Source organism: Arachis stenosperma, chromosome 2 (genome assembly GCF_014773155.1).
Source record: "Arachis stenosperma cultivar V10309 chromosome 2, arast.V10309.gnm1.PFL2, whole genome shotgun sequence".
NCBI classification, from domain to species: Eukaryota; Viridiplantae; Streptophyta; class Magnoliopsida; order Fabales; family Fabaceae; genus Arachis; species Arachis stenosperma.
In genome coordinates, this window is record NC_080378.1 from 78,972,918 (window position 1) to 79,045,006 (window position 72,089).

The 72,089-nt window shown below is 37.6% G+C and overlaps 3 protein-coding genes and 1 non-coding gene across 4 annotated transcripts; all 4 read left to right on the forward strand.

Annotated features, from left to right (window-relative positions):
• Positions 1 to 21,151: 21,151 nt before the first annotated feature.
• On the forward strand, positions 21,152 to 21,769 carry LOC130963046 (uncharacterized protein At4g04775-like). Its single transcript, XM_057889196.1, has 2 exons — positions 21,152 to 21,382; positions 21,479 to 21,769. Exons 1-2 carry the CDS (start codon positions 21,152 to 21,154, stop codon positions 21,767 to 21,769), a joined length of 522 nt encoding a protein of 173 aa, XP_057745179.1.
• Positions 21,770 to 29,372: 7,603 nt separating this feature from the next.
• Positions 29,373 to 29,480, forward strand: LOC130963898 (small nucleolar RNA R71). Its single transcript, XR_009080015.1, has one exon. It is a non-coding gene; the product is annotated as a small nucleolar RNA R71 (small nucleolar RNA).
• Positions 29,481 to 34,750: 5,270 nt separating this feature from the next.
• LOC130960436 (protein N-terminal glutamine amidohydrolase) lies at positions 34,751 to 40,153 on the forward strand. The gene is made up of 6 exons (XM_057885832.1): positions 34,751 to 34,915; positions 35,410 to 35,515; positions 36,327 to 36,404; positions 36,537 to 36,664; positions 37,215 to 37,339; positions 39,786 to 40,153. Exons 1-6 carry the CDS (start codon positions 34,863 to 34,865, stop codon positions 39,944 to 39,946), a joined length of 651 nt encoding a protein of 216 aa, XP_057741815.1. The 5' UTR covers positions 34,751 to 34,862; the 3' UTR covers positions 39,947 to 40,153.
• Positions 40,154 to 55,553: 15,400 nt separating this feature from the next.
• Positions 55,554 to 62,220, forward strand: LOC130961385 (magnesium-chelatase subunit ChlH, chloroplastic). Its single transcript, XM_057887242.1, has 6 exons — positions 55,554 to 56,245; positions 56,563 to 57,514; positions 57,690 to 57,772; positions 58,388 to 60,190; positions 60,273 to 60,749; positions 61,542 to 62,220. Exons 1-6 carry the CDS (start codon positions 55,775 to 55,777, stop codon positions 61,917 to 61,919), a joined length of 4,164 nt encoding a protein of 1,387 aa, XP_057743225.1. The 5' UTR covers positions 55,554 to 55,774; the 3' UTR covers positions 61,920 to 62,220.
• Positions 62,221 to 72,089: the final 9,869 nt, after the last annotated feature.

Here is a 72,089-nt window from a genome sequence, read left to right on the forward strand (position 1 = left end):
AGAAACTCCACCGTTGAAAATACATAAGTGAAAGGTTCAGGCATGGCCGAATGGCCAGCCCCCTAAAACGTGCTCAATGGCCTCCTAAGATGAAGAATAAAACAAAGCTAAGACCAAAGATGAAACCTGGTCAAAAGACGTCTAATACAATAGTTAAATGCCCTATATATACTAAACTAGCTACTAGGGTTTACATGAGTAGGTAATTGATGCATAAATCCACTTCCGGGGCCCACTTGGTGTATGCTTGGGCTGAGCTTGATCTATCCACGAGTTGAGGCTTTTCTTGGAGTTGAACGCCGAGTTATAGCTTGTTTCTGGCGTTCAACTCCGGGTTATGACGTGTTTCGGGCGTTTGACTCCAGACAGCAACATGGAACTGGAGTTGAGCGCCAGTTTACGTCGTTAATTCCCGAATAAAGTATAGACTATTATATATTGCTGAAAAGCTTTGGATGTCTAATTTCCAACGCCATTGAGAGCGCGCCATTTGGAGTTCTGTAGCTCCAGAAAATTCATTTCGAGTGCAGGGAGGTCAGAATCCAATAGCATCAGCAGTCCTTTGTCAGCCTTGCTTTCAGAGTTTTGCTCAAGTCCCTCAATTTCAGCCAGAAATTACCTGAAATCACAGAAAAACACACAAACTCATAGTAAAGTCCAGAAATGTGAATTTAACATAAAAACTAATGAAAACATCCCTAAAAGTAGCTTGAACTTACTAAAAACTACCTAAAAACAATGCCAAAAAGCGTATAAATTATCCGCTCATCAATCATCAACCTATAGAAAACATAAAATAACAAAGGAAAATAAATAAATATAACATTGGGTTGCCTCCCTACAAGCACTTCTTTAATGTCAGTAGTTTGACAGTGGGCTCTCATGGAGCCTTACAGACATTCAGAGCAATGTTGGAACCTACCAACACCAAACTTAGAGTTTGAATGTGGGGGTTCAACACCAAACTTAGTAGTTGGTTGTGGCCTCCCAACACCAAACTTAGAGTTTGACTGTGGGGGCTCTGTTTGACTCTGTTTTGAGAGAAGCTCTTCATGCTTCCTCTCCATGGCTACAGAGGGATATCCTTGAGCCTTAAACACAAAGGATTCTTCATTCACTTGAATGATCAATTCTCCTCTGTCCACATCAATCACAGCCTTTGCTGTGGCTAGGAAGGGTCTGCCAAGGATGATGGATTCATCCATGCACTTCCCAGTCTCTAGGACTATGAAATCAGCAGGGATGTAATGGTCTTCAATCTTTACCAGAACATCCTCTACAAGTCCATAAGCTTGTTTTCTTGAATTGTCTGCCATCTCTAGTGAGATTCTTGCAGCTTGTACCTCAAAGATCCCTAGCTTCTCCATTACAGAGAGAGGCATGAGGTTTATGCTCGACCCTAGGTCACACAGAGCCTTCTCAAAGGTCATGGTGCCTATGGCACAAGGTATTGAGAACTTCCCAGGGTCCTGCCTCTTTTGAGGTAATCTCTGCTTAGTCAAGTCATCCAGTTCTTTGGTGAGCAAAGGAGGTTCGTTCTCCCAAGTCTCAATACTAAATAACTTGTCATTTAGCTTCATGATTGCTCCAAGGTACTTAGCAACTTGCTCTTCAGTGACATCTTCATCCTCTTCAGAGGAAGAATAATCATCAGAGCTCATAAATGGCAGAAGTAATTCCAATGGAATCTCTATGGTCTCAGTGTGAGCCTCAGATTCCCATGGTTCCTTATTAAGGAACTCATTGGAGGCCAGTGGACGTCCATTGAGGTCTTCCTCAGTGGCGCTCACTGCCTCTTCCTCCTCTTCAAGTTCGGCCATGTTGATGGACTAGCATTCTCCTTTTGGATTCTCTTCTGTATTGCTTGGAAGAGTACTAGGAGGGAGTTCAGTAACTTTCTTACTCAGCTGACCCACTTGTGCCTCCAAGTATCTAATGGAGGACCTTGTTTCAGTCATGAAACTTTCAGTGGTTTTGATTAGATCAGAGACCATGGTTGCTAAGTCAGAGTGGTTCTGCTTAGAATTCTCTATCTGTTGCTGAGAAGATGATGGAAAAGGCTTGCCATTGCTAAACCTGTTTCTTCCACCATTATTGTTGTTGAAACCTTGTTGAGGTATCTGTTGATCCTTCCATGAGAGATTTGGATGATTTCTCCATGAAGGATTATAGGTGTTTCCATAGGGTTCTCCCATGTAATTCACCTCTTCCATTAAAGGGTTCTCAGAATCATAAGCTTCTTCTTCAGATGAAGCGTCCTTAGAACTGCCTGGTGCAGCTTGCATTCCAGATAGACTTTGAGAAATCATATTGACTTGCTGAGTCAATATTTTGTTCTGAGCCAATATGGCATTCAGAGTATCAATCTCAAGAACCCCTTTCTTCTGATTCGTCCCATTGTTCACAGGATTCCTTTCAGAAGTGTACATGAATTGGTTATTTGCAACCATTTCAATGAGTTCTTGAGCTTCTGCAGGCGTCTTCTTTAGATGAAGAGATCCTCCAGCAGAGCTATCCAATAACATCTTGGACAGTTCAGACAGACCATCATAGAAGATACCTATGATGCTCCATTCAGAAAGCATGTCAGAGGGACACTTTCTGAGCAATTATTTGTATCTTTCCCAAGCTTCATAGAGGGATTCACCTTCCTTCTGTCTGAAGGTTTGGACTTCCACTCTAAGCTTACTCAATTTTTGAGGTGGAAAGAACTTTGCCAAGAAGGCATTGACTAGCTTTTCCCAAGAGTTCAGGCTTTCTTTAGGTTGTGAGTCCAACCATATCCTAGCTCTGTCTCTTACAACAAAAGAGAATAGCATAAGTCTGTAGACCTCAGGGTCAACCCCATTAGTCTTGACAGTGTCACAGATTTGCAAGAATTCAGCTAAAAATTGATGAGGATCTTCCAATGGAAGTCCATGGAACTTGCAATTCTGTTGCATTAGAGAAACTAATTGAGGCTTAAGCTCAAAGTTGTTTGCTCCAATGGCAGGGATAGAGATGCTTCTCCCATAGAAGTCGAGAGTAGGTGCAGTAAAGTCACCCAGCACCTTCCTTGCATTGTTGGCATTGTTGTTATTTTTGGCTGCCATGTCTTCTTCTTGTTTGAAGATTTCTATTAGGTCCTCTACAGAGAGTTGTGCCTTAGCTTCTCTTAGCTTTTGCTTCAAGGTCCTTTCAGGTTCAGGATCAACCTCAACAAGAGTGCTTTTGTCTTTGCTCCTGCTCATATGAAAGAGAAGAGAACAAGAAAATATGGAATCCTCTATGTTACAGTATAGAGATTCCTTGAGGTGTCAGAGGAAAAGAAAAATAGAAGGAAGAGGTAGAAGAATTCGAACTTATCAAGAAAGATAGAGTTCGAATTGTGCATTGAGGAGGAGTGTTAGTCCATAAATAGAAGGATGTGAGAAGAGGGGAAGAAATTTTTGAAAATTAAAGTGAATTAAAAAAAATTTAAAAAAAAGTAATTGATTTTTGAAAACTAAGTTTGGGAAAGAAATAAAGTGATTTTTGAAAAATATTTTGAAATTAGAAATTGGTGCACGAAATTGCAATCACACTTTTGCAATCCCGCACAACTAACCAGCAAGTGCACTGGGTCGTCCAAGTAATACCTTGCGTGAGCAAGGGTCGATCCCACGGAGATTGTCGGCTTGAAGCAAGCTATGGTTATCTTGTAAATCTTAGTCAGGATATCAGAAATTATCAGGATTGATTGTAAATTGCAGAAGAACATGAAATGGTTACTTGTATTGTAGTAATGGAGAATAGGTTGGGGTTTGGAGATGCTCCATCCTCTGAATCTCTGCTTTCCTACTGTCTCCTTCTTCAAGCACGCAAGGCTCCTTCCATGGCAAGCTGTATGTAGGGTTTCACCGTTGTCAATGGCTACCTCCCATCCTCTCAGTGAAAGCGATTGCATATGCTCTGTCACAACATAGCGGAATTCAGCTGTCGGTTCTCGGTCAGGCCGGAATAATATCCATTGATACTTTTGCGTCTGTCACTAACGCCCCGCCTGCTAGGAGTTTGAAGCACGTCACAGTCATTCAGTCATTGAATCCTACTCAGAATACCACAGACAAGGTTTAGACCTTCCGGATTCTCTTGAAAGCCGCCATCAGTTCTAGCTTATACCACGAAGATTCCGGTTAAAGAATCCAAGAGATAACTACTCAATCTAAGGTAGAACGGAGGTGGTTGTCAGGCACACGTTCATGGTTGAGAATGATGATGATTGTCACGGATCATCACATTCATCCGGATTAAGAACAAGTATTATCTTAGAATGGAAGCAAGCATGATTGAATGAGAAACAGTATTAATTGCATTAATCCATCAAGACACATCAGAGCTCCTCACCCCCAACCATGGGGTTTAGAGACTCATGCTGTGGAAAGTACACAAAGAAAACGTGTAAAGTGTCATGAGGTACTGATACAATGTCAAAAGATCCTATTAATAGTAAACTAGTAACCTAAGGTATTACAGAAATGAGTAAATGACAGAAAAATCCACTTCCGGGCCCACTTGGTGTGTGCTTGGGCTGAGCAATGAAGCATTTTCGTGTAGAGACCTTTTCTGGAGTTAAACGCCAGCTTTCATGCCAGTTTGGGCGTTTAACTCCAAGTTTCATGCCAGTTCCAGCGTTTAACGCTGGAATTTCTGAGGCCGAATTGCTACGTCAGTTTGGGCCATCAAATCTTGGGCAAAGTATGGACTATCATATATTGCTGGAAAGCCCAGAATGTCTACTTTCCAATGCCGTTGAGAGCGCGCCAATTGGGCTTCTGTAGCTCCAGAAAATCCACTTCGAGTGCAGGGAGGTCAGAATCCAACAGCATCTGCAGTCCTTTTCAGTCTCTGAATCAGATTTTTGCTCAGAACCTTCAATTTCAGTCAGAAAATACCTGAAATCACAGAAAAACACACAAACTCATAGTAAAGTCCAGAAAAGTGAATTTTAATTAAAAACTAATAAAAATATACTAAAAACTAACTAAAAGATACTAAAAACATACTAAAAACAATGCCAAAAAGCATACAAATTATCCGCTCATCACAACACCAAACTTAAATTGTTGCTTGTCCCCAAGCAACTGAAAATCAAAATAGGATAAAAAGAAGAGAATATACTATAGACTCCAAAATATCAAGGAAACATAGCTCCAATTAGATGAGCGGGACTAGTAGCTTTTTGCCTCCGAACAGTTTTGGCATCTCACTCTATCCTTTGAAGTTCAGAATGATTGGCATCTATGAGAACTCAGAACTCAGATAGTGTTATTAATTCTCCTAGTTAAGTACATTGATTCTTGAACCTAGCTAGTGTATGAGTCTTGGCTGTGGCCCAAAGCACTCTGTCTTCCAGTATTACCACCGGATACATACATGCCACAGACACATAATTGGGTGAACCTTTTTAGATTGTGACTCAGCTTTGCTAAAGTCCCCAATTAGAGGTGTCCAGGGTTCTTAAGCACACTCTTTTTGCTTTGGATCACAACTTTATTTCTTTTTTTTTTTTTTTGCTTTTTCTTGCTTCAAGAATCACTTTGATGATTTTTCAGATCCTCAATAACAGTTCTCTTTCTTCTCATTCTTTCAAGAGCCAACAATTTTTAACATTCTCAAAACAACAAATTCAAGAGACATATGCACTGTTCAAGCATTCATTCTGAAAACAAAAAGTATTGTCACCACATCAAACTAATTCAACTAGTTTCAGAGATAAATTTCGAAATCCTGTACTTCTTGTTCTTTTGTGATTAAAGCAGTTTTCATTTAAGAAAGGTGATGGATTCATAGGACATTCATAGCTTTAAGGCATAAATTTTATTAATTATGAATTAAAAACAAGACTCAAATATAGATATAGGATGAGACTAAATAAAAATAGAAAGCAAAAACACAAAAAAAATGACAAAATTAGGCTCCTAATGATAGAGGTTTTCACAGAGTTAGGACTCAACAACCTTGATTTTGAGAAGTGGATGCTCCCTCAGCTTGAGAGGAGAGCTTTTGGCGTTTCATCTCTTGGATTTCACGCCCCTGCTTCTCTTGTTCCTTCAGCAATTTGCAGAGCATGCAGTTCTGATTCTGCTGTTCTTCCTTCAGTTGCTCCATAGTTTCTTGCAACTTGGAGATAGATGCTTCTAGGCTGGTCCAGTAGTCAATTCTTGGGAATTCAGGGAGGAACTCCTGCGCCCTCCTCTTGATAGAGTTGTCTTGCACTTGTCCTTCCATTGACTTCTTGGTGATTGGGTGTTCAATGGGTATGAACTCATCTACTCCCATCTTCACCCCAGCCTCTTTACAGAGTAAGGAAATCAAGCTTGGGTAAGCCAGTTTGGCTTCAGTGGAATTCTTATTTGCAATTGTGTAAATCTCACAAGCAATCACATGATGGACCTCCACTTCTTTTCCAAGCATAATGCAATGAATCATCACTGCTCTCTTGATGGTGACCTCAGAACGGTTGCTAGTGGGTAGTATAGAACGCCCAATAAAGTCTAGCCAACCTCTTGCAATTGGTTTGAGATCTCCCCTCTTGAGTTGGTTTGGGACACCCTTTGAATTGGTTATCCACTTAGTTCCAGGGAGGCATATGTCCTCTAGAACTTGATCCAACCCTTTATCTACTCTCACCATCCTCCTATTAAAGGAGTCAGGATCATCTTGCAGTTGAGGCAACTTGAAGATTTCTCTTATTTTGTCCAGATGGAAGTACATAACTTTTCCTCTGACCATAGTTCTGTAGGTATGGTAAGCGGTTCCAGTCATTCTCTGCTTATCTTTCAGCCACAGATTTGAGTAGAATTCCTGAACCATGTTCCTTCCAACCTTTGTCTCAGGATTGGTTAGAACTTCCCATCCTCTGTTTCGAATTTGCTCTTGGATCCCCGGATATTCATCTTCTTTCAGATCAAATTTAACTTCCGGGATCACTGACCTCAGACCCATTATTTTGTGATAATGGTCTTCATGTTCTTTGGTAAAGAACTTCTCTTGATCCCAAAGATTCTTTGGATTAGTCTCTTTCTTTCCTCTTAAATTGGTTTGTTTTCCCTTAGGAGCCATGATCTTGATAAATCTTGGCTTAGTGATCACGGAAAAGCACACCAAACTTAGAGGTTTGCTTGTCCTCAAGCAAAAGAGAGAGAGAAGAGAGGGGAGGAAGAGAAAATTCGAATGGTGTGATGGAATGAGGGAACCAAACGTGAATTTATAAGGTGGGGAGGGGAGTTTTTTTTCGAAAAATTGAAAGGAGATTTGAGAAGATATGGAAAGGAATTGAGAAAAGGGTGATTTTTTTGAACAAAATTTTGGGAATGATTTGAGAGATTTGAAGAGTGATTTTGGATATTTGAAAATTTGAAAGTGAATGATGAGAGATTGAAATGTATTTTTGTAGAAAAATATGGGTGAGAAAAGGAAAGTTTGAAAAAATCTGATTTGAAAACAAAATTGTGGTCCCCCCACCTTTCTGGCGTTAAACGCCCAGAATGGCACCCATTCTGGCGTTTAACGCCCACTTGGTGCCCCTTTTGGGCGTTTAACGCCCAGCCAGGTGCCCTGGCTGGCGTTAAACGCCAGAAATCCTTTATCACTGGGCGTTTTTCTGAACGCCCAGGATGCTGCACACCTGGCGTTAAACGCCCAGAATGATGCCCATTCTGGCGTTTAACGCCCAAAATGGTACCATTACTGGCGTTAAACGCCCAGAATGGTACCCATTCTGGCGTTTAACGCCCAAAATGCCCCTTACTGGCGTTTTTTTCGCCAGTAAGCTCATTTTCTCTGCTTTTTGAGCTGAATCCTTCTGTAACTCTGTGAATTCCTTCATTTTTGATACTTGCCTCTGTAAGGACAATTCATACAACCTCCTAATGACTGGGTTGCCTCCCAGCAAGCGCTTCTTTACTGTCTTTAGCTGGACCTTCACTGAGAATCACTCAAGTCTCAGTTTTGAGCATTCCTGCTCAAAATTTCCTTCAAGATAATGCTTGATTCTCTGTCCATTAACAATGAACTTTTTGTCAGAATCAATATCCTGAAGCTCAACATACCCATATGGTGAGACTCCTGTAATCACATACGGACCCCTCCACCGGGATTTGAGTTTTCCTGGAAACAATTTGAGCCTAGAGTTAAAGAGCAGAACCTTTTGTCCTGGCTCAAAGACTCTGGTTGACAACTTCTTGTCATGCCATTTCTTTGCCTTTTCCTTATAAATTTTTGCATTTTCAAAGGCATTGAGTCTGAACTCCTCTAGCTCATTTAACTGGAGCAATCTTTTTTCACCAGCTAACTGTGCATCCATGTTTAGGAATCTGGTTGCCCAGTAGGCTTTATGTTCCAGTTCCACAGGCAAATGACAGGCCTTCCCATACACCAGTTGGTATGGAGAGGTTCCTATAGGAGTCTTGAATGCTGTTCTGTATGCCCACAGAGCATCATCCAAGCTCTTTGCCCAATCCTTTCTCCGGGCTATCACAGTCCATTCTAGGATTCTTTTTAGCTCTCTGTTAGAGACTTCAGCTTGCCCATTTGTCTGTGGATGATACGGAGTTGCCACTTTATGGCTGATTCCATATCTAACCATAGCAGAGTATAGCTGTTTATTGCAGAAATGAGTGCCCCCATCACTGATTAGTACTCTGGGAACACCAAACCTACTGAAGATGTTTTTCTGGAGGAATTTCAGTACAGTCTTGGTATCATTAGTGGGTGTAGCAATTGCTTCTACCCACTTAGATACGTAGTCCACTGCCACCAGAATGTAAGTGTTTGAGTATGATGGTGGGAATGGCCCCATGAAGTCAATTCCCCATACATCAAACAATTCAATCTCTAATATCCCTTGTTGAGGCATGGCATATCCGTGAGGCAGGTTACCAGCTCTTTGGCAACTGTCACAGTTACGCACAAACTCTCGGGAATCTTTATAGAGAGTAGGCCAGTAGAAGCCACATTGGAGGACTTTAGTGGCTGTTCGCTCACTTCCAAAATGCCCTCCATACTGTGATCCATGGCAGTGCCATAGGATCCTTTGTGCTTCTTCTCTGGGTATACATCTGCGGATCACTCCGTCAGCATATCTCTTAAAGAGATATGGTTCATCCCAGAGGTAGTACTTGGCATCTGAAATTAATTTCTTTCTCTGCACGTAGCTGTACTCTTTGGGAATGAACCTTACAGCTTTAAAATTTGCAATATCTGCAAACCATGGAGCTTCCTGAATGGCAAAGAGTTGCTCATCTGGGAAAGTCTCAGAAATCTCAGTAGAAGGGAGGGACGCCCCTGCTACTGGTTCTATTCGGGACAGATGATCAGCCACTTGGTTCTCTGTCCCTTTTCTGTCTCTTATTTCTATATCAAACTCTTGCAGAAGCAACACCCATCTTATAAGCCTGGGTTTTGAATCCTGCTTTGTGAGTAAGTATTTAAGAGCAGCATGGTCAGTGTACACAACCACTTTGGATCCCACTAGATAGGATCTAAACTTGTCAATGGCATAGACCACTGCAAGTAACTCTTTTTCTGTGGTTGTGTAGTTCTTCTGTGCGTCATTTAGAACACGGCTGGCATAGTAAATGACGTGCAGAAGCTTGTTATGCCTCTGTCCCAACACTGCACCAATGGCATGGTCACTGGCATCACACATTAGTTCAAATGGCAATGTCCAATCTGGTGCAGAGATAACTGGTGCTGTGACCAACTTAGCTTTCAGGGTCTCAAATGCCTGCAGACACTGTGTGTCAAAACACAAATGGTGTGTCAGCAGCTAGCAGGTTACTTAAGGGTTTTGCAATTTTCGAAAAATCCTTTATAAACCTTCTGTAGAATCCTGCATGCCCCAGAAAGCTTCTGATTGCCTTAACATTGGCAGGTGGTGGTAATTTTTCAATTACCTCTACCTTTTCCTTATCCACCTCTATTCCCTTGCTTGAAATTTAGTGCCCAAGGACAATTCCTTCAGTCACCATAAAGTGACATTTCTCCCAGTTTAAAACCAGGTTAGTCTCTTGGCACCTTTTCAAGACAAGTGCTAGGTGATTAAGACAGGAGCTAAATGAGTCTCCATATACTGAAAAGTCATCCATGAAGACTTCCAGAAATTTCTCTACCATATCTGAGAAGATAGAGAGCATGCACCTTTGAAAGGTTGCAGGTGCATTGCACAGACCAAAAGGCATCCTCCTGTAGGCAAACACGCCAGAAGGGCAAGTGAATGCTGTTTTCTCTTGGTCCTGAGGGTCTACTGCAATTTGGTTGTAGCCTGAATAGCCATCCAAAAAGCAGTAATAATCATGGCCAGCTAGTCTTTCTAGCATTTGGTCTATGAATGGTAAAGGAAAATGATCCTTTCTGGTGGCTGTGTTGAGCCTTCTGTAGTCAATACACATGCGCCACCCTGTGACTGTCCTTGTAGGAACCAGTTCATTTTTTTCATTATGAACCACTATCATGCCTCCCTTTTTGGGGACAACTTGGACAGGGCTCACCCAGGGGCTATCAGAAATAGGATAAATAATCCCAGCCTCCAGTAGTTTAGTGACCTCTTTCTGCACCACCTCCTTCATGGCTGGATTTAGCCTCCTCTGTGGTTGAACCACTGGTTTGGCATTATCCTCCAACAGGATCTTGTGCATGCATCTAGCTGGGCTGATGCCCTTAAGGTCACTTATGGACCACCCAAGAGCTGTTTTGTGTGTCCTTAGCACTTGGATCAGTGCTTCCTCTTCCTGTGGATTTAAAGCAGAGCTTATAATCACTGGAAAAGTGTCACCCTCTCCCAGAAATGCGTACTTCAGAGATGGTGGTAGAGGTTTGAGTTCAGGTTTGGGAGGTTTATCCTCTTCCTGAGGAATTTTCGAAAATTCCTTTGCTTCCTCTAGTTCTTCTTGATCAGGTTGAGCATCCTTGAAGATGTCCTCAAGCTCTGATTCTAGGCTTTCAGCCATATTGATCTCTTCTACCAGAGAGTCAATAATGTCAGCGCCCATGCAGTCATTTGGAGTGTCTGGATGCTGCATAGCTTTTACAGCATTCAACTTGAACTCATCCTCATTGACTCTCAGGGTCACTTCCCCTTTGTGTACATCAATGAGAGTTCGCCCAGTTGCTAGGAAAGGTCTTCCTAGAATGAGAGTTGCACTCTTGTGCTCCTCCATTTCCAGCACCACAAAGTCAGTTGGAAAGGCAAATGGCCCAACCTTGACAATCATGTCCTCTATTATGCCCGATGGATGTTTAATGGAGCCATCAGCAAGTTGGAGGCATATCCTGGTTGGTTTGACTTCTCCAGTCAACCCAAGCTTTCTGATAGTGGATGCAGGTATTAGATTGATGCTTGCTCCAAGATCACATAGGGCTGTCTTGGTGCAAGCGCCCTCTAATGTGCATGGTATCATAAAGCTTCCAGGATCTTGAAGCTTTTCTGGTAAGCTTTTCAGAATGACTGCACTGCATTCTTCAGTGAGAAACACCTTTTCAGTTTCTCTCCAATCCTTCTTATGGCTTAAAATTTCTTTCATGAATTTAGCATAAGAAGGTATTTGCTCAAGTGCCTCTGCAAACGGAATCTTTATCTCAAGAGTCCTTAGATAGTCTGCAAAGCGGGCAAATTGCTTATCCTGTTCCGCTTTGCGGAGTTTCTGAGGATAAGGCATCTTGGCTTGATATTCTTCAACCTTGGATGCTGCAGGTTTATTCCTTACAGAAGTGGTTGAAGAAGCCTTGTTAGAGGGATTACTGTCAGCACTCTCAGGTGTCTGATCTCCCCTTGGCGTCTGAACGCCAGGATTGGGTGGAAAATGGGCGTTTAACGCCAACTTTTCCCCTTTTCTGGCGTTTGAACGCCAGAACTGGGCAAGGAATGGGCGTTTAACGCCAGCTTTCCTTCCCTTTCTGGCGTTTGAACGCCAATATTCCTCTCTGGGCTCTTACTGTCCTCAGAGGGATTTTGAACAGTGGTTTGGTTGTCCTCTGTCACTTGTTCTTTGTTTGGCTTTTTGCTCTTTGAGCAGTGTTATTGTCTTCCCACTCCTCAGTTGAACTGCTTGACATTCCTCTGTTATTTGTTTAGATATTTGTTGTTTTGCTTGATTCAACTGCAGTTCTATGCTCTTGTTAGCAACCTTAGTATCCTGGAGAATTTCTTTAAATTCTGCTAACTGTTCTGTCATCAGGAGCAATTGTTGATTAAGCTCATTCATCTGTTCCTGAGGATTAGGATCAGTGACTAGTGCCATGACCTCCTCCTTTGGAACGAACTCATTGCTAGAGTATAAGTATTGGTTTCTAGCAATAGTGTCTATAAGCTCTTGAGCTTCTTCAATTGTCTTCCTCATGTGTATGGATCCACCAGCTGAATGGTCTAAAGACATCTGAGCTTTTTCTGTAAGCCCATAGTAGAAGATGTCTAACTGTACCCACTCTGAAAACATTTCAGAGGGGCATTTTCTAAGCATACCTCTATACCTCTCCCAGGCATTATAAAGGGATTCATTATCCTCTTGTTTAAAGTCTTGGATGTCCAGCCTTAGCTGTGTCATCCTCTTTGGAGGGTAAAAATGATTCAGGAATTTGTTTGACAACTGTTTCCATGTCTTTATGCTTGCTGTAGGTTGGTTATTCAACCACCTTTTAGCCTGATCTTTTACAGCAAATGGAAACAGTAATAGTCTGTAGACATCCTGATCCACCTCTTTATCATGTACTGTGTCAGCAATTTGTAAAAACTGTGCCAGAAACTCAGTAGGTTCTTCCTGTGGAAGACCGGAATACTGGCAATTTTGCTGCATTATGATAATGAGTTGAGGATTTAGCTCAAAGCTGCTTGCTTTGATGGGAGGTGTGCAGATGCTACTCCCATATGCAGCTGCAATGGGGTTAGCATATGACCCCAGAGTCCTTTTGGACTGATCAATCCTTCTTAGGTCCATACTGGACAAGAGGGAAATGATAATGATTGCAAATAGATAAATTTTGTTTTTTTTTTTGAATTAACCGAAAATAAAATAAAATAAAGTAAAACAAAAGAAAACTAAAATAAAAATTCGAAAATTAAAAATAAAATAAGATCAAAGCACATTGAGAACTGAATCAATTAGTTAATTAAAAAGATTTTGAAAACAGCAATTAAAAAGATATGATTGAAAAAATTTTTATGAAAAAGATTTGATTTTTGAAAAGAGGAAAGAGAAAAACACAGAAAGACACCAAACTTAAAATTTTTAGAAAATCAAACACTAATTTTTCGAAAATTTTAAAAGAAAAACACAAAGAGGACACCAAACTTAGAATTTTTATGAATCAAAAAGGGACTAAGAACATGCAAAATTCGAAAAACTAAAAGAAAAACAAAAGGCATGCAATGGACACCAAACTTAAAATATGAAACTAGACTCAACTAAAAGACTCTAAACCAACAAAAATAAAACAGTCCTAATCTAAGCAACAAGATAAGCCGTCAGTTGTCCAAACTCGAACAATCCCTGGCAACGGCGCCAAAAACTTGGTGCACGAAATTGCAATCACACTTTTGCAATCCCGCACAACTAACCAGCAAGTGCACTGGGTCGTCCAAGTAATACCTTGCGTGAGCAAGGGTCGATCCCACGGAGATTGTCGGCTTGAAGCAAGCTATGGTTATCTTGTAAATCTTAGTCAGGATATCAGAAATTATCAGGATTGATTGTAAATTGCAGAAGAACATGAAATGGTTACTTGTATTGCAGTAATGGAGAATAGGTTGGGGTTTGGAGATGCTCCATCCTCTGAATCTCTGCTTTCCTACTGTCTCCTTCTTCAAGCACGCAAGGCTCCTTCCATGGCAAGCTGTATGTAGGGTTTCACCGTTGTCAATGGCTACCTCCCATCCTCTCAGTGAAAGCGATTGCATATGCTCTGTCACAGCATAGCGGAATTCAGCTGTCGGTTCTCGGTCAGGCCGGAATAATATCCATCGATACTTTTGCGTCTGTCACTAACGCCCTGCCTGCTAGGAGTTTGAAGCACGTCACAGTCATTCAGTCATTGAATCCTACTCAGAATACCACAGACAAGGTTTAGACCTTCCGGATTCTCTTGAAAGCCGCCATCAGTTCTAGCTTATACCACGAAGATTCCGGTTAAAGAATCCAAGAGATAACTACTCAATCTAAGGTAGAACGGAGGTGGTTGTCAGGCACACGTTCATGGTTGAGAATGATGATGATTGTCACGGATCATCACATTCATCCGGATTAAGAACAAGTATTATCTTAGAATGGAAGCAAGCATGATTGAATGAGAAACAGTATTAATTGCATTAATCCATCAAGACACAGCAGAGCTCCTCACCCCCAACCATGGGGTTTAGAGACTCATGCTGTGGAAAGTACACAAAGAAAACGTGTAAAGTGTCATGAGGTACTGATACAATGTCAAAAGATCCTATTAATAGTAAACTAGTAACCTAAGGTATTACAGAAATGAGTAAATGACAGAAAAATCCACTTCCGGGCCCACTTGGTGTGTGCTTGGGCTGAGCAATGAAGCATTTTCGTGTAGAGACCTTTTCTGGAGTTAAACGCCAGCTTTCATGCCAGTTTGGGCGTTTAACTCCAAGTTTCATGCCAGTTCCAGCGTTTAACGCTGGAATTTCTGAGGCCGAATTGCTACGTCAGTTTGGGCCATCAAATCTTGGGCAAAGTATAGACTATCATATATTGCTGGAAAGCCCAGGATGTCTACTTTCCAATGCCATTGAGAGCGCGCCAATTGGGCTTCTGTAGCTCCAGAAAATCCACTTCGAGTGCAGGGAGGTCAGAATCCAACAGCATCTGCAGTCCTTTTCAGTCTCTGAATCAGATTTTTGCTCAGAACCTTCAATTTCAGTCAGAAAATACCTGAAATCACAGAAAAACACACAAACTCATAGTAAAGTCCAGAAAAGTGAATTTTAATTAAAAACTAATAAAAATATACTAAAAACTAACTAAAAGATACTAAAAACATACTAAAAACAATGCCAAAAAGCATACAAATTATCCGCTTATCAGAAATCAAAAAGATATGATTGAAAATTATTTTGAAAAAGATGTGATTAAAAGATATGATTGAGAAGATATGATTTGAAAAACAATTTAAAAAGATTTGATTTTGAAAAATTGATGACCTGCCTAACAAGAAAGATATGATTCAGATATTAAACCTTTCTCAACAGAAAAGGCAACATACTTGAAATGTTGAATCAAATCATTAATTGTTAGCAAGTATCTTTGAAAATGGAAAGAAATTGATTTTTAAAATATATGATTGAAAAGATATGATTTGAAAAAGATTTAATTTTGAAAAATTTTGAAAACTTGAAAAAAATTTGAATTAAAAACAAAATCTTCCCTCTTGTGCCATCCTGGTGTTAAACGCCCAGAATGGTATACATTTTGGCGTTTAACGCCCAAAACTCACCCCTTTTGGGCGTTAAACGCCTAGCCAGGCACCCTGGCTGGCGTTTAAACGCCAGTTTTCCTTCCTCACTGGGCGTTTTGAACGCCCAGCCTTTTTCTATGTAATTCCTCTACTGTATGTTCTGAATCTTCAATTCTCTGTATTATTGACTTGAAAAGACACAAATTAAAAATTTTTTGAATTTTTAATGATGAGGAATAATCAAAATGCAACTAAGACCAAATAAACAATGCATGTAAGACACCAAACTTAGAAGTTTGTATACTACTGACACTAACAAATTGAGAATGCATATGAGACAGAACAAAACACTCAAGACCAGAGAATTTAAAGATTAGAGCAAGGAAATCATCAAGAACAACTTGAAGATCAATGAAGACACATGAATGAATTCGAAAAATGCAAGAAGAAAAGAAACATGCAATTGACACCAAACTTAAAATGAGACACTAGACTTAACAAGAAACAAAATATTTTTGGTTTTTTTGATTTTGTAATTTTTTTGGATTTTTTCGAAAATTGAAAGAAAATAAGGATATCAAAATTCTTAATGAGAATTCCAGGAATCATGCAATGTTAGTCTAAAGCTTTAGTCTAAAGGAATTAGACATGGCTAGCCAAGCTTCAGCAGGACATTACATTCAAGAGCTAAATTGATGAGAATCAATCAGCTTTGGTGATGATAAGAACATCACCTTAAAACACTAGAATTCATTCTTAAGAACTCTGAAGAAAAATACCTAACCTAAGCAACAAGATGAACCGTCAGTTGTCCAAACTCAAACAATCCCCGGCAACGGCGCCAAAAACTTGGTGCACGAAATTGTGATCATCAATGGCGCCATCAACATGGTACGCTCAATTGCAATCTCAACTCTTTATCACAACTTCGCACAACTAACCAGCAAGTGCACTGGGTCGTCCAAGTAATAAACCTTACGTGAGTAAGGGTCGATCTCACGGAGATTGTTGGTATGAAGCAAGTTATGGTCATCTTGTAAATTTCAGTCAGGCAGATTCAAATGGTTATGGATGATTTATGAATAAAGCATAAAATAAAGATAGAGATACTTATGTAATTCATTGGTGAGAATTTCAGATAAGCGTATGGAGATGCTTTGTCCCTTCCGTCTCTCTGCTTTCCTACTGTCTTCATCCAATCCTTCTTACTCCTTTCCATGGCAAGCTGTATGTTGGGCATCATCGTTGTCAGTGGCTACAGTCCCGTCCTCTCAGTGAAAATGTTCAACGCGCTCTGTCACAGCACGGCTAATCATCTGTCGGTTCTCAATCAGGTTGGAATAGAATCCAGTGATTCTTTTGCGTCTGTCACTAACGCCCAACCTTCAGGAGTTCGAAGCTCGTCACAGTCATTCAATCCTTGAATCCTACTCAGAATACCACACACAAGGTTTAGACCTTTCGGATTCTCTTGAATGCCGCCATCAATTCTAGCTTATACCACGAAGATTCTGATTAAGGAATCCAAGAGATATCCACTCAATCTAAGGTAGAACGGAGGTGGTTGTCAGGCACACGTTCATAGGTGAGAATGATGATGAGTGTCACGGATCATCACATTCATCAAGTTGAGGAACAAGTGATATCTTAGAACAAGAATAAGCCAAATTGAATAGAAGAACAATAGTAATTGCATTAATACTCGAGGTACAGCAGAGCTCCACACCTTAATCTATGGTGTGTAGAAACTCCACCATTGAAAATACATAAGAACAAGGTCTAGGCATGGCCGAATGGCCAGCCTCCCAAAGAGGGTTCAATCATAAAAGCATGATCAAAAGATGAAAATACAATAGCAAAAGGTCCTATTTGTAGAGAACTAGTAGCCTAGGATTTTCAGAAATGAGTAAATGACATAAAAATCCACTTCCAGGCCCACTTGGTGTGTGCTTGGGCTGAGCATTGAAGCTTCCATTTGTAGAGACTTTTCTTGGAGTTAAACGCCAGCTTTTGTGCCAGTTTGGGCGTTTAACTCCCATTCTTGTGCCAGTTCCGTCGTTTTACGCTAGAATTCTTGAGCTGACTTGAAATGCCTATTTGGGCCATCAAATCTCGAGCAAAGTATGCACTATTATATATTGCGGGAAAGCCCAGGATGTCTACTTTCCAACGCAATTGAGAGCGTGCCAATTGGGCTTCTATAGCTCCAGAAAATCCACTTCGAGTGCAGGGAGGTCAGAATCCAACAGCATCTGCAGTCCTTTTCAGCCTCTGAATCAGATTTTTGCTCAGGTCCCTCAATTTCAGCCAGAAAATACCTGAAATCACAGAAAAACACACAAACTCATAGTAAAGTCCAGAAAAGTGAATTTTAACTAAAAAATAATAAAAATATAATAAAAACTAACTAAAACATACTAAAAATATACTAAAAACAATGCCAAAAAGCGTATAAATTATCCGCTCATCAGCCATCACCAGCCACCGTGGCATTCTCTCTCTCTCTCTCTCTCTCTCTCTCTCTCTCAACACTTTTCTCTGTCCCGCACGACGCCATCACTGCACCGTGCCGTTTCCCCTCTGCTGCGACTTTATCATCTCTCCTTTTTCTTTGCCAACGTCGCTGCTCTGTTGAGTCTGTTCAACTCATGTGCCGTTGTTGTCCTGCATTGTTACTCCGCGTATCTACTTTTATCTTCACCGGCGTCTCTCATCTCTCCGGCCATTTCTCCCCTATCCCTGTTAAGATTCACTACTCTCTCTTTTCTGCTTGGATTTTGGCATTTTACTTCATTAATTTGATTTCATGCTAATTAATAATTAGTTTTTGATAATGTAATTTTTCATATTTTAAAATTCTATTTTTTTCATGAATTTGATTTTGATTTATTTTTTGATGTTAGTGGCGGTTATTTTTGTTAATGAACGTAGTTCTGAACTTTTGATTTTGTTGGCTATTCTGTTTATAGATATATGATTGTATTTCTAATTTTTTTATCATATCTCCCTTTCTGCCATGCTGTGTTCATGCCATTCCTCCTGTGCAATACAAAAAATTCATATGACCGTGTAGTGTGTGGTTTATCATTAATTAGAAGAGGCTCTGCTTTGTTTTTATTGTTGTTTATCATTAATTAGTGATTTTTTATCCTTCTTTGTTTTTTTTTTCATTTTTGCTTATTTATTATATATTCTTTTGTATTTGATTTAATCTTTTTTTGTTTTTTGAATATTTTCTTTGTATCTGAAGTTGAACTAGAATCTAATTTAGTGTTTCTGTATTAAATCTTGTTGTTTATGTATAAGATGGACAGTTTTATCTCAACTCCTATTGAAAATAATAATGAGACAAAACTAACACATGATGATAATGGTCAACCAATGAACCAATTAAAGCAAATCTTCAAAAAAATTATAGTACAAATGATGCCATGATTCATCTTGTGCTTGATAACTTTTATTTAATATATGGTACTTTTGTTTATAATGTATGTTAATGTATTCATGTTTGTGTTATATTTTAACAGAGAACATGAAATTGTTTATTGGAAGTTGTATACTGACAATAAAAAAACATATATTTGATGTTGAAGACGTTATTTTATATTTTTTTAGAATTTAAGTTGTATTTTAACATTTTATTTTATGGACTATGATTTGTTATTTTGTATTTCTGAACTTGTAAGTTGTAATCTTGAATAAGATATGTTTGTGTGTTGTAATAATGTTTTGTGATTTTTTTATTTTTTAAAATTTTTCACTATAATTTTCATATAAATGTTCAATATAAGGAGACGAGTAATGGGGCCCGCGGAGAACGGGGATGGGGGCAATTATCCCCCCATGGCGGGGATCGGGGCAGTGATGGAGATAAAATCTGGAGGCGGGGACGGGGAGCAGAGAGGCATCCCCGGCCCTGCCCCACCCCATTGATATCCCTAGTTCCAGCACAGCAGGTTGGTTAGGCGGTGCCTGAGCCTAGCCCTGTCGTCGATGATTACATCCCTGAGTCTCCTCCGGTAGGTTTGGATATATCGATAGAGTCTCTTTCTACTCGCTCCTTTGACCCTTTCACCATAGAGCCTATTGAAACTTTCGCTGCAGCTTCTGGTCAGCCCTTAGCAGTTGGGCAGATTTCTCCTAGTGGTACAGTTTTCATAGGCGACAACAATGATGGTAGTCCCCAAAGTACATCAGAGGTCATCGTTATTTCTGACAACGAGGACATCGAGGAGATAGAGATTGTGGATCTGACTTCTGAGGATGATGGGGATCCTGAGATGGATATAGAGATCATGGACTTGACTTCTGACAGTGATTAGGTAGCGACCTTAGCATCTTCTTTGGGCAATTCTCTGGTTTAGTGTTCTTTTTTTCTTAGACTCTCACTTTTATTTTTCAGGAGATCAGGTTAGAAGACTAGGCTAGTCTGGACGTCAGATTAGGGGCTTCTTATATGGGCCAGACCTCGAAGATGTTTTGAGTTGTATATATATTCGTGGCTGTGAGAGAGTAACTAACTTGTCATCTTTTGAGTGATATATATATATATATATATATATATATATATATATATATATATCCTGTTTGTGTATGTATCTGTTTATTATTTTGGTTGCAATTCTATTTTATTTAAGGAAGGTTTTTCATAAAAATCAAGTTCCGTTAACCTGATTACAGGCTTGATATTATTAATAATAGTGTCGGTGTAGTTTTAAGTTGGTAACACTTGATGTTTCGATATGAGCATGCCATACTGAATATTGGGTCGTTACAAGTTACAACCGGCATCTACTAGATCCCACCACTTCCCTTTTCAAGGATGACCCAATTGCATTTCTCTTCATCTCCTGGGTCGACAACTTCTGCCACCCCAGCGCCACCATCACCAACCTCTCCCCTTCCCTCTGTTGCCTCGATCTCTAGTTCTTCGCCTACTAGAAGATCGTCGCCGATGACACCGGCTCCTACCTTTTTTTCTTCACTGCGCTCAATGACCTCCTCTCCCCTTGTAATGTTGTCCTTGACCGCCGATTCCGATGGATTCAGCATCTTAAGTTCTTCATCAAGTCCCCTAAAGACTCCACCGACTATGAATCCCTATTGAAGAGGAAAATCAAAGCCATATGAATTACCACACAACTGACCTTTTTTCAAGACAAGATTACTTATGAGGTGTTGCTGATGATCTTAGAGCCAATTTACGAGGTTCAATTTTCGAGTAAGAGTTTCGCCTTTCGTCCCAATAGGACTCCTCACATTGTGTTAAAGGTTATTAAGAAGATTTTTGCATGGTATTTATGATATATGAAAGGTGATTTAAATAGTTGATTTATGTGGTATAGAAGATTGAAAAAGTTTGGAATTTAGAAAAAAAGAAATAATAGTAGAATTGAGATTGAAAATAAAGGAGTAAAGTACCAACCCGGTCCCTGTCCATTTTCTCGAATGACAACGCGATCCATTTTGATCCCTGACTCTGTGCTCCGTCTGCCAACACAGTCCTTCTGTCACTTTCACGGCAAAAATTCGACGGAAATTGCTGATGTGTGTAGGCGTGTGGATGACATGGATGGTTTGGGTGGTTACGTGGAAGATGGAAACCCACGTGGCTAGGTGAAATGGACAAAGGTCCTTTCTGTCCTCGTCCATAACACAAAAATGCCATCGTTTTGAGGTTTCCAAGCGTCTTTATTAGACGAGTTTGGTCGTCTATCTTCCCTGTTTCATGTATGGAACTGATACCACCATGAGCAATAGCAGAGATCGTGGGAGTGGAAGAGATGCGTCGAACGATGAGGGTAGGAGTATTTTTGTGAGCTCCATTGGCAGTGCTGGAGTGAGGACGAAGAAAAAATTCATTGCCTCGAAATGTAATTGTGGGATTCATGCAATTCTATTCTTGTCGTCAACACAGTCGAATCCTAATAGGCTATTCTTTGGATGCCCAAATTTCAAGGTATGAAATAATTAGTTATGTTCGTATTCCTGCCAAGATCTATAGCAAGCATCTCTTCATTACAATTCTAGTTTTTCTTTTTTTTTTACTTTGTAGACTGCAGAATCTCATTGCAAATATTTTCTATGGCTGGATGAATATGTTTTACTATTTGAAGAGGAGGAAATAAATGATGACAACCTTTATGGTCGGAATCCAAAGCAAAATCATTTGTTAGATGTAGCTGTTTTGATGGAGATGAAAGTGACTAAGTTAGAGGACAGAATTTCTGGGTTAGAGTTACAGATGAAAAATTCTAGACACGTTAAGTGTAATAGAGGTTTTAATTATCCATTGATGGCTGTTGTGTTTGTATTTGGAGTTGTATTTGCAAATTATCTCCATTAAATTGGATAGCGGATAGTAAGTCTATGATGTTGTTTTTGTTTTGGAAGTGTCAGTTGCTAAAATAGTTGTATCACTTAACAGTGTAAATTTGAATTTATTAAATGGAATAACTGTGTTGGTTGTTTGGAAAAGATTGACTGTGTCAAAAAATAGAATGTGTTATACTCGAGTTCTTTCATTCCATGAAAAGCAATCCAATAATAAATAACAATAATATGTAACATTAATAACTTCTTACAGTAACCAAATGTCAACATCTTGTGCACAAGGTGACTCCAAAAGTGGGTAACATATAGCCCTATACCAACATTAGCAACACAAAGATAAATAGAGTATTATAGGTCCTTAATTCACACAGGCTATCAAAACAAAAAGCAAAAGACTGTTTGTTGTGGCTGTATGTAAACTAGTTTATCAAAAAGACAACATCTACTTGTTGGAATATAAACCTAGGACTACACTTTTAGTTCTTTGTAGGAGGCCTAAATTCAGGAGTGGAAATGAACTTGAATAGTCTTGATGCATTCCCGGAAGTTGTTGCGGTCATTGTCTCGACACTAAGTCCATGTTGTGTGCTGATAGGAGTGGGAGGCCTGAAGTGAGGTCCAATGATTGGAGGACTCTGATTCACCATAGAAGCTTGAGCATAGGTGGAGGAAATTGGTGGCCTAACAATTGGTTGCTTCATCCTTTGTGTAAGTGGGTTATTCAAGTTGGGGATTTCAGATACTCCCTGTAAACCAATAGTATTGCATTATGTGAAACAAAAATAAGATTAAGACATTGCTATTTATAATGCAATTGTGAATTATGTCACTTACTACTTCTAGTTGGGGAGCAGACTATGAAAGAGGAATTTTATCTCCTTGTCCCATTGTTATACCTTCTTTTGGTATTGATTTAGATAGCTTCTTTTTTTGTTTTTTTTTTTTTTGCCTTTGTCTACATTCATAAATAGTATACATCTCAATTTATAGTCAACAATAAAACTCATGATGAACACATTTAAACTAAGTAACCCTACAAACTACTTACCATAGGATCTAGAAAAGTTCCTTTAACACTAGCATTCAGATTGTTTCCCTCACTAAACTGGTTCTGTGTGGGTCATTATACAGAGATGGCAATTAAATGCTTCATCAAATTTTACAATGACAATTAAAACCCTGACCAACCTATCATGTGACACTTAAATTCTTAACCATTTTGATTATACGACAAATCAAACCCTAAAGAAGCTATACCTGTGTGGTGCTAACAGAGTCCATTGCTGGAGCAGACTTCTTCAAAGCCCTCCTTTTCTTCTTGGTCATAAGCTTCCAATTAGGATTTTTGGGTGGATTGGAGCATGTTTTGTAGTAATGACCCGTTTGGCCACACTTGTTACAAGTCACCTCGAATGTCTTCTTAGCCTTGTGGGAATGCATCTTCGTCTCCACAGAATCGACTTTTCTCTTCATTTTTGGACGATGAGTAGCTTTCTTAATTGGGGGAGTGGTGCGCGAAATTGTGAATAATACTTTTCACAACTCTCATAATCCCTGGTCATGAACTCCAAAAAACTTGGTGGTTCAATTCCATGGCATTACACAACTTCGCACAACTAACCAGCAAGTGCACTGGGTCGTCCAAGTAATACCTTACGTGAGTAAGGGTCGATCCCACGGAGATTGTTGCTATGAAGCAAGCTATGGTCATCTTGCAAATCTTAGTTAGGCAGACTCAAATGTATATGGTGATGAACGAAAATAACATAAAAGATAAAGATAGAGATACTTATGTAATTCATTGGTAGGAACTTCAGATAAGCGCATGAAGATGCCTTCCCTTCCGTCTCTCTGCTTTCCTACTGTCTTCATCCAATCCTTCCTACTCCTTTCCATGGCAAGCTCGTGTAGGGTTTCACCATTGTCAATGGCTACCTCCCATCCTCTCAGTGAAAGCGATTGCATATGCCCTGTCACGGCATAGCAGAATTCAGCTGTCGGTTCTCGGTCAGGCCGGAATAATATCCATTGATACTTTTGCGTCTGTCACTAACGCCCCGCCTGCTAGGAGTTTGAAGCACGTCACAGTCATTCAGTCATTGAATCCTACTCAGAATACCACAGACAAGGTTAGACCTTCCGGATTCTCTTGAATGCTGCCATCAGTTCTCGCCTATACCACGAAGACTCTGATCTCACGGAATGGTTGGCTCGTTTGTCAGGCGAGCACTCGGTTGTCAGGCGATCAACCATGCATCGTGCAATCAGGAATCCAAGAGATATTCACTAGAGCCTTGGTTGCTTGTAGAACAAAAGTGGTTGTCAGTCACCTTGTTCATAAGTGAGAATGATGATGAGTGTCATGGATCATCACATTCATCAAGTTGAAGAACAAGTGATATCTTGGACAAAGAACAAGCGGAATTGAATGGAAGAACAATAGTAATTGCATTAATACTCGAGGTACAGCAGAGCTCCACACCTTAATCTATGGTGTGTAGAAACTCCACCGTTGAAAATACATAAGCATAAGGTCTAGGCATGGCCGAATGGCCAGCCTCCCAATGATCTAAGATAGCATAAAACGAAGATAGCTACCAAAGTCTTCTAATACAATAGTAAAAGGTCCTACTTATAGATAACTAGTAGCCTAAGGTTTACAGAAATGAGTAAATGACATAAAAATCCACTTCCGGGCCCACTTGGTGTGTGCTTGGGCTGAGCAATGAAGCAATTTCGTGTAGAGACTCTTCTTGGAGTTAAACGCCAGCTTTTATGCCAGTTTGGGCGTTTAACTCCCATTGGGTGCCAGTTCCAGCGTTTAACGCTGGGATTCTTGAGGTGACTTTGAACGCCGGTTTGGGCCATCAAATCTTGGGCAAAGTATGGACTATCATATATTGCTGGAAAGCCCAGGATGTCTACTTTCCAACGCTGTTGAGAGCGCGCCAATTGGGCTTCTGTAGCTCCAGAAAATCCACTTCGAGTGCAGGGAGGTCAGAATCCAACAGCATCTGCAGTCCTTTTCAGTCTCTGAATCAGATTTTTGCTCAGGTCCCTCAATTTCAGCCAGAAAATACCTGAAATCACAGAAAAACACACAAACTCATAGTAAAGTCCAGAAAAGTGAATTTTAACTAAAAACTAATAAAAATATACTAAAAACTCAACTAAAACTATCAAAAACATACTAAAAACAATGCCAAAAAGTGTATAAATTATCCGCTCATCACAACACCAAACTTAAATTGTTGCTTGTCCTCAAGCAACTGAAAATCAAATAAGATAAAAAGAAGAGAATATGCAATGAATTCCAAAAACATCTATGAAGATCAGTATTAATTAGATGAGCGGGGCTTTTAGCTTTTTGTCTCTGAACAGTTTTGGCATCTCACTCTATCCTTTGAAATTCAGAATGGTTGGCTTCTTTAGAAACTCAGAATCCAGATAGTGTTATTGATTCTCCTAGTTAAGTATGATGATTCTTGAACACAGCTACTTTATGAGTCTTGGCCGTGGCCCAAAGCACTCTGTCTTCCAGTATTACCACCGGATACATACATGCCACAGACACAAAATTGGGTGAACCTTTTCAGATTGTGACTCAGCTTTGCTAAAGTCCCCAATTAGAGGTGTCCAGGGTTCTTAAGCACACTCTTTTTGCCTTGGATCACAACTTTATTCTTTCTTTTTCTTTCTTTTTCTCTTCTATTTTTTTTTCGGTTTTCTTCTTTCTTTTTTTTTTTCGCTTGCTTTTTCTTTTTTTTTTTGTATTCACTGCTTTTTCTTGCTTCAAGAATCATTTTTAATGATTTTTCAGATCCTCAGTAACATGTCTCCTTTTTCATCATTCTTTTAAGAGCCAACCTTCATGAACCACAAATTCAAGATACATATGCACTGTTTAAGCATACATTCAGAGAACAAGAGTGTTGCCACCACATCAAAATAATTAAACTATTATAAAATTCAAAATTCATGCAATTCTTTCCTTTTTTCTCAATTAAGCACGTTATTATTCAAGAAAGGTGATGGATTCATATGACATTCATAACTTTAAGGCATAGACACTAAGACACTAATGATCACAAGACACAAACATGGATAAACATAAGCATAAAATTCGAAAAACAGAAGAATAAAGAACAAGGAAATCAAAGAACGGGTCCACCTTAGTGATGGCGGCTCTTTCTTCCTCTTGAAGATCCTATGGAGTGCTTGAGCTCCTCAATGTCTCTTCCTTGTCTTTGTTGCTCCTCCCTCATGATTCTTTGGTCTTCTCTAATTTCATGAAGGATGATGGAGTGTTCTTGATGCTCCACCCTTAGTTGTCCCATGTTGGAACTTAGTTCTCCTAGGGAGGTGTTCAGTTGCTCCCAATAGTTTTGTGGAGGAAAGTGCATCCCTTGGGGTATCTCAGGGATCTCATGATGAGTAGGGTCTCTTGTGTGCTCCATCCTTTTCTTAGTGATGGGCTTATCCTCCTCAATGGGGATGTCTCCCTCTATGTCAACTCCAACTGAATAACAGAGGTGACAAATGAGATGAGGAAAGGCTAGCCTTGCCAAGGTGGAAGACTTGTCCGCCACTTTATAGAGTTCTTGGGCTATAACCTCATGAACTTCCACTTCTTCTCCAATCATGATGCTATGAATCATGATGGCCCGGTCTAGAGTAACTTCGGACCGGTTGCTAGTGGGAATGATTGAGCGTTGGATGAACTCCAACCATCCTCTAGCCACGGGTTTGAGGTCATGCCTTCTCAATTGAACCGGCTTGCCTCTTGAATCTCTCTTCTATTGTGCGCCCTCTTCACATATGACTGTGAGGACTTGGTCCAACCTTTGATCAAAGTTGACCCTTCTAGTGTAAGGATGTTCATCTCCTTGCATCATAGGCAAGTTGAACGCTACCCTCACACTTTCCGGACTGAAATCCAAGTATTTCCCCCGAACCATAGTAAGATAATTCTTTGGATTCGGGTTCATACTTTGATCATGGTTCTTTGTGATCCATGCATTGGCATAGAACTCTTGAACCATCAAGATTCCGACTTGTTGAATGGGGTTGGTAAGTACTTCCCAACCTCTTCTTCGAATCTCATGGCGGATTTCCGGATATTCACCCTTTTTGAGTGAAAAGGGGACCTCGGGGATCACCTTCTTCAAGGCCACAACTTCATAGAAGTGGTCTTGATGCACCCTTGAGATGAATCTCTCCATCTCCCATGACTCGGAGGTGGAAGCTTTTGCCTTCCCTTTCCTCTTTCTAGAGGTTTCTCCGGCCTTGGATGCCATAAATGGTTATGGAAAAACGAAAAAGCAACGCTTTTACCACACCAAACTTAAAAGGTTTGCTCGTCCTCGAGCAAAAGAAGAAAGAAGAGAGTAGAAGAAGAAGAAATGAGGGAGAAAGGGGTGGCTTTGTATTCGGCCAAAGAAGGGGAGAAGTGGTGTTTAGGTTGTGTGAAAATGAAGGAGTGAAGAAGGGTATTTATAGGAGAGAGGTGAGATGGAGTTCGGCCATTATGGGTGGGTTTAGGTGGGAAAGTGGTTTGAATTTGAATGGAAGGTTAGGTGGGGTTTTATGGGGTGGATGTGAGTGGTGAAGAGAAAGATGGGATTTGATAGGTGAAGGGTTTTTGGGGAAGAGGTATTGAGGTGATTGGTGAATGGGGGAAGAAGAGAGAGAGTGGTGGTGGGGTCCTGTGGGGTCCACAGATCCTGTGGTGTCAAGAAAAAGTCATCCCTGCACCAAATGTTGCTCAAAATCACGTTTTGAGCCATTTCTGGCGTTAAACGCCGGGCTGGTGCCCATTCCTGGCGTTTAACGCCAGGTTCTTGCCCTTTTCTGGCGTTTAACGCCAGTCTGGTGCCCCTTTCTGGCGTTAAACGCCCAGAATGGTGCCAAACTGGGCGTTAAACGCCCAACAGCTAACCTCACTGGCGTTTAAACGCCAGCAACATCTTCTTCCAGGGTGTGCTATTTTTCTTCCTGTTTTTCATTTTGTTTTTTCTTTTTTCATTGATTTTGTGACTTCTCATGATCATCAACCTACAAAAAAAAGATAAAATAAGAAAAGGAAATAGTTAATTATAAAACATTGGGTTGCCTCCCAACAAGCGCTTCTTTAATGTCATTAGCTTGACAGAGGACTCTCATGGAGCCTCACAGATGCTCAGAGTCATGTTGGAACCTCCCAACACCAAACTTAGAGTTTGACTGTGGGGGTTCAACACCAAACTTAGAGTTTGGTTGTGGCCTCCCAACACCAAACTTAGAGTTTGACTGTGGGGGCTCTGTTTGTCTCTGATTTGAGAGAAACTCTTCATGCTTCTTCTCCATGGTGACAGAGGGATATCCTTGAGCCTTAAACACCAAGGATTTTTCATTCACTTGAATGATCAGTTCACCTCTATCAACATCAATCACAGCCTTTGCTGTGGCTAGGAAGGGTCTGCCAAGGATGATAGATTCATCCATGCACTTCCCAGTCTCTAGGACTATGAAATCAGTAGGGATGTAATGGTCTTCAACTTTTACCAAAACATTCTCTACAAGTCCATAAGCTTGTATTCTTGAGTTGTCTGCCATCTCTAGTGAGATTTTTGCAGCTTGCACCTCAAAGATCCCTAGCTTCTCCATTACAGAGAGAGGCATGAGGTTCACACTTGACCCTAAGTCACACAGGGCCTTCTTGAAGGTCATGGTGCCTATGGTACAAGGTATTGAAAACTTCCCAGGATCTTGTCTCTTTTGAGGTAATTTCTGCCTAGACAAGTCATCCAGTTCTTTGGTGAGCAAAGGAGGTTCATCTTCCCAAGTCTCATTTCCAAATAACTTGTCATTTAGCTTCATGATTGCTCCAAGGTATTTAGCAACTTGCTCTTCAGTGACATACTCATCCTCTTCAGAGGAAGAATACTCATCAGAGCTCATGAAAGGCAGAAGTAAGTCCAATGGAATCTCTATGGTCTCATTTTGAGCCTCAGATTCCCATGGTTCCTCATTGGGGAACTCAGAGGAGGTTGGTGCACGCCCACTGAGGTCTTCCTTAGTGGCGTCCATCTCCTCTCTTTCCTCTCCATATTCGGCCATGGTTATGGCTTTGCACTCTCCTTTTGGATTTTCTTCTGTGTTGCTTGGGAGAGTACTAGGAGGGAGTTCAGTAACTTTCTTGCTCAGCTGTCCCACTTGTGCCTCCAAATTCCTAATGGAGGACCTTGTTTCAGTCATGAAACTTTGAGTGGTTTTGATTAGATCAGAGACCATGGTTGCTAAGTCAGAGGGGTTCTGCTTAGCATTCTCTGTCTGTTGCTGAGAAGATGATGGAAAAGGCTTGTTATTACTAAACCTGTTTCTTCCACCATTATTATTATTGAAACCTTGTTGAGGTCTCTCTTGATTCTTCCATGAGAAATTTGGGTGATTTCTCCATGAAGAATTATAGGTGTTTCCATAGGGTTCTCCTAGGTAATTCACCTCTTCTATTGAAGGGTTCTCAGGATCATAAGCTTCTTCTTCAGATGAAGAGATCCTCCAGCAGAGCTATCCAAAGACATCTTGGATAGTTCAGAAAGACCATCATAGAAAATACCTATGATGCTCCATTTAGAAAGCATGTCTGAGGGACATTTTCTGATTAATTGTTTGTATCTTTCCCAAGCTTCATAGAGGGATTCTCCATCCTTCTGTCTGAAGGTTTGGACTTCCACTCTAAGCTTGCTCAATTTTTGAGGTGGAAAGAACTTTGCCAAGAAGGCATTGACTAGCTTTTCCCAAGAGTCCAGGCTTGCTTTAGGCTGAGAATCCAACCATATTCTAGCTCTGTCTTTTACAGCAAAAGGGAATAGCATGAGTCTATAGACCTCAGGGTCTACCCCATTAGTCTTGACAGTGTCACAGATTTGCAAGAACTCAGCTAAAAACTGATGAGGATCTTCCAGTGGAAGTCCATGGAACTTGCAATTCTGTTGCATTAGAGAAACTAATTGAGGCTTAAGCTCAAAGTTGTTTGCTCTAATGGCAGGGATGGAGATGCTTCTCCCATAGAAGTCGGGAGTAGGTGCAGTAAAGTCACCCAGCACCTTCCTTGCATTGTTGGCATTGTTGTTGTTTTCGGCTGCCATGGCTTCTTCTTCCTTGAAGATTTCTGTTAGGTCCTCAACTATGAACGTGTGCCTGACAACCACCTCCGTTCATAGAGATTTGTGCCTTAGCTTCTCTTAGCTTTTGCTTCAAGGTTCTTTCAGGTTCAGGGTCAGCTTCAACAGGAATGCCTTTTGTCTCTGCTCCTGCTCATATGAAAGAGAAGAGAACAAGAAAATATGGAATCCTCTATGTCACAGTATAGAGATTCCTTGAGGTGTCAGAGGAAAAGAAATTTAGAAGGTAGAAGTAGAAAATTCGAACTTATCAAAGAAGATGGAGTTTGAATTTTGCATTAAGGGATAGTGTTAGTCCATAAATGGAAGGATGTAAGAAGAAGGGAAGTAATTTTCGAAAATTAAGTAAAAGATTTTGAAAACATTTTGAAAAACACTAATTGATTTTCGAAAATAAAAGTGGGAAAGAAATCAAATGATTTTTTGAAAAAGATTTTGAAATTAGAAATTAAAAAGATTTGATTGAAAATTATTTTGAAAAAGATGTGATTAAAAAGATTTGATTGAAAAGTTATGGTTTTAAAAAGATATGATTGAAAAGATATGATTTGAAAACAATTTTAAAAAGATTTGATTTTTAAAAATTAATAACTTGGCTATCAAGAAAAAGATATGATCCAAACATTAAACCTTTCTCAACAGAAAAGGCAACATATTTGATTTGTTGAATCAAATCATTAATTGATAGCAAGTATCTTTGAAAAAGGAAAGAAATTGATTTTGAAAACATTTGATTGAAAAGATATGATTTGAAAAAGATTTGATTTTGAAAAACTTTTGAAAACTTGAAAATAAAATTGATTTGAAAACAAAATCTTCCCCCTTGTGCCATCCTGGCGTTAAACGCCCAGAATGGTGCACATTCTGGCGTTTAACGCCCAAACTACTACCCTTTTGGGCGTTAAACGCCCAGCCAGGCACCCTGGCTGGCGTTTAAACGCCAGTCTGTCTTCTTCACTGGGCATTTTCGAATGCCCAGCTTTTTCTGTGTGATTCCTCTGCAGTATGTTCTGAATCTTCAATTCTCTGTATTATTGACTTGAAAAGACACAAATTAAAAATATTTTTGGATTTTTAATAATAAGGAATAATCAAAATGCAACTAAAATCAAATAATAATGCATGCAAGACACCAAACTTAGCAGTTTGTATACCATTGACACTAACAAAATGAGAATGCAACACTCAAGTCAATAGAATTCAAAGATCAAAACAAAGAAATCATCAAGAACAACTTGAAGATCAATGAGGACACATGCATGAATGCAATAAGAACAGAAACATGCAATTGACACTAAACTTAAGATGAGACTCTAGACTCAAACAAAAAATATTTTTGGATTTTATGATTTTGTAATTTTTTTGGGTTTTTCGAAAATTAAGTGGAAAGGAAAATAAAGGTATCAAAATTCTTAATGAGAATTCCAGGAATCGTGCAATGTTAGTCTAAAGCTTTAGTCTAAAGAAATTAGACATGGCCGGCCAAGCTTCAGCAGGACATTGCATTTAAGAGCTAAATTGATGAGAATCAATCAGCCTTGGTGATGATAAGAACATCACCTTGAAACACTAGAATTCATTCTTTAAGAACTCTGAAGAAAAATACCTAATCTAAGCAACAAGATGAACCGTCAGTTGTCCATACTCGAACAATCCCCGGCAACGGCGCCAAAAACTTGGTGCGCGAAATTATGAACAATACTTTTCACAACTCTCATAATCCCTGGTCATGAACTCCAAAAAACTTGGTGGTTCAATTCCATGGCATTACACAACTTCGCACAACTAACCAGCAAGTGCACTGGGTCGTCCAAGTAATACCTTACGTGAGTAAGGGTCGATCCCACGGAGATTGTTGCTATGAAGCAAGCTATGGTCATCTTGCAAATCTTAGTCAGGCAGACTCAAATGTATATGGTGATGAATGAAAATAACATAAAAGATAAAGATAGAGATACTTATGTAATTCATTGGTAGGAACTTCAGATAAGCGCATGAAGATGCCTTCCCTTCCGTCTCTCTGCTTTCCTACTGTCTTCATCCAATCCTTCCTACTCCTTTCCATGGCAAGCTCGTGTAGGGTTTCACCGTTGTCAATGGCTACCTCCCATCCTCTCAGTGAAAGCGATTGCATATGCCCTGTCACGGCATAGCGGAATTCAGCTGTCGGTTCTCGGTCAGGCCGGAATAATATCCATTGATACTTTTGCGTCTGTCACTAACGCCCCGCCTGCTAGGAGTTTGAAGCACGTCACAGTCATTCAGTCATTGAATCCTACTCAGAATACCACAGACAAGGTTAGACCTTCCGGATTCTCTTGAATGCTGCCATCAGTTCCCGCCTATACCACGAAGACTCTGATCTCACGGAATGGTTGGCTCGTTTGTCAGGCGAGCACTCGGTTGTCAGGCGATCAACCATGCATCGTGCAATCAGGAATCCAAGAGATATTCACTAGAGCCTTGGTTGCTTGTAGAACAAAAGTGGTTGTCAGTCACCTTGTTCATAAGTGAGAATGATGATGAGTGTCACGGATCATCACATTCATCAAGTTGAAGAACAAGTGATATCTTGGACAAAGAACAAGCGGAATTGAATGGAAGAACAATAGTAATTGCATTAATACTCGAGGTACAGCAGAGCTCCACACCTTAATTTATGGTGTGTAGAAACTCCACCGTTGAAAATACATAAGCATAAGGTCTAGGCATGGCCGAATGGCCAGCCTCCCAATGATCTAAGATAGCATAAAACGAAGATAGCTACCAAAGTCTTCTAATACAATAGTAAAAGGTCCTACTTATAGATAACTAGTAGCCTAAGGTTTACAGAAATGAGTAAATGACATAAAAATCCACTTCCGGGCCCACTTGGTGTGTGCTTGGGCTGAGCAATGAAGCAATTTCGTGTAGAGACTCTTCTTGGAGTTAAACGCCAGCTTTTATGCCAGTTTGGGCGTTTAACTCCCATTTGGGTGCCAATTCCAGCGTTTAACGCTGGGATTTCTTGAGGTGACTTTGAACGCCGGTTTGGGCCATCAAATCTTGGGCAAAGTATGGACTATCATATATTGCTGGAAAGCCCAGGATGTCTACTTTCCAACGCCGTTGAGAGCGCGCCAATTGGGCTTCTGTAGCTCCAGAAAATCCACTTCGAGTGCAGGGAGGTCAGAATCCAACAGCATCTGCAGTCCTTTTCAGTCTCTGAATCAGATTTTTGCTCAGGTCCCTCAATTTTAGCCAGAAAATACCTGAAATCACAGAAAAACACACAAACTCATAGTAAAGTCCAGAAAAGTGAATTTTAACTAAAAACTAATAAAAATATACTAAAAACTCAACTAAAACTATCAAAAACATACTAAAAACAATGCCAAAAAGTGTATAAATTATCCGCTCATCAGGGAGGTAGTGGCTGTGGTGAATCAGTTGGGGTCCAGTATTCTTCACTGTTAACTGGACTAATGCAGTTTCTTCAATCTTACATCAATCTAAACAGCCGATCCTAATAATCTGTTCCAACTTTCAATAATTTTTAACACATCTCTACACTTTCATCTTATTTAAATACATAAAACTCCTAGGAGATGGCAACAGAAACAATATTTTAACCTCTCTCTACCCCACCACGGTTGAATGAGGACCACACACAAGCAAAACAATGAAAGGGACAGTAGCGACACTAACCTCAGCAATCAGTGCTGTGTGCCAAACCGTTCAACTTCTGTCAACAGCGCCGTCCAATAACTGTCTACGTCTCCGTCAGAAGCTTCATCAGCAACCTTGTCACCAAGTTTTTCACCACTCACCCTTGCCTTGATGGAGAAGAGAGTTGTCTGTTAGGCTGCGTTTGTTTACAGAGACAAGACATTGAGACATGGACACAGAGACACAAAATCATGTTTGGCAGAGGAGACATGGACAAAGATAGTGTGTCCAGAGACACTAAATTAGTGTATTTTGTGTCCATCCTGACAGGAAGGACACAGGGACACTAACAAGGGACACAACTTATTTTTCATTCTTTTTTTCATTATTTTTGTTAATTTCTCATAATTATATTTTTATTATTATATTTTTCATCTCAAATTTTTTGAATGAAAAAAAGAGAATAAATTAGATTTTCATAATTTGTTCTAGTTTATCACCAAACAGAATACAAGAACACAAAATTTTGTGTCTCTGTCCATCAATGTCTTGTCCTGTCCTGTTCTCAGTGTCTTGTCCTGTCCTGTTCTCGAAAACAAACATAGCCTTAGGGTTTAGAATGTAATTGTGTTAGAAGATCAAGGGGTCTTTAGGAGATAACATATAAGGTGCGAAACCAAACGACGCTTGAAAACCTCAAAACGATGGCGTTTTTGTGTTGTGGACGAGGATAGAAAGGATCTGTCCATTTCACCTAGCCACGTGGGCTTCTATCTTCCACGTAACCACCCAAGCCATCCATGTCATCTACTCGCCTACACACGTCAGTAATTTCCATCAAGTTTTCGCTGTGAAAGTGACAGGAGGATTGCATTGGCAGACGAAACACAGAGTCAGGGACCGAAATGGATCACGTTTTTTATTAAGAGTTACATTGTCATTCGAAAAAACGAATAGAGACCAAATTAATACTTCACTCAAAATAAAGAGTTAGAATAATTTAAAAATTTTATTAAAAATCAACAAAAAAAAATTAAAGTTTATATATTTTTATCACATAAAACCTTTTTTTTTTTTTATGGAGATAAGGTTAGTGTCGTTGTTTGATGAGTATTTTTATCTACTTCGCAAAGTTCAAGGGTATAAATGGGTTTTTCTCCAATAATATAACGAATTCGAAGGTAATTTATTCATGGCCATTTTTACTCTAGAAACAAAGAACAGACACACACAGTGCACGGATCTACGGTGTTGGATTGGAAGGGTGCTGATCAAGGAGCAACAACATAAACTATGGAGCAACTAATTTCGGATGTTTCTCACTTCCACCATACCCCTTATTATTGGTAAGCCCCCGGTTCAACCCTCCCTCTCTCTCTCTCTCTCTCTCTCTCTCTCTAGGGTTTTGGGTTTTGGTTCTGTGTTTTCTTTTCCATGGAGAGTCTTTACAGGGCCCACTTTTCCTTTATCATGTTTAGCCTCTATTTAATTTTTTAATTATTTTTTGCACAATTAAGCGGAATGGGTGTAGACGTCAACTAACATTTTGTGTGTGATGAATTCTATTTTTGTACTATGTTCTTAACTTCAGCTACTAATTTACTATTTATCAACATCTTCACTCTTGACTAGCGTTGATTTGATTTCCTATTCTCCATTGGTAGGGATCAATAAAAAAATAGCGATGATGTTGCATTCTTTACATCTAACAAGACCCTAACTATATGCATGTTCATTGTTGACTACCATATTGAGTCTCATCTTCAACTCTAAAGCTGATATTCCAGCTCTGCTATCTACTTATGATGATTATTTTTTTCTTCCTGTGATTTATTTTCAGTGAGGAGAATGTATATTTGCTTTGCAAGAAGTTGTGCACTGATGGGATAGCCAATGCTGAAGGATCTGATATTTTTGTTGTTTTCATTTCCAATGAAAAGAAGCAGGCATGTGCCATTTCATATACATTATTATTTATTCTTAGTCTTAGGGGAGATTTGTAATTTGCTTGCTAGTTTTCTTGTTCAAGGTGATTCACCTTGCACCCGTCAATATGTGGAGGAAATAATGCTTCTGTGAAAGGAAACAATTCTTTGATTCTGCACTATTAGCAGGTTCAACATGACCAAAGTATTGGAACATAACCATTATTAAGCTTTCATCACACAACACACACACAAAAGCACAAGTGGACACACAGTATCCTCAATTCCTCATGCTTTATTAATGGTATGTGGACAGAGTATTGATTACATGTTTAAGTCTCTGCAACCCTTTCTTTTGTTGCATTGCAATTTATAAGCACTTGAATTGTAGCAATAAGGCACGGGCACATTACCATTCTTACATGTCTGATATGTGTATGCGTTGTACCTTACAGGAGACCTAACATTCTAACAAGTGTCTGCACTTGTACAATTCAAAAAAAAAAAAAAAGTCTCATAATGTCTTGGTCAAGAATGGATAAAACAAAGTGAAAATCATTTAAAATTTGAAATATGAAGAAAGCAAGAAAGTTTGATATGTTTTATTATACCTAAAGTATTTTTTTTATTATGAACAAGGAAATTAAGGAGAGCATTTTTGAAATTATGAATAATGAGTATTTTTTTAGTAAATTTTTACGTGTCTTGTGTCTTGTGTTCGTTGTCCATTGTCTATCATTGTCTGTCCTACATAAGATTGAAGAGTTATTTATCATTTTTGTTCCAAAATGATAATAATTAACACCTGAATTATTTGTCTCTCCTTCTATAGATCCCACTCTGGAATCAGAAGGCTAGCCACAGAGCAGATGGCATTATTCTCTGGGATTATCATGTAATTTGCATTCAGGTATTGCGAAATATGTATTCCTTCCAATGAGTTTAGGCAACCGGTTTACGAAATTTTAAAATCAGTTTATTGTATATTTAGATGGTTATTGCACAGATCATTAATATACTTTTCTCGTAATTGTCATTACAGATAAATCAAGGGGGTGGCCCTCCTCAAGTTTGGGATTTAGATTCAAGTCTTCCTTTTCCTTCCCCTCTACCTTCATATATATCTGAAACAATTCGACCATCTTTCAAGCTATTTTCTGATTTTAATAGGTACTTATGCCACACTAGCTTCCTTCTTTTTTAACACCCCCCCCCCCCTTTTAATGGAACTATATCGGTCCCCAATTGTCGAGTATCTAATGGATGGCATTTGGTCCACAACAGGATCTATCTCAAGTTATAAACTCAATATTCTACACTGCAATAATCAGAATGTGTGTCATGGCAACCATAATTGAACTCACAAGCACAGTATCTGCAATCGTGATTTCATCAAAGACTGCACTGTTTAAATAATCTTTGGTTTGATAAATGCTCATTCTTGGTTGACTAATGAACCTCTTACTATGTAAAGGTTTAGAGTAGTATGCATGTTCATAACAACCATTTTTCATGCTATTAAATACTTTTCAAGGTATGTTTAAGAACATGTTCTAATCAAGCATATGCCACCTATTCAATATCTTGGTTTCAAAATGTATTTGTTCATGGCATTTTATTATGTTGGCCTTGTCCTTTCAGAATTTCAAAATAACTCATGGAATTTTGATTGGTTATATTTGACACTAAAGCATTAGAGTTTGGTTTCTTTTGAAATCAGGTTATTTCGTGTTGTGCATGCTCCGATATTCCTTCGTTGTTTTGCATCTGACAGAAGACACATGAAAGATTCTGATGGAAACTGGATGCAAGAACCTCCTCAGCATGAACCCATTGTTGCTGAAGGTAATGACTTGAACAAGTTCTTTTACAAAATTAAGCTGCTTTGCTTTCACACATGCACACACATATATAAGGAGAGAATCCGTTCATTTTAAGTTTGAGAGAAGTAAATCTTGACTATTTTGGACTAATAGTGTTGATCGTCGTATATATGTATGTTTATACAGTCAACCATACAGCCAATATTTGCTCCTCTTACCTCGTATAAAAACATCCCTGACTAAAAATTTGATAATATTAAATGCCAATTTCACATGGTTCTGAAATCTGATGTATTTTATACTCCTGCCTTATTCAATTTGATTTTGGTTCTAAGTTTTAACATTCATCAAACTTAAAATAGCATCACTGTAAACTTACGTTATTGATTGAGTAAATGGTCAAAATCGTTACTGAAAGGGTCAGTCATTCTTCAAATTGGTATCTGAAAGATTCTTTTAACCAAATTCCTTCCTTAAAGATTGTTAGTTAATCACGTTAGTCCTTTCGTCTATTCCTTAGCTGACGCTGTTAAGGAAAACTGATGTAGCCCGTTAAGTGTCATCTCAGCAAAAACACACTTGGCAGTCCTAATTGGCTGCGGACATTACAACTGTTTGAAATTAGATCAAATAAGTTTCCAATTGATGAACCCTAATCCCAAAATTATGTAGTGGTCAAAACCAAAAGATAGGCACACAAACCACAACTCAAACAAGTCCAGATCATGATTTGAAACCTAATAATTAATACTAATTCCATATGATATCAGATAGCAAAGCTAAATTGCCAAACTTTTAAAGAGAAAAACATTTGCAAACTAAATAAAAGTTCAATCGTAGAGATAAACATCATTGAGTGACTAGAGATTTAAATCAAGTTGAGCATTCCTAAATTTTAGAAATTCACAACACATCAGATCTTCTGCATCCACAAAAGTCAACTCTAGGGACAATTTCCAATGAAACTTCTAGATTCAACCCCAACACCACAACCCATTACAAATATCACAAACCCCATCTCAATTTTTCCTATTAAACTCAACAATTGAAAAAATCGTAGCTTTTTCAATAATAGCCCTGAAAATCAAAACCCTTAACCAAAATCAAAACTAATTCATTGCACGAGTAAAAGGGCGAACTGACCCAAACGAAAATATGCCAAATTCAATACATGCCTTGGACCCAGAGAATCGACAACCACCATCAAGCAGAAGCAGAAGCAGAGGAAGAAGAAGCAGAAGCAGAAGCAGAGGAAGAAGCTTCTTATTCGGATGATGATCTGTCCTCCTTCCTCAGCAAGAAGCCTGACAGGAACATGGCCCTGCTTGACGATTACGAGGCCGATGAGCTCGATTCGAATTTGGCCCCAATCGCTGAAGTGGTTCTTCTCTTTTCCTTGGTTTCGTTGTGGGTTTGTTTTAAGTTGTTTTCTGTAAATGGATTAATACGTTCCCTGGCATACATTATCCAGTTTTTCCTTTGATAAATGACGCTGATGAAGAAAGCTTATTCCCCGTCTCTTGGGTGAAGATGAAATGTCAAGGTTAGAGAAACAGAGTGTGCTGTTATGGAATGAAAAGAGTGAAGTGAAGGTATAATATGAGGAATTGAAGAGGTATAGGTTTTGATAGTCAAAATGGCACCGTTTCAATCAATCCCCCACTCTAGCATCAAAATGGTGTTGCTTAGCAATGTGCAAGATGTTACTTAACGGGCCACATCAATTTTCGTTAACAGCATCAGCTAAGGAATAGACGGAAGGACGAACGTGATTAACTAAAAATTTTTCAGGGGCGAATTTGATTAAAAAAATCTTTCGGGTACTATTTTGGAGAATGAGTGATCTTTCAGAGACGATTTTGACTATTTACTCATTATTGAGTACTACATCCTAAGTCAGTGTATCAAAGAGATGGATTTCTTCCAACTATTATCTAGTTACTTGCAAGGGGACTATAAAAGAGCAAACTTATAGCAGGCTTGATTTTGGAATTGAGTACATTGACCTAGTGATCACTATTCTTATCGATGAAGCCAGGATATGTTAATTTAATTCCACTAAGTTATGATATAACAGCATTGATATTGGAATTACTATAATTATAGAACTGGATGGAACATTAGTAGAATTATTAGGGAAACTGAATATATAGTTGAGATAGATCATAGAAAAGGGATGAATCATATATAAGAGAGGAATGTAATCAAGGAGAAGAAAGTTCTAAGATATTTCACAATTCATATAATGAGTGTTATAATACCGATATCATATTTATACTGTTCTCACTTAGAACTTAGCCCAACTCTTGTAATTGGGTCCAATCCAGTTATAATGGTAAAAGGTTAACCTGTTAGGGTAACGTTCGAGTTTAGGAATTGTGCTTTTTTGTTTATACTGGGAAAAGAAAATATCATGCTATATAATGTAAGTTGTTCTTCTTCATGCTTATGGTTCTTTGTTTGTGCAGACGGAACAGTGCATAATCTGAATGAATACATGAACATATCTGCTGCAAATGCTACTACTGATTTCAGTTCGATCAAACATGAACTTTATACACAGAAACATGGTATCGTGATAAAGGAAAATCAGCTGGAGGAATTATTTTCCCAGATTGCTTTACAATAGGTATATTATCCCTAATCAGTGCTTTGCTTCCGCTGCTTGTACATAAGTTAGCATTCATTTCCCCCTTCCCCCATTGTTTTTCACTTTTTTGGTTCTTTTAAGGACGCTGGTTAAATATTGTTTATCTTAAATGGGTAAGCATGAAAATGTTTATGTTGTATGAATTGTTACTGAGTGATAATATACTAGGAAAGCAAATCTAAGTTCCATTATGTTGTTTTAGGAGCATTATAACATGTTTCCTGTGACTTATAAAATTTTAAAAAGGAAAATGATAATGCCACTCCATACCTGAATTTTTTGCATTTTGCATGAATTTGTAGAAAAAAGGAGTTACATTATCAAAATAAGAGTTCTAATGTCCATTTCCTTTTAAAAAATGTAAAACTATTCCGGGAACCATATGTTTTTTGACTGCATTCTTACCACGGGCGTTCAGGCATTGAATGGCTGCAAGTCTCCCTATGATTAAACGTTTGAAAATGAGTTCTATCAATAGTTTCATCGAAGGCTTTAAATTACAAAATTGAGGTAATTTGCAGTGGCAAGATTAATGAGTTTTGAGTGTTTTTTGGTTCTATTTTCTATTGCCATTTTCATTAAAAATATAACATAGAGAAGACATGTTTGGTAGGTAAGGAAGGGCATTGATCATAAACGTGCGTTATGCTCTAAAGAAGATTCTGTTCAGTTGTTTGAGGTTTTAGAAAGAACACTAATTAAGAAAACCCGTCTGAGTTGTTTAACATTAATTAATCTTTCTTATTTAAGGATATACTTATTCCCTTTAGTTATTGGTGGTTTATTTAATCAAGAACCTATTTGATTTCCTTTCAAGCAAACACAATATATATATAAGAACTTAAAAATATATGCGCTATTTTAATTTACCCTCCATTAAAATGATTTGTATCTCGAATAATACGAATACCTGCTAAATTTTAGTAGGATACGATTTTAATAAGGTATCATATCATATGGAATACTATTTTATAGAATATAACACTATTCTCTTGCAAATACACTTACTAAGAAAAAATACAAAATAATTATATATTAACGTCTAATAGTTATATAATCAAATTTTAAAACAAATAGTATGATAAATCAACTTGAATTGATCGAGTGGTTGGGAGATATACACAAAATTGTAGAGATATACACAAAATTTTAATTGGGGTTTCAATCATCTAAATGTGTATAATTAAATTGATGCTATGTTTCTTTGATTTTTATTTTTTATTTTATCTAATTTAATTCAAATTATTTTTTATTTTAAAATTATAAAAATATTTAATTTAAAATTTAGATGACTATAATTTAAATTAATAACTTAATTTAATTCAATAAAAATAAATATACTTATATTGTTGTATTAGTTATTTATGAGTATTACAAAAATAATTTTAAAAAATAACATTATTTGTTTAATTTATTCTTGTAGTTGAATAAAACCGAAAATTCTTAGAGTAGAAAGAGTTGGAGAACCGAGAAGAAAAAGAAAACTTATGAGTATTTTAGATTTCAATGGTATTTATATATTTATAAATAAAAATTTTAAATTTTTTATAAAAAAATAAATTAAAAATTAATTTTTTATAAAAAACTAACTAATAACTAGTCTTTTTCATAAATAACGAATATGTATATTATTTTTATTGAATTAAATTAAATTATTAATTAAATATACTCATATTATTATACTGATTATTTATGAGTACTGACAAATTAAATATTAAAATATTTTTGAATATAACTATAAACATTGAATGAATATTTAATAATTAAAAGAATACTATATTTGATAAAATTATTGTCTCCTAGATATTATGTGATCTTATTAGATTAAATTTTATATTATATAGATATTATCTTATCGTACCAATATAGAAAATGACGTTATTAAATTAAGTATTTACTTAGTGTAGCCAATTTATTTTTATGAGCATTATGACTTAATTTAATAATGTTATTTTTTAAAAATTAATGTTGCGGCACTTATAAATAACTAGTACAACTATACAAATATATTTGTTTTTATTGAATTAACTTAAACTATTAATTTAAATTATGATCATCTAAATTTTAAATTAAATATTTTATAATTTAAAAATTTAAAATGATTTAAATTAAATTGAATGAAATAAAAAAATAAAAATCAAACCAATATAATCAATTCATTATACACATCTTGGTGATTGAGACGTCGATTAGAACTTTATGCATATCTTAGTTAGTAAGAGATCATTTACCAATTTTACACGTATCTCGAATATTCGGTATTCATTTAGTTCTCTTGATATAGATCAGAATCTCAGTATCCGAGATCTATTTATTTTTTTTGAAATCTCTCAATATCTGAGATATGGCACACACCGTACATTTACATAATTAAACTATATTTTATATATTTTTGTAAATTTTGTATTTATTTAATTTAAATTTAAAAAATCCAAATTTACTTACTATATGATTTTGGGAGAAAAATAACTATATGGGGTTCATTAATTTTTAGACAATTTAACATACATTGGCATTGTAACGTTGTAAAATTAATTTTATCTTCAATAACAATATCTTACATAATATCTATATACTCTATTGAAACTTTATCAAATGTTATGATATCAACATGTCATTAATAAGTCTTCAAGCGTAGATATATCACTCTCATTTGATCTATGTCCTGTGAGAAATGGTAAAGAAAATAAAAAAGAAAGAAAAAATAGCAATGCGACAAAGTAACAAAAAAGTACAAAATAATAGCAATGAATGTTCCATCTAACATGTGGTAAGTGAAGGGGAAGCGTATGACCAAGTACAAAACTTGTTCTCAATTGGATTTTATGACTTTGTCTACACAAAATATCGAAACTCGCCTTTCAATGCGAGACACAAACCCAAAATAAAAGTATCTTTATGTAATCAAAAGGGCATTTTATTTGTCACACTTTCTCTCTCTGTCATCATCCAGATATGATATTAGATATCCACGCTCTCCTCTCTCTACTGCAGGGAAAATCCAATTCCACCAATCAGAATCCAAAAAACTCCATCCAATAAAACTCAAAAAGATAGAAGTAGCAATTGAAATTGATTACCTGAGTGTGACACGTATGCACCAACACTAAAGCATTTTAATTTTTATTTCACTCTAAATTTTAAAATTTATTTATCTTATATCTTACAAATACATATTAAATTTATATATTAAAAATACAAAAATTTAAAATTTTAATATATTTATTAAATAAAAATATTTAAATTTTTTATTAATAATAAATTTATTATATATTTTTAAAATATATATTAATTAAACTCTAAATTGTAAGATGATATAATAAAGTCACCAAAAAAAATGATATAATAAGAAAATTTTAAAATATTCTAAATCATTTGTGTTCTAATAATAATTTTAATAGTTAATTTTTATTATAAAATATATAAAATTAAAAATAATGACTAAAATTATTAGAATATTAATATTTTAGAATTGTTAAAAAATTTTTCATATGAGAATGAGTCTATTTAGAACGTTTCAATAATTTTTGTATTTGATCTTTGTTATAAAATATATATCAATAACTAAAATACTAATATTTTTAGAATAGTTAAATTCTATATGTCAACAAGTCTATTTAAGACACTTATGAAATAAAATTTTGCAAATCTATATTCTAAAGACATCTTTTTTTATAGAAAATAAAAAAATTCGAATCCACAATTTTTTAAATGAATATAGAAAGATTATACTATTTGAGTTATAATTTATTGACTCCTAAACATACATTTTAAAAGCATTATAAAACAAATTTGATTAAAAGTTATTGAAAATTTAATTTTTTTTTATATTTTCAACATATTGGATAATTTTTTAATCTTTGTAATACCTTAACAAAAATAGAGATATAGCAAACTAAAATTTGTAGAGAACAGAATTTAATAATATTTTTTTTAAAATATTTTTATTTAACTTTTTAAATTCTAAATCCACCTTTAAATCTTTATATTTATCTTTAACTAAATATAATATTAAAACATAATTTAATTTAATATATTTTACACTAAATACAATACAGAAACTTAATTTAATTTTTATTTCTTAGTCTTCGTCTTCCTTTCAAATGTAATTTTAAAGTACATGTTAGCTAAATCTTATTAAATATTAAAATATAAGTTTTAAAAATTTTAAATCAGAGTATATGCAATTTAATTAAATTCATAAAAACTATACTTTTTTGAATACTAATGAGTACTTTGATCTATAGATATAAAACACCATCAACAACAATAAAATGAAGTCATTGGTTATATGTATCAAACATACTTAATCTATTTTATCAATCATATACAAACTCAGTTTATTCATGTTTGAATTTCTTTTATTTCACTCAACTAAAGCGAAATTTTACTGTGCCACTTCAATTTTCTTTTGAATTTAACTGGGTGTAAGGTTTAATTTTCATTAGTTACCTATCTTTTAATTAATTGTGGAATATAATTTCACTCTTGTAAATAAAAAACATTTCATAATTAGTCGTATAAATTTCAACCAGAGGTTGGAGCAGTAATATGCTATAAAATAAAAAAGGGTTTATTTTTAAAAGATAAGCTAAAATATTCTTTTATTTTTAATATTTATAAAGAGCTTAAAAATATTTTTAAAAAATAATTTATATTAATTTTATTTTCAAAGTTTGAATAAAATTTATTTTTTTTTCTCACGCCTTAATTATGTCCTATTTCTGTAATTTAAAATAACCTCTAATTATTTCTATTTATAATATTCGGTTTATATTTTAAAATTAACTCTAATTAACCCATCATTAAAAAACAGATATAATATATAAAAGTAATTTTGAGAAGTGTTACGATGGGTAACCGGAGATTAGTCCAATGGATGGCGTTCGGCGGCCCAAGTGTATGATGGAGGAGGACTCCGTGTGGGTCCGCAACTCGGGAGGCTCCGTCCGACTTGTGCTCGCGTGTGAATGGGGGGTGGTACCTGCAAAGACACTCCGATGCCTAAGTTAGCAAGGGTGTGAGCAGGTCTTAGAGAGTATTGGACTTAGGAATACCTGAGGCGTGTCAGTGTACTTATAGTGGTGAGCCAATAACCACCGTTGGAGTAGTGCCGTATCTTTAGGATAATAACCGTCCCATTATCTTAGGGAGGTTAAGATATGGCTTTATGAAGTGGTTGGAGAGATTTCAGGGGCGGTTACTCATTTGAATGAGTATTTATCTGCCAGCTAATCTCGCAACCGACTTCTTCATACCAAGTCGGGGTTAACACCGACCTCTTGGATGGAGGTGGGTGCTTCGATAGGCTTAACCTAGTGGATCAGGCCTTTCGATTGGTCCTGGGCCCTTAACATTGGGCCAGGGTATGAACAGTGCCCCTACTTGAGCCCAAATCTTTTAAAGTTTGGGTTCAAGTATTTAACTCGGGTTCGTAGTCGACTTGTTTGAAAGAACACGGATCTTGGAAACCGACGTGATTTTCGCAACTTTTGGTTTCTGACAGTTACGTCAATTCAAGCGTCGTGTCCGTTGAGGGATTATTTAGGGATTTGAGGGCTTTGGTAACGGTGCAGTCTCATTAATGACTGCCTCGTTTTTACCATTATGCCCCTTAGCCTTTTTTATAAATACTTTCCCTCTCTTTCCATTTTCCGTTTCTGCAATCTTTCAAACTTTCTCCTTATCTTGTTCGTACTGTATCCTTGTGTTCGAAGACTTCCGTTCTTCTCCAACCTCCATTTTCGGATAAAGGTTAGTTTTGTTTTATTCATGCCATGCTTTATGTTTGCATGTTTCGCGAGTAGATAGGTTGACCTGTAGATTCTAGTTTCGAATCTCTCTTCTTTAGTGGCCGTAATTTTTGATTTTCTTTTTTCCTTTTTCCCTTTTGTAGGTTTTCTGCCACTTTTCTTTACATAAAAAATGGCTTCTGTAGACATTCTTTCTCAGTGGGTTGACGATATGGTCCTTGGGGAGGAACCGTTGGTCGACGCTGAGTTCGTCACCCACCTTCGTACTCACCATAGGCTCTGTACTTCGGACGAGGACGAGCCCAAATATGAATTGATAATCCCGGGTCCTGAAGACCGGGTCTGCTTTGGGAGAGTTGATGAGGCGACCCCTCACTTTTTCTTTATGTATGAATGCATGATCACCCGTTTGGGTGTTTTTCTTCCTTTCTCGGATTTTGAGATATCCGTTCTGCACCACTGTAAGGTTGCCCCTACTCAACTCCATCCCAATTCCTGGGGTTTTTTGAAGATTTACCAGTTTATAAGCCACGCTCTGGACTTCCCGACTTCCTTGAGAATCTTCTTTTATCTTTTCCATATGACTAAGCCCTTTAGTGGGCTAAACAATAAACAACAATGGGTATCCTTCCGAGCCATTCAAGGTCGGAGGATTTTCACCCTTTTTGACGAATCTTTCCACGACTTCAAAAATTTCTTCTTCAAGGTTCAAGCTGTAGAGGGCCACCACCCCTTTTTTCTGGATGAGCATTCCTCCCCTCGCTTTCCCCTTTACTGGCTGCCAGCCACCCCTTGCGAAAAGATTGGTCTAGATGACCTAGACGAGGTGGAGGCGGCCATTGTAGGGTTTTTCCGAGAAGCGTGGGGGAAGTCCCCATACTTGGATACCAGGAAAATTCTCCAGGGTACACCGACCTTCGTTCAATCTCAAATAGGTAGTGCATGCATTCTTTATTTCCGAGTTGTTTCCGCCGACTTACATTTTGCCGACGAGTTGTTGACTTACATTTTACCGACTTGTAACTCGGTTGTTATTTGTTTTCTTTTGTAGATATGGCAAAAAAGAATGCTCAGGAGGCCTACCAAAGGGTCCGGGAGGCTAAGGCGAAGTCCCGGGCTAGGTCCGGGGTAGTCATCTCTCCTATTGTTATTTCCTCCTCCTCAAATTTGACTCGACCACTCCCTTCTGCCCAACCGTTCTCCGAGCCAGAGAGTAAGAAGCGCAAGACTTCAGAGTCTGGCCCTTCTTGGGAAGGTGGTGTTAGGGCGGAGGCTCTTGCCTTCGTCCGAAAGAACATCTATCCACTCATTAATATGGATGATGTTTCTGTTCGGAAGCACCTTGCCACTCTGGCCGAAGAAAGTTTTAGGGCGGCGGGAGTTTGTGGCAAACTTCTGGACATATTTGAGAAGACTCCCCTCAGCTCCTTGGGTACTTCCCCAAAGGTCGAGGAGCTGGAGGAGAGGCTTCTTATGTTTGAAAAACATCAGAAGGAGTTAAAGGAGGAGAGGGATAAGTTGAGGAAGGAGAGAGACGACCTCCAGAAGAAGGAGAGCGAGCTGCGAGCCCAATGTACTATGGAGGTGAATTTAAGGAAGGCAGCCCAGGAGAGTTACCAAAGCCTATTTAAAGATATGGTGGAGGTGAAGAAGGATTTGCTGAACTCTCGGAATGCTTATGCTGACTTGGAGGACTCTATCGCCGATGGCGCCGAGGAGTCTTGGAGAATTTTCCTAGAGCAGGTCAGGGTTATAGCCCCCGACTTGGATCTTTCTCCATTACATCCTGACAAAGTGGTGATTGATGGCGTCATTGTTGATCCTCCTGCTCCCGAGGTCCTTTCCGAGTCAGACCTAAAGACTCGGGGGCAGAGGATTATAGAGTCTCCTCCTCATTCTAAAGATGCACCGAGTTCTTCAGCTCCTGCTCCGACTTCTTCTTTGGCTCCTCCTTCCAGCCCTGGTGATGTTCCTTATGGTGGTGGTGATTCCAAAAAATAACTTCTTTAATTTTATGGCTATATGGGGGCCCGGCCTGTGGGTCCCCCCTTTTTTAAACTTCTATTTATTTTCTGGTGGTGTTGAACAATTTGCTTCTTGGCCTTTTGAGGCCGTAAACAAAATATTCTGTTTGTTGCCCTTTTTTGGATAAGGGTTTTAAACAAAATAAATGCCCTTTTTGGATAAGGGTTTTCTAATCGAAGTAGGTGCCCTTTTTTGGATAAGGGTTTAAGTTACTTTGCGCGTGCACATGCTTTTCTATTTTGAAATGTGTTTGATCTTTTCGAAAACCTTTTGCTAGCTTGCATTATTTTTTCGAGCCTTTTTCGTGGAAAGGCTTGTATGCAAGCTTTAAACTTTTTAGGCTGTCATATCTCTTTTGTTTATCCTTTATACTCAACTTTGCTTTGGTGAGTTTTATGACTTAGGTTATTTTTGCGATGCGTTTTTCTTTTACTTGGTGTCATACTCCGATCTGTGGATCGAAGTTTTCCAAGTTTCCCTACTCGGGATAACTTTCCGACTTATGAGTCGGGTTGGTTCCCGAGTTTTTACGATCGACTTGTATAACCTCTTTACACCGACTTGTACCTCGTCGTTTTATCCTGACGACCATCTAGGTCGGTTCATGGGATTTTCACGCTTTGTCGAGCTTAAGTCGGCGCGTTTCGTAGAAAGACTTAGAAAAATAAAGGAGGATATTATAAGAGATATTATGAAATGAAAAAGATCTTTATTAATGGGGAAGGTACCTTTTTGCTACTAAGGGTCTTGACAACATGTTTTCCCTTAGCCTCTACTATGATGCCTCGTTAAAAACCCTTCTCCAGAAAAAACCCTTTTGGGAAAAAATCATGAAGTTGGGAAAAGAGTACATCAGGGAGTAGAGTTCGCTTTTAACTGTAGTACCTTTTTAAATTACAAGCATGCCACGACCTCGGTAGTTCAACGCCATCCAGGTCGGTTATTTTATAATAACCTTTTCCTAACACTTCCTTGATTTTGTATGGCCCTTTCCAATTTGCGGCGAGCTTTCCATCTCCCGATTTGTTGGCTCCAATGTCGTTTCTGATTAGGACCAAGTCATCTAAGGCAAATGTTCTTCGAATGACTTTCTTGTTGTACCTGGTAGTCATCCTTTGCTTTAGTGCTGCTTCTCTGATCTGGGCGTTTTCACGGACTTCGGGGAGCAAGTCAAGCTCCTCTTTGTGCCCCTGTACATTTCCGACCTCATCGTGAAGAATTACCCTTGGGCTTTGCTCACTGATTTCTATAGGAATCATGGCTTCTACGCCGTAGACTAATCGGAAGGGTGTTTCTCCTGTGGCGGATTGGGGGGTCGTCCTATAAGCCCATAGCACTTGGGGGAGCTCGTCAGCCCAAACTCCCTTTGCTTCCTGTAATCTTTTCTTTAGTCCTACCAGTATGACTTTGTTAGCTGCCTCGGCTTGCCTATTGGCTTGTGGGTGTTCTACCGAGGTGAATTGATGTTTGATTTTCATGCTGGCAACCAAACTTCTGAAGGTGGCGTCGGTGAACTGGGTCCCATTATCAGTGGTGATGGAATAAGGTATTCCATACCTTGTGATAATGTTTTTGTAGAGGAACCTGCGACTTCTTTGAGCTGTGATGGTGGCTAGTGGTTCTGCTTCTATCCACTTTGTGAAGTAATCTATTCCCACGATCAAGTATTTGACTTGTCCTGGTGCTTGGGGAAAAGGACCTAACAAGTCCATTCCCATTTTGCGAAAGGCCAGGGGGAAGTTATACTAATGAGCTCTTCTGGTGGAGCCACGTGGAAATTCGCATGCATCTGGCATGGCTGGCATTTTTTCACAAAGTCTGTAGCATCTTTCTGCAAGGTCGGCCAATAGAATCCTGCTCGGATTACTTTCCTGGCCAACGATCTTGCTCCGAGATGATTTCCGCAGATTCCACTATGTACTTCCTCTAACACCTCGGTGGTTCTTGAGGTCGGTACGCACTTCAGTAATGGTGTTGATATCCCTCTTCTGTAAAGGACATTTTTCACCAATGTATAATGTTGTGCTTCCCTTCGGATCTTTTTAGCCTCTTTCTCCTCTTTAGGGAGGATGTCGAATTTCAGGTATTCGACTAAGGGATTCATCCATCCGAGGTTTAGGCCGACTACCTCAAGTACCTCTTGTTCGTCTTCCGTTTTTGTTACCGAGGGTTCTTGGAGAGTTTCTTGAATCAGGCTTCTGTTGTTCCCTCCAGGTTTGGTACTTGCTAACTTGGATAGGGCATCGGCTCTGCTATTTAGATCCCGAGTTATATGCTTGACCTCGCTTTCCGCAAAGTGCCCTAGGTGTTCCAAGGTTTTTTCCAAGTATTTCTTCATGTTGGGATCCTTCGCCTGATATTCTCCACTTATTTGGGAAGTCACCACTTGTGAGTCACTGTAGATCATCACCTTTGTAGCGCCAATTTCTTCTGCTAACTTTAATCCGGCAATCAAGGCTTCGTATTCTGCCTGATTGTTTGAAGCCGGAAATTCAAATTTTAAGGAGACCTCTATCTGGGTTCCTTTTCCGTCTACCAATATTATGCATGCGCCGCTCCCTGTTTTATTGGAGGATCCGTCTACATAGAGTTCCCATGTAGTCGGTTTCTCCTCTTGTTCTCCTGCATACTCTGCAATAAAGTCGGCAAGGCACTGGGCTTTGATTGCTGTCCGAGTTTCATATTTCAAATCGAACTCGGAGAGTTCTATTGCCCATTGAACCATTCTCCCTGCAACATCCGTCTTTTGGAGGATTTGCTTCATGGGTTGGTTCGTACGGACTCTTATTGTATGAGCCTGAAAGTAAGGTCGTAGTCTTCGTGAGGCTATCACTAAGGAGTAGGCAAACTTCTCTAGTTTGTGGTACCTTAGCTCAGGGCCTTGTAGAACCTTACTGGTAAAATAGACCGGGTGTTGACCGACCTCGTCTTCTCGGACCAGGGCTGAGGAGACAGCCCTGTTTGCCACGGATAGGTATAGGACGAGGTCTTTTCCCGGTATTGGTCGGGTTAAGATAGGAGGTTGGCTTAAGAATTTTTTGAACTCTTGGAACGCCTCCTCACATTCCGGAGTCCATTCAAACTGGCATCCCTTCCTTAACAAGGAGAATAATGGAAGGGATTTTAGTGCCGATCCTGCCAAAAATCTGGAGAGGGCTGCAAGTCGGCCATTGAGCTGTTGAACCTCTCTTAAACAAGTCGGGCTCTTCATTTCTAGGATGGCTCTGCATTTGTCGGGATTGGCCTCAATCCCTCTTTGTGTTAGCATGAAGCCTAGAAATTTCCCTGCTTCTACTGCGAAGGCGCATTTTGCGGGATTTAGTCTCATCCCATGCGACCTTATAGTGTTGAAGACTTGTGAGAGGTCGGTTAAGGGGTCGACTTCTTGCTTGGTTTTTACTAACATGTCGTCGACGTATACCTCCATTAAGCTCCCTAAATGGGGGGAAAACACTTTGTTCATCAGCCTTTGGTACGTGGCTCCTGCATTCTTCAGTCCGAATGGCATGACCACGTAGCAATAGTTGGCTTTTGGTGTGATGAACGATGTTTTCTCTTGGTCGGGCTCGTGCATCGGGATTTGGTTATATCCCGAGTAGGCGTCCATGAATGATAGGTATTGGTACCCTGAGCTGGAGTCTACTAGGGTATCAATACTTGGTAAGGGATAAGGGTCCTTAGGACAGGCCTTATTCAGGTCGGTATAGTCGACGCACATCCTCCATTTACCGTTTTGTTTTTTGACTAGCACTACATTGGCTAGCCATGTTGGGTATTTGACCTCTCTGATGAAGCCGGCTTCCAGGAGCGCCTGTACTTGCTCTTCTACTATGGAGGCCCTCTCTGGGCCGAGTTTGCGTCTCCTTTGCTGTACAGGTCGGGACCCTGGGTAAACCGAGAGCCTATGAGACATGAGCTCGGGATCAATCCCGGGCATGTCGGAAGCCTTCCAGGCGAAGAGGTCGGAATTAGCTTTTAGGAGTTCACCCAACCTTCGTTTCAGGGTTTCTCCTAGGTTGGCTCCTATGTAAGTCATTTTTCCTTCCTCTTTACCGACTTGTATCTCCTCGGTTTTTCCTCCCGGCTGGGGTCGTAGCTCTTCTCTTGTCCTTGTCCCACCTAACTCTATGGTGTGGACTTCTTTGCCCTTTCCTCTCAGATTCAGGCTTTCGTTGTAGCACTTCCTTGCCAATTTTTGGTCTCCCCTCACCGTTGCTATTCCTCCTGGAGTCGGGAATTTCATGCAGAGGTGAGGAGTTGACACTACTGCTCCAAGTCGATTAAGGGTAGTTCTGCCAATTAAGGCATTGTAGGCTGACCCTTCATCGATGACTATAAAGTCTATACTCAGAGTCCTTGATTTTTCCCCTTTTCCAAAGGTGGTGTGAAGGGGTAAAAATCCCAGTGGCTTTATTGGCGTATCCCCTAACCCATATAGAGTGTCGGGGTAAGCTCTCAGTTCTTTTTCATCTAACCCTAGTTTGTCGAAGGCGGGCTTGAAAAGGATGTCCGCCGAGCTTCCTTGGTCTACTAGGGTTCTGTGGAGATGGGCGTTGGCTAGGATCATAGTTATCACCACGGGGTCATCATGCCCGGGGATTATCCCTTGCCCATCTTCTTTCGTGAATGAGATAGTGGGGAGGTCGGGTGTCTCATCCCGACCTGATAGACTCTTTGAGATGTCTTTTGCGAGAAGATTTGGTGATCCCACCTCCCGCAAATCCTCCTGAGATCATGTGGATATGTCTCTCTGGGGTTTGTGGTGGCGGATCTCTCCTGTCCATGTCATCCCGCTTTCTTTTTCCATGGATGTCCGACCTCTCCATGAGATATCTATCAAGCCGGCCTTCTCTAGCCAGCTTTTCTATCACATTTTTGAGGTCGTAACAGTCGTTGGTGGAGTGACCGTATATTTTATGGTACTCACAATACTCGCTGCGACTTCCCCCTTTTTTGTTTTTAATAGGTCTTGGGGGTGGCAGCCTTTCAGTGTTGCATATCTCTCTGTATACATCCACTATAGAAGTCTTTAGAGGAGTATAAGAGTGATACTTTCTGGGCCTTTCGAGACCGGGTTCTTCCTTCTTCCTGACTTCTCTTTCCCTCTCCCTAGGGGAGGAAGTGGGTCCAGGTCGTGAACCTAGGTCTCTTAATTTGGCATTCTCTTCCATGTTGATGTACTTCTCGGCCCTTTCTTGTACATCACTTAGAGAGACGGGGTGTCTTTTAGATATGGACTGTGAGAAGGGACCTTCTCTAAGTCCATTGACTAACCCCATTATTACTGCCTCCGTGGGCAGGTCTTGGATTTCTAAACATGCTTTATTGAACCTTTCCATATAGGCTCGTAGAGATTCTCCGACCTCCTGTTTTATCCCAGGAGGCTCGGTGCATGTTTTACCTTATCTTTTTGGATTGAGAACCTCATCAAGAATTTTCTTGAGAGGTCTTCAAAACTGGTGATGGATCTTGGGGGAAGGCTATCGAACCACTTCATCGCTGCTTTCGACAAAGTGGTCGGGAAAGCCTTGCATCTCGTAGCGTCGGAGGCGTCAGCTAGATACATCCGACTTTTGAAGTTGCTAAGATGATGCTTTGGATCCGTAGTTCCATCATAGAGGTCCATATCAGGGCTTTTGAAGTTCGTTGGAACTTTTGCCCTCATTATGTCCTCGCTGAAAGGATCTTCTCCGCCTGGGGGTTGATCTTCTCCTTCGTCGCGGGAGTTCTTGAGAGAGGATTCTAGCTGCAAGAGTTTTCTTTCCAACTCTCTTCGCCGTTCCATCTCTTCCTTAAGGTACCTTTCGGTTTCCTTTTGCCTCTCCCGCTCTTGTTCCAATTGCTCCAGGCGGCTATGGACTAGTCCCATCAATTCTGTTACGTGGGATGGTCCACCCTTTTCTGATTCACGTCCATCTGAGGAGTTTACCTTTGGATTCTTCATTCCAGAGGTACCCTCTCTGTGTTGGTCGTTATCTTGATGTTGGGCTGTGTCTTCATTATCGTTGCCCAGGCCTAGATTCTCTTGCTCAGAATCTGTTTCAACATGGCCTTCTTCATGGGATCTTTCTGCCATCAAGGGATGATCTCTCGGGTCCCCGGCAACGGCGCCAATGTTACGATGGGTAACCGGAGATTAGTCCAATGGATGGCGTTCGGCGGCCCAAGTGTATGATGGAGGAGGACTCCGTGTGGGTCCGTAACTCGGGAGGCTCCGTCCGACTTGTGCTCGCGTGTGAATGGGGGGTGGTACCTGCAAAGACACTCCGATGCCTAAGTTAGCAAGGGTGTGAGCAGGTCTTAGAGAGTATTGGACTTAGGAATACCTGAGGCGTGTCAGTGTACTTATAGTGGTGAGCCAATAACCACCGTTGGAGTAGTGCCGTATCTTTAGGATAATAACCGTCCCATTATCTTAGGGAGGTTAAGATATGGCTTTATGAAGTGGTTGGAGAGATTTCAGGGGCGGTTACTCATTTGAATGAGTATTTATCTGCCAGCTAATCTCGCAACCGACTTCTTCATACCAAGTCGGGGTTAACACCGACCTCTTGGATGGAGGTGGGTGCTTCGATAGGCTTAACCTAGTGGATCAGGCCTTTCGATTGGTCCTGGGCCCTTAACATTGGGCCAGGGTATGAACAAGAAGTATTATATTAAGTATGATAAGAAAAAATGATACAAATCAAATATAAATTTAAGGATAAAGTATTAAATTGATTATTATATTTGGACGTAATCTTGTTTTAGTTCTTAAGGTTTAAAGTGTATTATTTGAATCTAAAAAAAGTTTCATTTAACTTTAATTTAGTCCAACCGTGAGGTTAAAGTTAAATAATTAACGAAATGTCTTCTATGAGAGACAAGATCAATAATTTGGAGAACTAGTACAAGCTCCAAAGGCACAAAATTGAATGCATCAATACATTTATTTATCATCTTCTTAGTTCAATAGAAAAGATTTCATTTAAATTATAAAAAAATAATAAATAAATTTATTGATGCTGGTTGATTTTGTGTCTCTGGATCTTATACTATTCTTCAGATTATCGATTTTATTTTTATATTCCGTTAATTACCTCACGATAGGACTATATTGAAACTAAATGAAACTTTTTTAGATTTAAATAAGACACTTTAAACCTTAAAGACCAGCACATAATTATACCCAAACGCAGAAGACTAATTTAATACTTTACCCTAAATTTAATTATGATGTATAAATAATATAAAATGTTTTATAAATAATTATTTAATTATATTTATTTTTTTAGATAATTATTTATACCGTTAATATAAAAAATAATTAAATAAATGTATAAATTAATTTTATAATGACCGTAAATTAATTAAATATTATATATAATTTTAAAATAAAAAATACTAAAAAATTAATAAATTTTATAATTTATAATTATTAATTAATTATAATTAATATTTTAATGATATAAAATTATAATTAATAATATAAAATTATTCGTTTTTCTTTTATCGCTTAAATATTAACCAAATTTTAATAAAAATATTAGACTCCTAACTTTCTCTTTTAAAATTTCTTACAAATATTGAATATTACCAGCAAAAACATGGTTTACTCAAATTTATATCATAAAAAAAAAAAGAAAAAAAGAAAAAAACCTATGCTGGAGTCGAATGACTAGCTGATTCGCCACGTGGTCGAAGCTCTCACCACTAAGCTTAAAAAATCGTTTGAATTGTGGGATTCCCTTTCTTCTCTGTCCTACTCTCCCCAGTCCACACAAACCAAATAAGAACTCACAGCCACCCATTTTCTCTTCTCAAAGGACGAACAGCAACCTTCAGTCTCTCAACTCTCAACTCAACTTGCAGCACTAACATACAACAAAGAAACTCTGCTCATAATCCTCAATTCCCAACTCTTTATATTCAACCAATTCCCTCTTTGCTTTGCTTCTCTTCTCTTCTCTTCTCTTCTCTCTAATTCGAGAAGAGACAGCATTTCTTCTTCTTCTTCTCCTTCTTTTGTACAGTGTTTCATTAACATACAATGGCTTCTTTAGTATCTTCACCATTCACACTACCGAGTTCTAAAACCGACCAACTCTCTTCTATTTCACAGAGACATCTCTTCCTTCATTCTTTCCTTCCAAAGAAGGCAAACTGCCATGGAAACTCATCAAGATCTTCCCTCAGAGTGAAATGTGCTGCAATTGGCAATGGCCTCTTCACACAAACCACACCAGAAGTTCGTAGAATAGTTCCAGACAAGAACAACAACAACCAGAACCTTCCAACGGTTAAGATTGTATATGTGGTTCTTGAAGCTCAGTACCAATCATCTTTGTCTGCTGCAGTTAGAGCTCTCAACAGCACCAATAAAGATGCTTCCTTTGAGGTTGTTGGTTACTTGGTCGAGGAGCTTCGCGACGAAGCCACTTACAAGACATTCTGCAAGGATTTGGAGGACGCCAATGTCTTCATTGGCTCATTGATCTTTGTGGAGGAACTTGCCCTCAAGGTTAAGGCCTATGCATATCTGCATTAAATACTGTTTGTTATCTTATACTCCTTAAATTTGTGACTAATTTTATCGGGCGCTATGTATTTGTGCATAAATATATGTGTTAGTTTAACTCATGCTGATTTGGTTGCGATTCTTGATGTACAGATAACATGGTTGTTGTTGTATTTATGTATCATAGTGTATCATAGTGACAAATACTATATTCTTACGCACCAATGTGTATCTGCCTCCACCACTGTTATCTTAAACTACTTGAATTTCTAACTAATTTTCTTTCAAATCTACTTGTATTCATATTTGTGTGACGGCAGGTTAAGGCTGCTGTGGAGAAAGAAAGGGAGAGGCTTGATGCAGTTCTTGTGTTCCCATCAATGCCTGAGGTGATGAGGCTCAACAAATTAGGCTCGTTCAGCATGTCACAGCTTGGACAATCCAAGAGCCCCTTTTTTCAGCTCTTCAAGAAGAAGAAGACCTCTTCTGCAGGTTTCGCCGACAGCATGTTGAAGCTTGTGAGGACACTGCCAAAGGTTTTGAAGTACTTGCCAAGTGATAAGGCTCAAGATGCTAGGCTCTATATCCTGAGCCTGCAGTTTTGGCTTGGCGGTTCGCCTGATAACTTGCAGAATTTCTTGAAGATGATTTCGGGGTCTTATGTTCCGGCCTTGAAAGGGACAAAGATGGAGTATTCGGAGCCAGTTTTGTACTTGGACACCGGAATTTGGCATCCTTTAGCACCTTGTATGTATGATGATGTTAAGGAGTATTTGAATTGGTATGGAACAAGAAGGGATGCTGATGAGAAGCTTAGGAGTCCGAATGCGCCGGTAATTGGTTTGATTTTGCAGAGGAGCCATATTGTGACTGGAGATGATGGTCATTACGTGGCTGTGATCATGGAGCTGGAGGCCAGAGGGGCCAAGGTTATTCCAATTTTCGCTGGAGGACTTGACTTTTCGGGACCAGTGGAGAGGTTCTTGATTGATCCAATTAGTAAGAAACCGTTTGTGAATTCGGTTGTGTCCCTAACCGGCTTCGCCCTTGTTGGAGGCCCTGCCAGGCAAGACCATCCGAGAGCAGTTGAGGCGTTGAGCAAGCTAGATGTTCCTTATATTGTTGCATTGCCATTGGTGTTCCAGACAACAGAAGAGTGGCTGAACAGTACTTTGGGTTTGCACCCAATTCAGGTTGCTCTTCAAGTTGCCCTACCCGAGCTAGACGGTGGTATGGAGCCAATAGTTTTCGCTGGCCGAGATCCAAAAACTGGTAATAATACTTTCTCTTTACAGCCCGAATAGTAATGATTCATATGGTGCAGATATCTTTAGGTGTATTTTGGTAGCATATATGACCATTCTTTTAAATGCTTAAACATACCAATTTTATCAGACAAAGTCACAAAACTATATGTTTGTTAATTCATTAATTGATGTGTTTTCAGGAAAATCTCACGCTCTTCACAAGAGAGTGGAGCAGCTCTGCACTAGGGCGATCAAGTGGGCTGAACTGAAAAGAAAATCAAAGGTACTTTGCCCTTTTCTGAGTCTTAGGAGTTACATAATAATCCGGTTCAAGTAAAATCTTTATAGAGACTTCAAAGATTTGTACCCAAGATATAATTGATAACCACTTTTTGATCTCCTCTTCGTAAGTTTGTCCAGCTTGGAAAGATAGTCAACAATAATCTGCCAGAGTTTCCATAATTAATATTCACTCAACTGAAGATTACTTTCTAGTAAAATATTTGATGGTGATTTCTTTTGTTTGATACTATAATTTCCTAATAATTTTTGCAGCAACAATGAGGTTTAGGCATGTTTAGTAACAACTTATTTTGGGAAGTAATCACTTTCTCTCAAGACCTAAATGATATGGAGTAAAAGCAAGGAATAATATTCTTGTTTATTTCTTTCTTAGTATTTTACCATTTTCATACTACTATTTAGGAATTTCTTTAACCTACGAACTTCCATTTCAGTATTTGTATATGAGGTTAAGTTTGTAACTATGGTAAAAAAAAAAAAACTTAGTCATTGTTCTTTATTTCTTAGGTTCATCTGCTTTTTGAATTTGCAGCAAGTTGTTCTGTTTCTTACAGCCGTAAGACTAAGAAATCGATAAATTTATGTGTTCGTTCAGGAAGAGAAGAGACTAGCAATTACTGTCTTTAGTTTCCCACCAGACAAAGGAAATGTAGGAACTGCTGCCTACCTGAATGTCTTTGCCTCCATATTCTCTGTTCTCAAAGATCTTAAGTATGATGGTTACAATGTTGAGGGACTTCCGGAGACTCCAGAAGCCTTGATCGAAGAAGTAATACATGACAAAGAAGCTCAATTCAGCAGCCCAAATCTGAACATTGCTTACAAAATGAGTGTCCGGGAATACCAAAAACTTACTCCCTACGCCACAGCACTAGAAGAAAACTGGGGAAAACCACCGGGGAATCTGAATGCGGATGGAGAGAACCTGTTGGTATATGGTAAACAATATGGTAATGTTTTCATAGGTGTTCAGCCCACCTTTGGTTATGAAGGCGATCCTATGCGGTTGCTTTTCTCTAAATCTGCTAGCCCACATCATGGATTTGCAGCCTATTACTCTTTCGTCGAGAAAATATTCAAAGCCGATGCTGTCCTTCACTTCGGGACACATGGTTCACTTGAATTCATGCCTGGAAAGCAGGTTGGGATGAGTGATGTATGTTACCCAGACAGTCTCATTGGCAATATTCCCAATGTCTATTACTATGCTGCAAACAATCCTTCTGAAGCCACCATAGCAAAACGTAGGAGTTATGCCAACACCATTAGCTATCTCACTCCTCCGGCAGAAAATGCAGGACTCTACAAAGGTCTGAAGCAACTAAGTGAACTCATTTCGTCGTACCAGTCCCTCAAGGACACTGGCCGTGGGCCACAAATTGTCAGTTCAATTATCAGCACAGCCAAACAATGCAATCTTGACAAGGATGTCGCCCTGCCGGACGAGGGCGAAGAGCTCCCAGCTAAAGAGAGAGACCTTGTAGTTGGAAAGGTGTATTCTAAGATCATGGAGATCGAGTCTCGCCTTTTGCCATGTGGGCTGCATGTCATTGGTGAGCCCCCATCAGCCTTGGAAGCAGTTGCTACTCTGGTGAATATTGCTGCTCTTGACCGTCCTGAAGATGGCATTTCTTCACTCCCATCTATATTAGCCGAGACTGTGGGAAGAAACATAGAGGAAGTTTATAGAGGGAGCGACAAAGGAATACTGAAGGACGTGGAGCTCCTTCGGCAAATAACCGAAGCGTCCCGTGGAGCAATTACTTCCTTTGTGGAGAAAACAACTAATAAGAAGGGTCAAGTAGTTGATGTATCAAATAAACTTACCTCAATCCTTGGGTTCGGCATAAATGAGCCGTGGATTCAGTACTTGTCAAACACCAAATTCTACCGTGCTGATAGGGAAAAACTCAGAACATTGTTTGAGTTTTTGGGAGACTGTCTGAAGTTGGTTGTGGCTGACAATGAATTGGGAAGTTTGAAACAAGCTTTGGAGGGTAAATACGTCGAGCCAGGACCCGGTGGTGATCCAATTAGAAATCCTAAAGTTCTGCCAACTGGAAAGAACATTCATGCGCTCGACCCACAAGCTATTCCTACGACTGCAGCAATGCAGAGTGCTAAAATAGTAGTGGACAGATTGATTGAGAGGCAGAAGGTTGATAATGGAGGGAAGTATCCTGAAACTATTGCACTTGTATTATGGGGAACAGACAATATCAAAACATATGGTGAATCCCTGGCTCAGGTCTTGTGGATGATTGGTGTGAGACCAGTGGCCGATACCTTCGGAAGGGTCAACCGTGTGGAATCTGTCAGTCTTGAAGAGCTTGGAAGGCCTAGGATTGATGTCGTCGTTAATTGCTCGGGAGTGTTCAGAGACCTTTTCATCAATCAGGTAATAACCATCTTACTCTGGATAAATTTAGTCCCCTTTGTATTCCAAAACTGATTAGGATATTCCTTTGCATCTTTCTCAGATGAATCTTCTGGATAGAGCAGTGAAGATGGTCGCCGAGTTAGACGAACCAGCCGAGCAGAACTTTGTAAGGAAGCATGCATTGGAGCAAGCTCAATCCCTCGGGATTGATGTTCGGGAAGCTGCAACAAGGATCTTCTCCAACGCCTCAGGGTCATACTCTTCAAACATTAACCTGGCTGTGGAGAACTCCTCATGGAATGATGAGAAGCAGCTTCAGGACATGTACCTTAGCCGAAAGTCTTTCGCATTCGACTGTGATGCTCCCGGTGCAGGCATGATGGAAAAGAGAAAAGTGTTCGAGATGGCTCTGAGCACAGCAGACGCCACATTCCAAAACCTTGACTCATCAGAAATCTCCCTCACTGATGTCAGCCATTACTTTGACTCGGACCCAACTAATTTGGTTCAAAATCTAAGGAAAGATGGGAAGAAGCCAAGTGCTTACATTGCTGACACCACCACAGCCAATGCGCAGGTAAATGTTGCTATGCTCTCTTGATTATGGTGTGAAACGTAAACACAACAATTTTAGATAGAAATACTAATACAGCAATATGCACCAAGTATTAAATTTTCTATATACCTTAATCAAGTATCTATAATCCTACTAAGCATCATCTAGATATGACAATTTTTTCCAAGTTATTGATTGAATAATAAATAGAATGAATCTTATATTTTAGTTAAAATATATGTTGAAATACAAAATACATATTGAAACTAATATGGGTAATACTAGGTAATCAATGACTTTCTTGAACAAGAACAACCACCAATCAAATAAAAACACACTACACCCTCCAAATTACACACCTAAATCTTAATATTAGAATAACCATCCTTACACCTAGTAAAATGAACATCCGATATATCTATTGTTCACATTGTTTAGTATTTTCATTATCTACCTATACTTTACCTATATGTATTTATACACAAATACATGGTGGTTAATTTTTTGTGCCCACGTAACATTTTTAGAAAGAAATGCTAGGTAACCACCTTTTTTTTAGCTAACATAAGCCCACCTTTTTTAAATTATTTTGTTTATATTAAATTTTAGATTCCGAATCTTAAATTATTAAATTTGGCTAATGTTGACTAACTAAAAATTGGTGCCTGTACTTTCTGTTTTAATAAAAAAAAAAATGTCTAAAGCAGCATACAATGTATATGTGAATAAAACTGGAGTATTTGGGCATCATATTCTTCACATGAATAACTTATTTCAAAGTACACACTGATCTGATGAGAAATTCCTTTCCAGGTGCGGACCCTTGCTGAGACGGTTCGACTTGACGCAAGAACCAAGCTGCTGAACCCCAAATGGTACGAAGGCATGCTGTCAACCGGGTATGAAGGTGTCCGTGAGATCGAGAAGAGGCTGACCAACACGGTCGGGTGGAGTGCAACTTCAGGCCAAGTTGACAACTGGGTATACGAAGAAGCCAACACAACATTCATTCAAGACGAGGAAATGCTGAAGAAGCTCATGAACACCAACCCCAACTCCTTCAGGAAGCTGGTGCAGACATTCTTGGAAGCCAATGGGCGCGGCTATTGGGAGACTTCAGAAGATAACATTGAGAAGCTGAGGCAGTTGTACTCTGAAGTTGAAGACAAGATTGAAGGCATTGATCGCTGAAAGTGCAATGCTTCTATGGATGGAACTTGATATGAATACACCATATACCAAAATAATGAAGAGAGATTTTTAACTGCTGATTTTAACTGCGTACCAATGTACCATCTTTGTCTCTTGAGACTCCTTGCCATGCAGTACCCATAGTTGTTGCCTCGCCAATGCCATCTATTTATTGTGATTTTTGTTGCCTTTTATTCTCTTTTTTCTTGTAATTTTTGTTCATTCCCCGGGACCACTACATCCTTTTGTGCAGTTGCCAAATGCCAAGTGAATAATAAGTACAGCTTCCATTTCAGAACTAGTGATTTTTTTCTTCTTTTATTTTATATTATTTTCGTTTGAGTAAATTGCATGTATTTTCAGGGAGAGATTCCGTCATGACACCCACTTTAACGTGGGGGAAGACATACATACACAAACTCAATTGATGCAAACTTCAATTATTTTTATTTTTTCTTTAAAACAATGTCAGGTTCATATCTGTGCACGACTTTTATTTATTGTGGAAGAGTAAAGCTTTAATTCGGCCCCTGTCTATTTTCATCAAGGAAAGTGCGATTTCTTATCCAAAGAAAAGGGATACTTCAATCTTAATGTTTTTGTTTTGGGACAACGTAAATTATCTATTAAAAAATTCATAAAATAGTAATAAAAATTGATTTGTGGAGAATTTTATTTGTCTTTGTATTTGTAGGGTTATATAATTTCAATTTGGAATTAGCTAAATAGTACCCTAAGATATTAGTTTAAAATGTTTAAAATAAAACATTTTGACACTTTCAATGAATTAAGAACTTACAGAAAGAATACCCTTAATAAGCTATTTGTAACAAGATTTTTAATAGAGTACCTATATCAATGTTTAATTATGTCTAGCCAAATCACCCATTGCTTCTGTATCAGTATATAAGATGCAGATAACATTTTCTTTTTTTACTAAATGGTATGGCATGTGATTGACAAAGTTATAAGGCATTTTGTGTAGAGTAATAAGTCTTGCGGTTTGCATCCAACTTCTTGAAAAGTTCTCACCACTCCTAAGAGATATAGACGATTAGCCATAAGAGATTCTCGGAATGTGAATGTTGCTCTTGTTGAAAATTAGTTTGGAAATTTCTTCATCATAAGGATACATTATGGGTACATATTATGTTAAGCAAATACCTCAGAGAGCAAATTATTTTGAAGTTAAGGTTGTAATGGCAACTTCTCCTACTTGAAAACCAGTTCTTAAAGTAGTCAAAACCTTAAGAGACGATTTTGTTTGGAACGGGGGATCCTCTACTGCTAGGCAAAAAATATTATTATTAAAAAAAAAAGGTTGTTTTAAATAAATAAATATAAGATATTGTTATCAATTTATGAAGTTAGTTTTAATATATTAGAAAAAGGAAAAACTACCAAAAGTACCCCTGAAGTTTACGAACGCTGACAAAAGTACCCATAAACTAAGGAAATTAACGTTGTACCCATGAAAGATGGATTCCGTATGACAAAAGTATCCAAATCCTAAATTTTAGTTAATTTTTTAATAAAATTCCTAAACTACCCTACACTCAACCTCAACTCACTTTTTCAACCTTTCATAACCCAATCTGCACCAACCCTTGCCATGGAGTCCGAAACTACTCCTACAACAAACTAGACCGAAATCAATGGTGGTGGTGGTGGTGGAGAATCGAACCTCAACCGATTCACTCATAAGTTTACAATTCATATCCAAACTAAATCAATCAAATACAAAAAATACTCAACATATAAAAAATTTCAAATTCATTCATCCAATTTCTGAAAAGAAGAAAAATGAAATAAAAAATGTTAAAAAAAAAGAAATACCTTTTCTTCGCCGGCTGTAACATCATCAATGGCAGAACCTCCATCCACAGCGCCACCCCCCTTTCTTCTTTGATTTCTCTTTACCAAACCCTCTTGCTGCATGCAAGAGCACCACGACCCCTCTCTCTTCTCAGACGTGCGATGATGGTATTCTCCTCTGCTGGGTCAGGCGCGCCACGATGACGTTCTCCTCGACTGCAACAGGTGCGCTACGGCAATATTCTCCTCAGGTTGGATCACAGGCGCGCGATGAAGGTGTTGTAGTCACCTTAAGAGTGAAAGGGAGAAGACTCTGTGAGGGTTTTTGAGAGAGGGAAAAGTGAGGAAAGAGAAAGAAGTAAGAAGAGAGGGAGTGACGGTAGAATGGGGCAAGGGTGGGGTAGTTTGGGAATTTTATTAAAAAATCAACAAAAATTTAGGATTTGGATACTTTTGTCATACGGAATCCATCTTTCATAGGTACAGCGTTAATTTCCTTAGTTTATGGGTACTTTTGTCAGCGTTCGTAAACTTCATGGATACTTTTGGTAGTTTTTCCTTAGAAAAAAGTTTTAACTGACGTTTTCAAAAGGAGCAGTTTTTATTTAAAATTTAATTTAATTAGAGCAGGAATAATAGTTGATTCAAGTTTAGAAAAAAATTGACAAAAATATTATAGAAATAACTATCAATTAGGCATTAGATTAGTCTATAAATGGAGTTTTAAGCAAATATTGTAGGGAGTTCAGTTCTTTTGGAAAACACTTAGTAGCGTTTGGTGGGGAGGCAGGGATGGAAAGATTGAGACTGAGAGACAGAGACTAAGAGATAGAGATTGAAATAAGAAGAATGAAATTGAAAGAAGAATGAAATTCTAATTTAATTTGTACAAAAGGTAAAATTAAAATTAATTAATTGAAATGAAGGTATTTTAGGTATAAAATGTTATTAAAGTTTCAGTCCCCATCACTAAAAATTTTAGTCCCCTGTGTCCCCACTTTTTGGAGGTATTGAAATACTGAAATTTTAGGGACAGAGACAGAAATTTTAATATCAGTCTCTGAACCAACAAACATGATATTGAGTCTCAGTCTTCCAGTCTCTGTCACAGTACCTCAAAACAAACGCTACCTTAGAAACTTAAAACGCTCTCAGCCTCTTGACATCACAGAATAAAAAATTGAAAATCTTAAATAATTCCTCTGAACTCAAAAACTTGTAATTTGCTTCTTTCCAGTTTTATTAATAAAATTTTTTTACTTTTACATGTTCTTCTCTTTTATGTTTATATTTCTTTCTTCATCCTTTCTTTAATTTTCTATTTCCTTTAATTTCTGCAATTTACTTTGCGTTCAACACCTTATTTCTTTGTCTATTTGCTAATTTCATTCCTTTTAATTTCTATTGATGTTATAATTGCAACATTAAGATATCCATATTTTTTTTTAAAATTAACAAAATTTGAGCAAAACAAATAGCATGCTCGGAGGGACATTGTCAATAGATTGTAGTTTGTCAAAAGAAAAAAATAAGGAGTTTTGAATTTGCATGTGGTTACATAGTAGTAACATTGTGTTTTTAGAGATTAAAAAATCAGTATCAGTTGGCATGTCAAATACATATGCAACATCTTCTTCTACTTTCAGTGACGAGACTAGAGGAAATGAGTCTAGAAATTCTTCTGTGATTTCAAATGTAGAGCCTATCTTGCCGTTAGTAAGGCATGATGGCGTTGGCCATGCCTATCCAGAGTTAAATGCAACTCTCATAAATACCGTGGAGTGGCCGCCTTATACCTTGCCACCGAGGTATGCCCCCCCATAGTGACCCAAGAATTATCTATGTCTCTCTACTCAACTTTTTAAAATTCTCTTTACCAGAATTTGTATGTCATGTCAATGTGCCTATTTCTGGGGTGACAGATTCACATATATCACAACAAAATTTGCTACATGCTATTAATATAGGAAATAACAGCGCATCTAATTCTACTACACCTACTGCTACTAGGGTAGAAAACTCTAGACATGTGTTTCCTGATATCTCAAGAGCAATGGCTGTTAAACATGTTAACTCATCAAATGGTGACCGTTTTAAATCCTCTTGTAGAAAATACAAACACTACAATTGAATAGTTAAATAGGCAAGTTAATAAGATTGTTATTATGGTAAATTTTTAAAAGAAAATGACAATCATAGTTTAGAATTTGATAATGTCAACCAAAATGATGGAGTAATTTCTAATTATAAGGTTCATATGCCTAAACATAGTCAAATGCTGATGATATGTTGTAAAGACTTAGACAAAATAATTTAGGGGACATTATAATTTAGCTAGGAACGTTGAGCAAGTTTTAAACCATTTGAGATTTAATATTGGTTGTTTGAATATGCCATATTTCGTGTAAGCATTTTCTGAATGTGTCCAATAAGCAGAGCTTTCAAGAGGTTGAAAAATTTTGAAATTCCTTATAAAATTTTATGGAGAAAAAAATTAGTCTACAGTAGAACATATTGCTCGATATATTGTTGAAATTGGGGAAATAATTTTTAATGAATATATCAAGATGCAATATTTTTTTCTTCTTTAACAAAAAATGCATTCACTTGGTTCTCCAACTTGAGACTAAATTTTGTTCATTCTTGGGTGTAGTTAGAAAGAAATTTTCATGATCAATTCTTCCAAAGTGAATTGAAAGTTAGCCTTACGGATCTATTCTCTATCAAGCTTGTAGAGGAAAAAATTATTGACACTTATTTGACATGGTTTAGAAATATGAGAAATAAATATTTTACTCCAATTTTAGAAATCGAAGTTGTCAGAATGGCTACTAATGGATTAGAATTTGGAGTTAGAAAAAATTTGTTAATCAACATATTTTAGATCTTGCCCAACTAACTGAGAGAGTAAGACAAATAAAAAAAAATTAAGAAAAAAAAAATTCTAAAAAAGTTGCATATGTTAATTATTTTTTGGATAGTAGTAATTCAAATGAGAAAGAGGTTTATATTGTTGAATTATGTGGGGTCCTCCTTATGTGTGCAAATCTTTAAAGTCTGTTAAAGAAAAAAAGTTTCTTCATATTCCAAAGCTAAAAATAAGATTTATTCTTTTGATATTTTTAAGACAGACCAAATATTTAAAATTTTATTAAATGATAAACAGTTTATTTTACCAGAGGAAAAAAGATGCTTCAGCTGATGAAATAAAAAATAAGAAATTTTGTAAGTTTCATCAAGTATTTTTGTCCACCACTAATAATTACATCAATTTTAGGAATTTAATACAAAAATTCATTGAAGATGGAAGGTTGAAGTTTGAAGATAAAACTACTATGAAGGTGGACATTGAACATTCGTTGTTGATTCAAATTATGTTGAACCATTCAACTTGTTAGTTAACATGGCAGAAATTGATACCATAATGGCTAGTGCTCAAGGTGAAAATAAAGACATGAGAATTTTTAGCGAGACAAGGAGTTGGTTTATCCTCGTCTTGGTGAGGATCTATTAAATTTTTTGCTAAGAATTAAAGAATTTGACAGCACCATCGCTATATGTCCAAAGTGCAATGCTGTTTTTGACAAAAAAGTTACAAAAGAATTTGAAAAGTACAGAGTTGAAGAGAAAGAAAAGGCTAAGTTGAAAAAAAAAATTACTGAAGAAGAGACTAATGAGCTAAAGTGAAAGATTGTTGAAGAAAAATAAAAGGTAGTCTGTCAGGTTTCTTTGAATAAGTGTGTCAACAATTCTAGGATACAACTTGTTAACCAAAAGATGAAGATTGTGGTAATGATTGACAAAAAATTTGACAATTTTTTTCAAAAGACAAAAGTACTTACTGCCAAAATTTTAAACAACAAATGAGTTCAGAATATGAAGAATGTGCATAATTAACCTAATGCTTTTTCAAGAGAAAAAAAATGGGTGAGAACTACACCTCTTAAACCTAGATATTATGAGTTCTAGTTATGAAATCTGAATCCTGCACAAGATGAAAGTATTGTATATGTTCCAAAAAATGTATCTGTTCTTTCAAAGTCAATTTATTTTTATTATAATCTTAACATGTAGAAGATTACATTTTTCTGTCTAGTCTAATTAAATTATTCTTTTGCCATTGCGTAACTGGTGTCTTCAAAATTACATTGAAGCATAATCTTGACACATTATACAGTAAAAGAGTAAGAAAAAAAAGCTTACAAAAAAGAACCTTAAGTAATTGATTACAAAACTGGTTTAAGAACCAACTTAATTTATAAGAAGATTTATTCTATCTAATCCGTATATTGAACGGAAATGTAGTTTCTTTGTCCTTTTTTAGTCAATGTTAATTATTATTGCATTAATTCATGATAAAAAGATTCAGCTACGTTGTTTACTTCACTCAGGGTCATGATTGGAATAGGAGAATAGATGTACTCAATACTCCTTTTCAGTGTTTTCTTTCTTAAATATTTAGAGATTCAAATAAAGCTATCACATTGCTATCAACCTTGATTTTGATGTTTGTCTCATACACATCAGCTGCAACTTCAGCTGATAGAGCATCATCAATAGTATTCACATTCACAGCAATTATGATTTTTTGGTGCATAAAGGTATACACTTATGATTCATTTACTGGCTGATTCTTTGTGTAGCTTTAAAATTCATGAATGTTAAAATCTAATGTATAGTTGTGATGTCAAATTTTGGAGTAATTAGAGTGTGCGTATGTTGATGATGCAGGTTATATGTGACCATTTAAATTGGGGGTGAAGACAAGGTTACCCTATATTTAGCACAGCAAAGCCAGCAACCCATTTGTGAACCTCAAGAAGGAGTACAAAGGGATCTTTTGGCAAGAAGATCTTATCCCATTCTTTCAAGCTGTCTCTCTTCTAAAGGATTGCACCATTTGTGAACCTCAAGAAGGAGTGCAATCCCATTCTTCCAAGCTGTTTCTTTTCCAAAGGATTGCACCACTATTCAGAAGTGCTACATTGAACTCTCCAAAATATTTAAGGAGAAGCTTGGAAAGGTTGATGATTACTTCAACAAGTTTGCAGATGCAATGGTCACATGGATTGAGGCTTGGGATAAACTTAACCCATCTGCTGCAAAATCTGCTGCTGCTTTGCCCAATGGTCCTGCAAAGTAAAATTTATCACTCAGATTTGTTTAGTATTATATTTCTGAAGGCTTTTTGCCTAGGATTTCTGCGGCTATTAGTTTAAGTTTTTAGGAAGGGCAGAGGATAATGATATGGCGATAGTTATTCTCATTTTACAATGCCTTAAAAAATCTTATGTCACATTTTTCCATTAAAAAATGCAGCTATATTGATAAAGACAAAGGATTATTTTGAATTATTTGTAACTTAAAGTCTATAATGACTTGAATTTTTATGACTAAAGATGACTAAAGATTGACTAATGAATAATAAAATGACACGTGGGGAGAGCTTTAAAAGTCAAATATATAAAGTTGAATAGAACTTATTATTACCACAAGGACAAATATATAAAAGAGACATGCAAAAATTATTATGTTGGCGAAGGCTGACAAACATGGACAAAAAATTCTAAGATCCAAAAGTAGATTGAGTAGAAAAATTTTTATTGCAAAAAGAATGGAAAAAATTTGTCTTTTTTATTGCTTCGTCGACCTTGGTGATAGGTTGGGTTGGATAATTTGGATAATGAGAGAGAATAAATAAATAATAAGCAACTACTTTTAATAGCTCTACAAAACATATAAAATGAATATAATTTTATTAAAAGACGTTTCAAAATATATAAGTTCAAGCTAACTATAAAAGATAGTGCCTAATATTTATTATAATAATTCTATATAAATAATGAAGTCTAAATTATATATGTATGATATAAAATAAGTGAATTATGTTAATTTTAATATTTAAAATAATTTGCTCAATAATATAATAAATTAATATTAATTTAATAATTCAAGTATTTAATTAAAGATGAAAGTGTAAAATTAATTTTCCTTCTTTTATTACTTTTGTAAATTAAGAAATTGACGAGTTTCTAAAGATCTGGATAGTAAATCTTTTATTTGAAATTCATTAAGAATATAAATACGGAAAATTTATTTGGGTAATAAAATAAAACTTTTAAAATCTATTTTTATTTTCTCCTTTGAAATTCAATCATCTTCCTATTTTTTAAATTTTGATATATCTATTTTTGGGATGGTTCTAGGTGTAAAATTACAAGGCTGTCCCTACCGTACTCCAGCTTGGTAGTTTCCACCGTCTGTCCAGGGTTGAGTCCTGGAATTTGACGGTGAACTTAAAAAGCCACCTACAGACGCTTTACGCCCAATTATTTCGGATAACGCTTGCATCTACTGGCACAGAGTTAGCCGATGCTTATTCCGGATAACGCTTGAACGATGGGGACTAAATTACAAATTTTAATTCTCTTTAGGGATCCAATTACAAACTTTTAAAGTGTAAGGACCAATTTATAATTTTACTAAAAGTGTAGGGACCAACTATGTAATTTAACCAAAAAGATATTTCAATTGTATTGTTAAGAAAAAAATATTCAATCTTCCTAAAATATGAAACTAAAAAAAATAGAATTATAAATTATATGTTATTATTTAAATTAGTGTTTTAGTATTTTAATTTAATAATTAGACATTTTAAAGATTAATCTTATTTTATAATAACAAAATATAATAATAATAATAATAATAATAATAATAATAATAATAATAATAATAATAATAATAATAATAATAATAATTATTGTGTTACGTGTGCATAAAAAATAACCATTTATAAGAATATATATTCAAATATAAAATATATATTAAAAATAAGTTAAATAATATATGCATTTATACACAAATATATAATAAATAATTTAATAATTAATTTTTTATGTACATATAATATTTTTAATAAAAATTATTATCATGGTATATATATTCTATCCCACTATTAAAAATTTCTGAATCCATTACAGTCTATTTTTAATTTTGTGATATAAAATATTCTGTAAAATAAAAAGTATCTTATTCCTACATATGTGATACATTAAATATTAAGATTAGCATAATTCACCTATTTTAATTTATATCATACATTTATAATTTAAACTTCTTTATTTACATAGAATTATTATAATAAACATTAGTCATCATTTGTTGTATTTATCTGTGACCCAATTTGAGACGGTTTTTGGTGAAATTATATTCATTTTAATTTTTTGGTAAAAAATCTATTAAAATAGCAAATTGAAAGTAGCATTGCTTATTATTCATTTATTCCTTCCCATTGTCCAAACTACCCAACCCAACATATATAGCATTAGAGTTTTTAGTCCATGTTTATCACAACTGGCACCAAAACAATGTTTCTTTTACATATTTATCCTTTTAGTAATAATTAATTCTTATCTCACTTTACATATTTGACTTTAAAACTCTCTATAACGTGTAATTTTGCTATTCACCAATCAATCTTTAGCCTAGTTACCAAAATCCAAGTCATCATAGACGTTATCTATTTGTAAAAGCATATCTTGTGAGTAGTTTATTTGCATTTTATAAGACTTTTTTTTTTTCTATAAATATTACTTTGGTAGTGGTATAATTAATGTATGCTTATTAATTTGTTACAATATAAAATTAATGAATGTAGATTCTAATTTATGGTTTTATATGACTCTGCTCTTTTATATGTTAAGATGATTGGATAAAAAACGAAACAAGATATGGAAAAACTAATAATATATGACTATTAAAATCGACGGTAATGTTGTTGCTTTTTAAATTTAATATAGACAAAAATCGACGACAGTATTGTCGATTTTAATGTAAGATAGGCAAAAAAAATGAAAAATATGTCGATAATTAATAATTAAATCGACAGCTAATTTGTTAATTTTAATAAATCAAATATAGGCAAAAGCGTCATCGATTTTAGATAATATTATCGACAATTAAGATGTCGCTTTTATTAAATTTGTAAAAATCTTAAACCTATATTATCGATACGGTAGCCGTTGATTTAATTGAAAGTTTATCGACAACCGAAAAAACTGTCGATTTTATTAGTTTTTTGAAAAATTGATACGTTCCAAAGCAACGGCTAATATCGTCAATTTTACGTTCAATTTTTAATATTATCAGCGGCAAAGCCGTCGATTTTAACGATATTTCTTGTAGTGTGGAAACATAGGGCTTGTTTTGAGTAATTTACATCTTGGAATTGTATATATATGTGTAAATATTCTCCGACCATAATTTTGCAGGTTGAGCCCGGATATATATATATATATATATATATATATATATATATGAGATAGTACTATCACACCACTTCTATTTTACTGCTTA

Coding starts and splice junctions, on each gene's coding strand:
- LOC130963046 (XM_057889196.1), top strand. CDS start 21,152: ATGTATGGAACTGATACCACCATGAGCAATAGCAGAGATCGTGGGAGT. Junction 21,383..21,478: donor TTGGATGCCCAAATTTCAAG/GTATGAAATAAT, acceptor TTTACTTTGTAG/ACTGCAGAATCTCATTGCAA.
- LOC130960436 (XM_057885832.1), top strand. CDS start 34,863: ATGGAGCAACTAATTTCGGATGTTTCTCACTTCCACCATACCCCTTAT. Junction 35,516..36,326: donor TTTCCAATGAAAAGAAGCAG/GCATGTGCCATT, acceptor CTCCTTCTATAG/ATCCCACTCTGGAATCAGAA. Junction 36,405..36,536: donor ATCATGTAATTTGCATTCAG/GTATTGCGAAAT, acceptor TTGTCATTACAG/ATAAATCAAGGGGGTGGCCC.
- LOC130961385 (XM_057887242.1), top strand. CDS start 55,775: ATGGCTTCTTTAGTATCTTCACCATTCACACTACCGAGTTCTAAAACC. Junction 57,773..58,387: donor AACTGAAAAGAAAATCAAAG/GTACTTTGCCCT, acceptor GTGTTCGTTCAG/GAAGAGAAGAGACTAGCAAT. Junction 60,191..60,272: donor GAGACCTTTTCATCAATCAG/GTAATAACCATC, acceptor CATCTTTCTCAG/ATGAATCTTCTGGATAGAGC.